Source organism: Neofelis nebulosa, chromosome X, assembly GCF_028018385.1.
Source record: "Neofelis nebulosa isolate mNeoNeb1 chromosome X, mNeoNeb1.pri, whole genome shotgun sequence".
NCBI classification, from domain to species: domain Eukaryota; kingdom Metazoa; phylum Chordata; class Mammalia; order Carnivora; family Felidae; genus Neofelis; species Neofelis nebulosa.
In genome coordinates, this window is record NC_080800.1 from 41757237 (window position 1) to 41822059 (window position 64823).

Consider the following 64823-nt stretch of genomic DNA (forward strand, 5'->3'; position numbering starts at 1 on the left):
GGTTTTCTCTTCTGTTCATTGATCTGTGTGTCTATTTTTGTGCCAGTACCATACCGTTTTGATTACTACAGCTTTGTAATATAACTTGAAGCCTGGAATTATGATTCTTCCAGCTTTGCTTTTCTTTTTCTAACTTGCTTTGTATCTTTAGGGTCTTTTGTGGTTCCATACAAATGTTACAAATTTTGGTTTCTAGTTCGTGAAAAATGCTGGTGGTATTTTGAGAAGCCTTGCATTAAATGTGTAGCTTGTTTTGGGTAGTGTAGACATTTTAATAATATTTTTTCTTCCAGTCCATGAACATAGAATGTCTTTCCATTTGTTTGTGTTGTCTTTCATCAGTGTTTTATAGTTTTTAGAGCAATGGGGCTTTCACCTTTTTGGTCAGGTTTATTCCTAGGTATCTTATTATTTTTGGTGCTATTGTAAGTGGGATTATTTTCTTAATTTCTCTTTCTGCTGCTTCATTATTAGTGTATAGAAATGCAGCAGATTTCTGGACATTGCTTTTGTATCCTGTGACTTTACTGAATTCATTTGTCAGTTCTAGTGTTTTTGGATGGAATCTTTTGGGTTTTCTCTATATAGTACCATGTCATCTGCAAATAGTGAAAGTTTTACTTCTTTCTTACCAATTTGGATACATTTTATTTCTTTTTCTTGTCTAAGTTCTGAGGCTAGGACTTTCAGTACTATGTTGAATAAAAGTGGTGAGAATGGGCATCCTTGTCTTATTCCTGACCTTAGGGGAAAGCTCTCAAGTTTTCCCTATTGATTATGATATTTGTTGTGAATTTTTCATATATGGCCCTTATTATGTTGAGGTATGTTCCCTCTAAACCTACTTTGTTGAGAGCTTTCATCATGAATAGATGTTGTCCTCTGTCAAATGATTTTCTGCATCTATTGAAATGATCATGTGGTTTTTTAATCTTTCTCTTATTGATGAGATGCATCACATTGATTGATTTGCAAATATTGAACTATACCTGCATTCTGGGAATAAATCCCACTGGATTATGGTGAATGATTTTTTAAAAACATATTGTTGGACTTGGTTTGCTAGTATTCACTGAGGATTTTTTGCATCCGTGTTCATCTGAGATATTGTCCTATAGTTCTCTCTTTTTGTGCCGTTTTTATCCAGTTTTGGGATCAGGGTGGTACTAGCCTCATCAAATGAATTGGGAAGTTTTCCATTCTTTTTGATTTTTTGGAATAGTTTGAGAAGAATAGGCATTAACTTTTCTTTAAATGTTTGGTAGAATTTGGGGTGCCTGGGTGGCTCAGTCGGTTAAGCATCCAATTTCTGCTCAGGGCATGATCTTGCCGTTCCTGGGTTCGAGCCCCACGTCTGGCTCTGTGCTGACAGCTGAGAGCCTGGAGCCTGCTTCCGATTCTGTCTCCCTCTCTCTCTGCCCTTCCCTGGCTCACGTTCTGTCTCTCTGTGTCTCTCAAAAATAGATAAACATTAAAGAAATTCCAAATGTTTGGTAGAATTTGCCTGTGATCTGTCTGCTTCTGGATTAAAAAAATTTTTTTTAATGTTTTTATTTATTTTTGAGACAGAGACAGAGCATGAGCAAGGGAGGGGAAGAGAGAGAGGAGACACAGAATCGGAAGCAGGCTCCAGGCTCTGAGCTCGAACTCACGGACTGTGAGATCATGACCTGAGCTGAAGTCGGACGCCTAACTGACTGAACCACCCAGGTGCCCCTGTCTGCTTCTGGATTTTTGTTTGCTGCAATTTTTTTTTTTTTTTGGATTACAGATTCAATCTCCTTGCTAGTAATTGGTCTGTTCAATTTTCTCTGTCTTCCTGCTTCAGTATTTTAAAAATGTATATTTATTTATTTTGAGAGAGAGAGAGAGAGTGCCAAGTGTCATCCCAGGTCCTTTATAAATAATGACTCATTTAATTCCTCATAACAAGTCACTAGCGGTTACAGTGATGTGGTCACTAGTCGACATCGTAAGCAGCCCGATGTTTTATCGCAGGGAACCAGCTTCCTCACCCTGTTGGCTGAGCACAGGCTGCCCCCACCTGTCTAAAGATCCAAGACGGGGGCGCCTGGGTGGCGCAGTCGGTTAAACGTCCGACTTCGGCCAGGTCACGATCTTGCGGTCCGTGAGTTCGAGCCCCGCGTCGGGCTCTGGGCTGATGGCTCGGAGCCTGGAGCCTGGGGCTCTGGGCTGATGGCTCGGAGCCTGGAGCCTGTTTCCGATTCTGTGTCTCCCTCTCTCTCTGCCCCTCCCCCGTTCATGCTCTGTCTCTCTCTGTCCCAAAAATAAATAAAAAACGTTGAAAAAAAATTAAAAAAAAAAAAAAGAACCAGACACTCAACTGACTGAGCCACCCAGTTGCCTCCCTGCTTCAGTTTTGATAGGGTGTATGTTTCTAGGAATTTATCCATTTCTTCTGGGTTGTCCATTTGTTGGCATAGTATTCTTTTACAATTGTATTCTGTGGTGTTTATTGGTCTTCTTTCCTTTGTGGTTTTGTGTATTCATTTTTTTTTTCTTTGATGAGTCTTGGCTAGAAGTTTATCAGTTTTGCTGATCTTTTCAAGGAACCAGATCCTGGTTTCATTGATCTCTTCTATTGTTTTGTTTTTTGTTTTTTTTTTTCATTTTCTGCTGATAATTTTCTGCTGATAATAAAATACCATTTATTTCTGCTCTAATCTTTATTATTTCCTTCCTTTTGCTGGTTTGGGGTTTTGTTTGTCATTATTTTTCTAGCTTCTTTAGGTGAAAGGTTAGGTTGTTTATTTGAGATTTTTCTTGCTTCTTGAGGAAGGCCTTTGTTGCTGTAAACTTCCCTCTTAAACTGCTTTTGCTGCATCCCAAAGGTTTTAGAACGTTGCGTTTTCATTTTTGTCTGTTTCTGTGTACTTTTTGATTTCTTCTTTGATTTCTTGGTTGACCCATTCATTGTTTAGTAGCATGTTATTTAACCTTCATGTATTTGTGGTCTTTCCAGATTTTGTCTTGTTGATTTCTAGTTTCATAGCAAGTGGTCAGAAAGATGCAGGGTATGACTTTGATCTTTTTGAATTTGTTGAGACTTGTTTTGTGACCTAATATGTGATCTGTTCTGGAGAACGTTCCATGTGCACTTGAAAAGAATGTGTATTCTACTGTTTTAGGATGGAATGTTTTGAATATATCTGTGAAATCCATCTGGTCCAGTGTGTTATTCAAAGCCAATATTTCCTTGTTGATTTTCTGTTTGGATGATTTATCCATCTATGTAAGTGGTGTGTTAAAGCCCTGTACTATTGTATTACTATAGATTAATATCTTTTTTTTTTAATTTTTTTTTTAACGTTTATTTATTTTTGAGACAGAGAGAGACAGAGCATGAACGGGGGAGGGTCAGAGAGAGGGAGACACAGAATCTGAAACAGGCTCTGAGCTGTCAGCACAGAGCCTGACGCGGGGCTCGAACTCACGGACCGCGAGATCATGACCTCAGCCGAAGTCCGCCACTTAACCGACTGAGCCACCCAGGCGCCCCTATAGATTAATATCTTTATGTTTGTTATGAACTATTTTATATATATGGGTGGTCTCGTGCTGGTGCATAAATATTTACAATTGTCATATCTTCTCATTGGATTTTCCCCTTTATTGTTATATAGTGTCCTTCTTTGTCTCTTGTTACAGTCTTTGTTTAAACGTCTATTTTGTCCAAAATAAGTAATGCTACTCTGGCTTTCTTCTGACATCCATTTGTATGATAGATGTTTTTCCATCTCATCACTCTCCATCTGTAGGTGTCTTTAGGTCTAAAATCAGTCTCTTGTAAGCAGCATATAGACAGGTCTTGTTTTTTTTTTTTTTTTTAACCCATTCCGATACCCTTCGTTTTTTGATTGGAGCATTTAGTCCATTTACATTCAGAGTAATTATTGATAGATATGTATTTATTATATTTTGTACTTGTTTTGTGGTTGTTTTTCTCTGATCCTTTCTTCTCATTCTCTTTTTCACGGTTTGCTGGTTTTCTTTAGTGACACACTTGGATGCCTTTCTTTTCATTCTTTGTATATCTATTAGTGATTTTTGATTTGTGGTTACCGTTAGGTTTATATATAACCTCTGCCTATAGCAGTCTATATTAAGTTGATGGTTGCTTACATTTGAGCTTTATGTGTTGAAATCAGTTTAATAAGTCCTTTAATAAGGAGCCCCTGAAGGCCTGCCCTGGCCTAGGAATCTTGAATCTTCAGTCTCTCAGAGACAGTAGCTGGGGTTATAACCTTATAGTTGGGAACTGTTTTTTTTTAAAGATTTCATTTTATTTTATTTTATTTTTGTTTAATGTTTATTTATTTATTTTGAGAGAGAATAAGAGCAGGAGAGGGGCATAGAGAGCGGGAGAGAGAGAATCCAAAGCAGGCTTCTGTGCTGTCAGCATGGAGCCCGACGTGGGACTCAATCTCAGATCATGACTTGAGCCAAAATCAAGAGTTAGATGCTTAACCAACTGAGCCACCTAGGCGTCTAAAGATTTTATTTGAAGTGATCTCTACATCCAATGTGAGGCCCAAACTCATAACCCCGAGGTCAAGAATCACACACCCCACCGAGTGAGCCAGCCAGGTGTCCTCTAGTTGTGAACTGTTTTATGGAGTTTGTCATATGTCGTTTGTCAAACAAGACTAGGTTATGAGCTTATTCCAAACTTTGCCTTTGGACTACTTTTTGGCCCAGATTTGTTCACTGGGTCTTTGTCTTGGCCGACTTTTTCGCAGGAAGATCACTTTACATCCTTTGGTCATAGAAGTAGCTTCAATTAATAATGTCTAATAGCAAAGCATTAAGTGTCCTTCAAATGGAAATTCTCTAGGTCACAGTCCTTGTAGTAGTCCCTGGGAGGCGTTCACAAGTTTTTGTCATAAGGTTCAATCTAAGCTCCATGTGGGCTATTGCATAATTTGTCCCTATCAACACTTGTTGACTAAGAAAGCATTCACTGAAAGGTTGCCTGGGTGGTTCAGTCGGTGTTGACTTCGGTTCAGGTCATGATCTCACAGTTCGTGAGTTCAAGCCCCGTGTTGGGCTGTGTGCTGACAGCTCAGAGCCTGGAGCCTGCTTCGGATTCTGTGTCTCCTTCTCTCTGCCCCCTCCTGCTTGCACTCTGTGTCTCTCTCTCCCTCTCAAAAATAAATAAACATTAAAAAAAAGAATTCACTGAACATTTAAACAAAGAGGCATTGACTTGGGCAATTTGAATTGCAATTTATGAGATCCAAATTCAGGTAGAAACCTAAATTATTGATGGGGTTTTGGAGTGATGGGGGTTTAGAGCTGATGGCCAAGAAAGAATTCTCGAGACGTCTTTGGTGCAAAAAGGTGATTTTATTAAAGTATACAGACAGGATCTGTGGGCAGGAAGAGCTGCGTTAATAGTGTGAAGGGTGACTGATTGTATACTATGGAGTTGGCGGAGGTAAAGGTAAAAAGGAAAATTTCCAGAAGGACTTCCATATGCTAAAGAGGACTCTTAAGATACTGGAGGCCTGGCTATTGTCAAGTTAAGGTTGTTTTACTTCTAGTAAGGCATTAACATTATGACAGGAGGGGATTTCCGGAGAAATGTTATATTCTGTATTTGCCTCAAGTAGTTCTCAGTGGGCTGCAGGTTATAAAGAAATTTAATTTTACTTGCTATTTCCTTCTTGCCTTTGTTCCCTACATCACTATGGAGGGGAGGGTGATAGGAGGGGCTCCAGAAAACTGAGTCTATAGGCTTCTGGAGATTAGGCTATTGATAAGATTGCCTTCTTCTTGTAATTTACTAAGATACTTATAAACTGATGGAGACTCAGGATCTCTATCAGTTAACCATTTGTTTTCTTTCCTTTCCTTTGTTTTTGGGCAGCCAGGAATATCCCACATATCCCACGGAGGGGGCAGGAGGCAGGGGTGGGGGGAGTGGGGGAGTGGGGAATGGGGGGTTGGGGGGGTAGGGTTTTCGTAGTGTCAGCTTGCCTTATGCTTCCTCATCATTATGTTCTGAGGAAAACAAAGACAGGGCAGATTTATATAGGCGTTTATATAGGCAAAAGCCTATAGTGTCCTTCTCATTCAGGTCCTCTACACAAAACAAGGGTTGAAACTAGGTTAACTGGGATTGGTTGCGTTAATGTGCAAATAAGGGATTGAAACTTGTCAAATCGCCTTGTCTCCTTTCAAAGTGAAATTGGGAATGGTTCGGGTGTCCTGGTGAGGAGAAGTTAAGTCCAGGTGGAGGGCTTGGAGCTGCCTGAAATCTTTCACAAGCTCAAGCAACTGTTCTGCACTGAGGGCTCAGGCACTCTTACTGATTCCCATTTAGCGTGTCCAATTAAGATTGCTTTGGGGCGCCTGGGTGGCGCAGTCGGTTAAGCGTCCGACTTCAGCCAGGTCACGATCTCGCGGTCCGTGGGTTCGAGCCCCGCGTCAGGCTCTGGGCTGATGGCTCGGAACCTGGGGCCTGTTTCCGATTCTGTGTCTCCCTCTCTCTCTGCCCCTCCCCCGTTCATGCTCTGTCTCTCTCTGTCCCAAAAATAAATAAAAAACGTTGAAAAAAAAATTAAAAAAAAAAAAAAAAAAAAAAAAAAAGATTGCTTTGAAGGGTGGATTTACATGCCTTCTGGGTTACAGTGTTGGGCAGGGAAAACATTCCCCGGTCACATACAATGTCCATCCCCATCATACAATTAGATTAATGTTTATTTATTTTTGGGAGAGACAGAGACAGAGCTTGAGCGGGGGAGGGGCAGAGAGAGAGGGAGACACAGAATCCATCCGAAGCAGGTTCCAGGCTCTGAGCGGTCAGCACAGAGCCCGACTCGGGGCTCAAACTCAGGGACCGTGAGATCATGACCTGAGCCGAAGTCAGACGCCCAACCGACTGAGCCACCCAGGTGCCCCCACAATTAGATTAAAAAGTTGCAATCACTTCACATGAGGCCTGTTCAGACATACCAATTCTTGTACAAACTTTTACCTTAATTTTATCAGCCCTTATGTAGGGGAAGAAAAGTTTTCTTTTTTTCCCTTCTAGCTTCTTCGGCTGGTCTAATATTTAAATTAATATAAGACAGATCAAGAGGAGAAAAACACAAGTTTAATCACTTGTATACCTCCTGTGTACATGGGAGACACCCAGGAAAACTGTGTCATTCTCCCAAAGAGGTCAAAGGCATCCCTTAAATGCCACCTTCAGCTAAAGACAAAAGAAGTAAAGCACAGTAAACAGGGGTAGGGTTCTTATGCAGACTTAAGTCACTGTCTTCTCCATGGATAAGAGTTTCTAGAGATTGAGTCATCCTGGTACAACAAGGAAGACACTTTTGTAAGTGGAGATTTCCTTTATACATGTAAATGTCTCTTACCAAATGGTAACTTCTATTCAATTTTCAGAGTTTCACCTGTGTCTGCTCTTTCTTGAAAATAAGCAGCTTAAATAATTCCCCTGCCAAAGAAGAACCTTTTGGGGTGGTAAAGTGTGCTCCCCTTAACTTACATTTCTAACTGTAGCCTCCATTAAGATTTCATCAACAGGTTTTGGTACCACAGTTCATGGGGCTCCTATATCAAGGAGTCCGGGAAACTTCTCCACCCCCTGACCATTTTACCTACTCTGCTACAATCAGCTTTTGGGTCTTCAGTGAGGGATCAAGCCAAGGGACTATAACCCTTTTGTCAATTTTTAAAAAATATTTTATTTTTAAATGCTTATTTATTTTTGAGAGAGAGAGAGAACGCGTGCGTGAGAGAGAGTGGGGGAGGAACAGAGCTAGAGGGAGACACAGAATTGGAAGCAGGCTCCAGGCTCTGAACTGTCAGCACAGAGCCGGACTCAGGGCTTCAACTCATGAACCGTGAGATCACGATTTGAGCCCAAGTTGGACACTTAACCGATGGAGCCACCCAGGCGCCTCTCTAAGATGTTGTTTTAAGTCATCTCTACACCCAATGTAGGGCTCAAACTCACAGATCAAGAATTGCACACTCCACTGAATCGGCCAGGGGCCCCCTTTTGTCAACTTTTGACTTGATTAATCTGCCTAAGCATTGTTCCATGGAATTGCTTTAAACTGGGGTAAATAAAGCAGAATTGTTTGGGGCTCTTTAATATTGGGGCACCTGCGGGGTGGGGTCCCTTTGGCCCACCCAACCTTTGGTGGTGCTGTAATAAAACCTTTGTTTTATTCCCATCAATGTCTGTTTTATTCATTCCATTTCTTAATAACCATCAAAACAGGTCTATCTTGCTGGGATGAGAGTCCTGTGACTCTCCCCTTTCTGTTTCCTCTTTGTTTTGCTTCTATAATTTTTGCTTTATTCACCTGACTTTTAAATAACTGTTGAAAAAAATTTCCACCTGGTCGGGAAGAGTCCTCAGAATCCCCCCCCTCTGAGTCTCCCCATTCACTTGTTAATTAACCTAATGTTTCTATTAGCATTTTTAAGATCCGGGAGGAGAAACTGAGACTGCAAATTCGCTAAGGCTTCCGGAATTGTTTTTAAGTTTTGCAACAATAAGGTTGGATGGGGTATACCCTTTGAGGGGCCCCGCTTGAATCACAGCATTTCCCTTGACGTGGGTAGTGAGCTCTGAGTCCTGTATCAACCCAAACTTGCTTTTCCACTCTGTGGCACTCAAAAACCCAAGACCCAGCTCCTAAGTAAGTTATTTGCATAATCCGTTTGGTAAAGGCTCCTTGGGAAGCTAAGGGTACCGATCTACAAAATGAAACCACTCCTTCCCACTGATACCCCCACCCCCCCAATTTCAATAGTTTCTTGGGTTTGCCCTCCCCCCATCTTGATTTTTACCTTGGGGCGGGGGGCCCGCTTTGAGGCTAGTGGCTGAGGCTCACTGAAATCTGAGCTTGGACTAGCCTCAAAGTCTGACCCAGCGTTCTCTTCTTACTTTTTGTTTGTTTCGCTATTGTAAATTACAATAACCAAGGAATTGAATAGTTTGCCTTTTTCTTATGCGCTTACTCGTTAGTTTCTCATTGCTTCCTTATGCATTCAGTGAACAACTGCTTGGGAGTTGGATCCATTTCTAAATTTCATTGGTAATTTTTATCTTTAGTAATTGTGCATAGCACAGCTGCTCTTCCAAACCTTAGGTGACCACGTGGCCACCGAGGAATCAAAGGTTCCTCCCCCACCCGCCCTTTCATCCTTCTCTTTCCAAACCACTTGTTTCCAGCCGGGGCCATTCTTAGCAAATCTCACTTGTCTGACACCAGCAACGTTTGGTTCCTGGACCCAATGTGTGTGTGTGTGGGGGGGGGGGGGGGAGGGAGGGGATTCTGACACAACACCAAGCCATTCTGATCCTATTTACTCGGAGATAGCACCGGATTCTACAGATTAAGGGTTCAGTCCTATAAGACTCCCCCTCCCCCCCTTCAGATGGCAGTCACAAGCTCAGGTTACCTGTACTTATGACCAACTGGCTATAAACCAGAGGTTCCCAAGACCCCTCCTAAGGCTCAGTCAATTTGCTAGCTCGCATAACTCACATAATTAGCAGCTCACATAACTCAGAGGGACATTTTACTTACTAGATTACCAGTGTTAAAAAGAAAACCACTGGCCCAAAGTTAAATCACTTAGGGTTGAGGCCCTGAGTCAAGAAACCAAGACTTAATACCTAACCTAACTGCAGTTTCAACCCCCTGGTAATGTCACCTTTAACCAGTCAACATGGGAATTTCCTGGGTAGCGCTAGGAAATGTATTGATAGACCCCTTCCGTTCCCCCTTAGGAGGATGACCTTGCCTAAAACAACAGATTCTTTGCTAATATTTTCCTTTTTCCTACTCCCTCTCTACCTTTAAAAACCTTTCCTTTTCTGTAGCCCTTTGGAGCTCCCCTCTTCTTGGTAGACCGGATGCTACTCAATTCATGAATCAATTCATAAAGCCCATTAGATCTTTAAACTTTAGTCGATTAAAAAAAAGGAAATAAAATTTACACTGTTGAATTTTTGTTACTGTTTTAAAATTTATTTATTTATTTATTTTGAGAGAGAGAGAGAGAGTGCGAGCAAGCATGAGCAGGGGAGGGGCAGAGAGAGAGGGAGAGACAGAGAGAGACACCGAGAGAATCCTAAGCAGGCTCTGCTCTGTCAGTGCGGAGTCCTACTTGGGGCTCAAACTCATGAACCATGAGATGATGATCTGAGCTGATATCAAGAGTCAGATGCTTAAGCGACTGAGCCCCCCGGGGGCCCCTTTTTTTGTTGTTTTTAAATTTTCGTTATTTAACACCGGTTTATTACAGCCAGACGGAAGAGATGCATAAGGCAAATTATGTGGGAAGGGACAGAATTTCCATGCTCTCTCTAGGAGTGCCATTCTCCCTGAATCTCCATGTGTTCACCAACCCGGAAGCTTTTTATTTCCTCTTCTTAGCTGAGGATAGTTTCACCAGATACAGAATTTGTAGTTGACAATTCTTTTCTCTCAGCACTTTGAAAAATGTTATGCCTCTTCCTTCTGGTCTCCACATGAGAAATATACCGTTTCAATTTTTTAATTGAAAAATTGTTTTTCATTAAAAAAATGGGGATATAGGGGCACCTGGGTGGCTCAGTGGGTGGCCGACTTCGGCTCAGGTCATGATCTCACCATCCGTGAGTTCAAGCCCTGCATCGGGCTCTGTGCTGACAGCGCAGAGCCTGGAGCTTGCTTCAGATTCTGTGTCTCCTTCTGTCTCTGCCCCTCTCCCCACTAGCACTCTGTCTCTTTTTGTCTCGAAAATAAAATAAAAACATTTAAAAAAATTTAAAAATGGGGATATAATTGACATATAACATTGTGTGGGCTCAAGGGGTATAAATGTGTTGATTTGATACATTGATGCATTGCTGTATGATCACCACCATAGCATTAGCTAATACCTTCATTCTGTCACATAGTTACCATTCCTTTTTTGTGGTGAGAACATTTAAGATCTACTCTCTTAGCAATATTAAGGATATGATATAGTATCATTAGCTATATTCATTATGCTGTGCATTAGATCTCCAGAACTTATTTATTAGTTGCAAGTTTGTACCCTTAAACAACATCTCCCTAATTGTCTCACCCAATCTGCTGTCATTTATTTGTTTGTTTGTTTATTTATTTAAAAATTTTTTAAGGTTTGTTTATTTTTGAGGGAGAGAGAGACAGAACATGAGTGGGGGAGAGGCAGAGAGAGAGAGGGAGACACAGAATCCAAAGCAGGCTCCAGGCTCTGAGCTGTCAGCACAGAGCCCAACACGGGGCTCGAACCCATGAACCTTGAGGTCATGACCTGAATCGAAGTTGGACACTTAACTGACTGAGCCAGTCAGGCACCCCTATTTATTTATTTTTTTAAGTAGGCTTTATGACCAGCATGGAGCCTAAAATGAGACTTGAACTCATGACCCTGTGATCAAGACCTGAGCTGCGATCCAGACCGAGTCAGATGCTTAACCATCTGAACCACCCAGGCATCTCCAATCTGCTGTCATTTAAATTGGTGTTCCCTTAGAGGCAATGCTTTGTCTCTGGTTGCTTTCAAGATATTTTCATTGTCTTTAGTTTTCAAAAGTTTAGTTATGCTATATCTTGACATGAACTTTTTTGGGGGTTTATCCTGTTGAGATTGCCTCGGCTTCGTGGATCTGTAGGTTTGTGTCTTTTGCCAAATTTGGAACATTTCATTACTTCATATACTCCTTTGGGGGCTCAGTTGAAAGAGCGCGTGACTCTTGATCTTGGGGTTCTGAGTTCGGGCCCCACGTTGGGTGTAGAGATTACGTGAAAATAAAATCTTAAAACAAACAAACAAACACCCAAATACTATTTTGGCCTCACTGTCTTTCATACTTTTGGGACTTCCATGATAATGAATGCTACGTCTTTTGTTATTGTCTCATAGTTCAATATTTTCAGTCAATTTTCTCTCTGTTGTTATGATTGGATTGATTCTCTTGATCAGCTTTCAAATGTATTGATACTATCTTCTGTCATCTCCACTCCACTCCTAAGGCTATGAAAAAAAGGACAACAGGCCCCAAATGGAGTCATTTGTGCTAAACCCACATCACCAAATGGAGACTTAATAGCTAACCTAATTGTAGTTTCAGTCTTTCCCTGGGATGTAATGTAAACCAGTCTGGAATTTCCTGGTCAGCACTAGTGAGGTAATTGCTCGTAGACCCCCAAAGGAAGGTGACCTTGCCTGAAACAATTTGCTCTCTAGTAACTTCCTTGTCCTGCCTACTAATACTTATAAAAAATCTTCTAGTTTGTGCAGGTCCTTTGTATTTGCTGGATGGAACACTGCTAGATTCAGGAATCATTGAATAAAGCCGATGAGAGCTTTAAATTTACTCAGATGGATTTTGTTTTTTGCAAAGCCCATCCAGTGTGTTTTTCATCTCTTTTATTGTATTTTTCAGTGCTGTAATTTCCATTGGGTGTTTAAAAAACAACTTCTGTTTCTTTGCTGAGGTTTTTCTTGTTTTGCATGTGTTCTAAGAGAGTTTGTGGAATGTAGAATTGATTGTTGAAACATCTGATGATGGCTGCTTTAAAGTCCTTGTCTGATAATCTGAAATTCTGAGTCATCTCACTGCTGGGGTCAGTTGATTGTCTTTCCTCATTCAAGTTGTGATTTTCTTGGTCCTTGGAATGATGGATAATTTTCCATTGTATCCTGGGCATTTGTCTATGATGTTAGGAGACTCTGGGTCCTATTAAAATCTTTTATTTCAGCGGCCCGTTACCTGGTTTAGCATGAAGGTTTTGACCTAGTTTTTGTGTCATAGTTCTAATGGAAATTTGTTTTTCTTTCTTTTTTTTAAGTTTATTTATTTATTTTGAGAGAGAGAGGGAGCACAAGTGGGGGAGGGGCACAGAGAGAGAGAGAGAGAGAGAGAGAGAGAAAGGGAGACTCCCAAGCAGGTTCCATGCTGTCAGCACAGAGCCCAACGCGGGGCTCAAACTCCTGACTCGTGAGATCATGACCTGAGCCAAAGTGGGACGCTTAACCGGCTGAGCCATCCAGGCACCCTGGAAGTTTATTTTTCAGAAAATTTGTGGTGTTATTTTCATCTGCTTGGTCTATCTGGTATCTCTGGGGGTTCCATTTATTTCTGCTGGTTTATGCCTGAGGGGGTGGAAAAGATTTCTACAAGCCAGACCTCCAGGTGTCCCCCTGTGGTAGAGGGATATGATGGGCTCCTGTGACCAGTGCCTTATGGTTGCTGAAGGGGAATCGTAGGCCTGCAAGGTCAAAGTAGCATCGGGGCCAGGATGCTTGTTGTGGCTGAATCCCTTTTGCTGGTTCCTCCTGCCTGCCCCATTATCTCCGGTCACGTGACAGGTTTTCCAAGTCTGGCTGCTTGCTTGGATTCTTCGTGCTGATTTCACCCACTTGCCTTGTGCTTCCTGTTGGGAGAAGAAAATCTCAGGTCTGGGAGGCCTTCAAGGTAAAAGAAGTTTTCCTCTTGCTGTGGCTGCATCAGTCCTACAGCTTCCCCCTGCCTGTGGCAGTGCTGGTCGGAGAGGGCAGTCTCAGGCCCAGTAGAGAAAGAGAGAACTTCTCTCTTATTATAAACCGGCTCCCAATCCATCCCCTTGTGGTTACTGGGCTTGCCTCATGTGGTCAGAGGGACTTCCATTTGATCCAGGGAAGAAATGAACCTACTTAAGCTGCCTCATGTTGCTCGGTTGGATGTCAGGAAATGCTGGGCCCAAGTTGCCTTCTGTTGGGTGGGTAATGATATGGGAAACAAAGGCAAAAGAAAAAATTAAATTGCCTTACTACTTACAGCCCATTGACAAGTCCTTGAAACAGGCAGAATGACCTGGGGGGTGCCTGGGGGGCTCAGTCAGTTAAGCATCTGACTCTTGATTTCAGCTCAGCTCATGATCTCACAGCTCATGAGTTCGAGTTCCCACGTTGGGTTCTGTGCTGACAGTGCGGAGCCTGTTTGGGATTCTCCCCCACCCCTCTCTCTCCAATAAATGAATACATAAAACTTAAAAAAGAAAAAATGACCTTCCTCTGTACCTCAGCTGCCTCGATGTTGATACTTTGCTAAGGGCAAAAGGCAATCTTAGCCCAATCCCCCAAGATCCTGTGAGTCTACTCTAAACATAGAAATCCCTTTGGAAATTTCCTTTATCTTTATTCCAACAAGATGTATGTTGGCAATCATACTCCAAGCATATGGCTCACTGATTAACATCTGAAGGGTCTCATGACTGAGGTTTTACTAAACATTAATAAGTGACCTTTTCCTAACAATAGCTGGCCCCCTCAGGGCCTTGGAAACCTTGTTTCCAAAATACCTTGGAGATTTGTGCTGTCTCTAATCTCCTCTCAGCTTGAAAGTGTATAATTGGCCACTCTTCACACCCTAATGCAGCTCTTTCTGCCCGTGGATTCTGTCCCCATGCTTTAATAAAACCACCTTTTTTAAAAAAAATGTATTTATTTGAGAGAGAATGAGCACAAGCACGGTAGGAGCAGAGAGAAAGGGAGACAGAATCCCAAGCAGGCTCTATGACATCAGCACGCAGCCCGATGCAGGGCTCGAACTCACGAACCTGAGCCCAGATTAAGAATCAGACACTTATGGGCGCCTGGGTGGCGCAGTCGGTTAAGCGTCTGACTTCAGCCAGGTCACGATCTCGCGGTCCGTGAGTTCGAGCCCCGCGTCAGGCTCTGGGCTGATGGCTCAGAGCCTGGAGCCTGTTTCCGATTCTGTGTCTCCCTCTCTCTCTGCCCCTCCCCCGTTCATGCTCTGTCTCTGTCTGTCCCAAAAATAAATAAAAAACGTTGAAAAAAAAAAAATTAAAAAAAAAAAAAAAAGAATCAGACACTTAACTGACTGTGCCACCCAGGCACCCCAATAAAACCGCCTTTTTGCACCGAAGACATCTCAAGAATTCTTTCTTGGCCGTCAGCTCCGAACCCCAACATTTCCACATCAGGGGGAATATAAGATGCCCTTCAGTTGTGCTGTACCTCCATTCCTGGGATCCTAAATGAATTCACTTTTTTTTTTTTTTTACCACCCTTCATCCCTTTTCTTTTGATGTTTTCTTTTATTTCTAGGGTTGATAGTTGTACTTAGCAAGAGGGAACAGGGAGAAATGGGCCTATGCTATCTTGTTGGGACTGGAAACTTCTATTTTTTAAAATATTTATTTATTTTGGGGGGAGTGCAAGTGGGGGGAAGGGCATAACGAGGGGTCAGAGGATCTGAAGCGGGCTCCGTGCTAACAGGCTGACAGCAGCGGGCCCGATGTGGGGCTTGAACTCACGAACCGCAAGATCACAACCTGAGCCGAAGTATGATGCTCAACCGACTGAGCCACCCAGGTGCCCCTGGAAACTTCTATTTTTTAACCATCCACACCTCAGGTCTGAACTCAAACCCAAGCTTCTGTTAACTCTTCCACCATTAGTGCTACTTTATTCTGTCCTTGAACGTGGACTTCTGTCAACAATCTTTTGTTGATCTTTTACAGATCTTCAACCCTGGTCTCTATGAGCTCTTCTACCGCCCATGCCTAACCCTTGAGTTTACAACTCAAAACCATGCCTGTTTAACTTGACCACCACCAGTGGCACATTGTCTAGAATTGTGCCACGTGATATGGCAGACACTAGCCACATGTGGTTATTCAGCACTTGAGATGAAGCACGTGAGACTGAGAATTGAATTTTAAATTATATTTATTTTTATTAACTAAACATTTAAAATAGACAATTCAGTTATTGGAAAACTTAAAAAAATTTTTTTTAACATTCATTTTTGAGAGGCAGAGACAGAGCATGAGCAAAGGAAGGGCAGAGAGAGAGAGAGAGGGAGACACAGGGTCTGAAACAGGCTCCAAGCTCTGAGCTGTCAGTACAGAGCCCGACACGGGGCTCGAACCCACAAACTGCGAGATCATGACCTGAGCCAAAGTTGGACCCTTAACCGACTGAGCCACCCAGGCGCCCCGATTATTGGAAAACATTTAACATATGTTGGGACCAATTTGTGAGTATTAATCTGTTTTCAAATGTAAATTTTATGAAATCTAAATACACAGCAAATATTTCTGGTGAAAATTTAGTATTCTGTGACATGTTGCAAGTACATCTGACTTCTCAGACTTATTACAACCAAAAGAATGCCAAATATCCCATTAGTAATTTTAAAAATTGACTACAAGTTGAAATGATAATGTTTTGGCTTTGTAGTTTAAATAAAACCCATCATTACATTTCATTTGTTTCTTTTTCTTTTTAATGTGTCACCTGTCTGCAGCCCCTCATGCCAAGTTTCCTCCTCCTCTTCCACTTGGGTTGAGGCTGCATCAATGTGATTTAGATTCTCTAGGCAAGAGTGAGAGGCTTCATTCTTATTGGTGTCATTTGGAACAGCAGGGTTATTTCTGCGTAGTAACACGGATGTTCACATTTTGTTGGCCATGGAAACCAAACCCTGCCTCTCACACGGAGTCATTGGCCAGCCGCACCCTCTGTCCAAAGCAATCTCAGGCCTTGACCCCGCCCACTTCCACTTCCCTCCCATAGCATCATCTATCTATACCCCCTCAGACTATGCCCTGCCCCCTCCCTGCATTGGAAAATGGAGACTTCTGCTGATTTACAGACCCAGCAGCCTTATTTGAGTGGGGAGGCCAGAGCCTGATTCTTCTGCTCAGCCATTCGTTAACTGCACCTTCTGTCTACAGCTTCTCAGGTGTCACTTTGGCCGCCTCATTTCATTTGGCATTGGGGGTTGCTACATGGTAACAGTTTACCATAGGCTGAGGAGGCTGAAGTCCAACTTCTCCTGCAGTCATTGGCTAACTATTTGTCTGTAGCTACTCAGGCTAGACCCTGACTCTCCTACTCGGCACATAGCAACAGGGGCTTCTCCCTAGTAACAGGCTTGCTGCTTCATCTCATTGGCCACTAGGAACGAGACCCCACCTCTCCTACACAGCCATTGGCCAGCTGTACCATTTATCTGCAACCCACGGACTGGGTCTAGACAAGAGAGCTCAAATTGCTGGTTTCGGTTAACTCTTCCACCACCGCTGTTCATCCGGTTGGCACTTGAACTGGTCATTTGTTATCTAATCCAGCTTCATCGATGACTCTGGTCAACATCTAAAATCCAAGCCCTTGTTGACATTTCTATCACCCCCGGACCAATTTCCAACCCTATCTACTATGGTTCCAGTCTGACTCAGAGCTCTGATAACTCTTCTACTATCAATGCTTTTCTGGCATGGTTTAGCATTCAGCCTTCAATTAATTATTTCTTAATCAATGCCCCTTTGATCTGGAGCTTCAACCCAGGTCTGTTAAACTAGGACTGATCTCAAACTTGACCTCGGTGAACCCTTCCAAACTTAATGACCTTGATAAAGCCTACCTGATAAAGACCACCAGGGTCACATCCATAGTTTGACCATAATGGGTTTATTAACTGGCTGCAGCAAGGGAGACCACACACCATGAGAACTGCTGGGGATCTCACCTAGGGTGGCCAACTTGTTCAGGTTTGCCTGTGACTTTCCTAGTTTTAGCAATGATTGTCCCTCGTCTCAGTAAATCCCTCAGTCTTGGGCCAACAGGGCTGGTAGATCACCCTAGTCTTGGCAAACAAAGGGGGAAATGGGATCACTGCAGGATTTGGGGGAAGAGCTGAGTTTAGTTAAAATTCAGAGGAAGCAGGGTTTTGATCAGCCCAAAGCAAAGCAAGTTGGTATGTAAAAGAGTCAATGTTCAGTCTGGACGGTGAAGTGGATTCAGGGGCCTTTTTATTTAGAAACACTAAAGTAAAAATAGATGTGACATGTCGACTCCAGTTGCCCCTTATTTGAGCCTCTGAACATGGGCTGGAAATTGAAGCTGTTCCTCTATGTTAAAGTGACTTGGATCCTCCAGGCACCAGGAGGATGTTTTATTCTTATTGATATAATTTCAAATAGCCAAGTTTCTGATAGTCTATGATTTTAGAGAAAAAGTTTTCCCAGCAGGTTTGGGACAAGGATGAGGCACTCACCTCACAGTGCAAAATGTAAGGGAGTACCAGAAAACCTCAGTAATCGAGATAAATAACATTTTAGTGCAATGTTTTCAGAAGTCAAAATTAATGCAAAAATCCATGATGAACAAAATACCAAAACTTTAGATGCCTGTATTAGTTATCTATTGCTGTGTCTAATATCTCATTAGTAGATAATAGATATTAGTAGGTAACCAATTACCCTGAAACATAGAAGCTTAAAGAAAACATTTATTATCTCACAGTGTCTGTGGGGTTAAGAACTTGGGAGTGGCTTGGCTTAGAGACCCTGCCTTAAGGTCTCTAACTGATGTTACGGTCAGGTTGTTGGCTGGGGCTATAGTCACCTGAGGCTGGAGGCTGGCTCATTCATATGGCTATAGCCTAGGAGACTCAGTTCCTCACTGGCTACTGGTAGGCGTGGTTGGCACATGGGCCTCTTTTCAAAGGCTGCCTGAGTGTCATTATGACATAGCAGCTGGCTTCTCCCTGCGTGAGTGATATGAGGGATGGAGCGAGACAGAGAGGGAGAGAGAGAACAATATGGAAGCCTCAATCTTTTCTCATCTCATCTCTGAAGTGACAAGCCATCACTTCTGACCTTGAACCCTGGGCCTCCATTAACTATTCCATGTCTATATCTTAGGAAAATATGAAATTTTCAGCATCATTAATCTCCCTGGTTTGATCTAAAAACATCTGTTAATGATTTTGCCATAAATCCCCGTCTTGTTGTACAGGCTGTTAGCCCAGTCTTGTCAGCAGCCTTCCACCGTGAATGAACCTCTACCTTCAATGGTCCTCAGGTCTGGTTCTTGAAATTGGGCCTCTGCTATCCTTCAAACATCATTTCCCCTCTGGTTTGAACTGGAACCCAGACCCTCTGCAACATATGTCTGTTTTCGAAGTCTAATCAAAAGCACATTGATGGTAGAAAAGTTAACCATGGTCCAATAGTTGAGACATGGATCAGAGAGGCATTGATAGTGGAAAATTAACATATGACTAGTCTCTTTGTCTATCAAAAAAGGGCACATATGATAAAAGAGCATCTTGGATTCATGGTCAGAATACAGGGACACAGATGATGAAACCATTAATAGAACACATGAATTTAGATCAGAAGAATGCAACATAGGTATTGGTAGAGTTAAGAAAGGCCTAGGCTTGAGATCAGCCCAGGAGGCATTGATGGTGGAGGTTAGCGGAATCTAGGATTTGAGTTGTTGGCCAAAAGTCATGACAATAAGTTTTGGAAATTTCTTTAGAAGTGTGTGTCTTACAGCAATGTTCTCACATTTGCTACTCTGTCTTCCAGTTGATTCACAAATTCTGAGAGGCTGACACTCTAACTCTCCAGATTGTTGCACTGAGGCCCAGAGAGGAGATCTGAATGTCCTTAGGACACACAGCAATCCACGCCCAAGCTAACTAGGCTTAGCACACAACACAAATCTGTTGTGTTTGAAATGCCTTCAGCAGGGAAAAGAGCCCTCCACCTCTTGTCAGAGAAGGCCTGCAGGACGGTTACATGTAGAAATAGGTTTTATTTTTTTTAAGTTTACTTATTCATTTTTTGAGAGACAGTGCGTGCGTGGGAAAGGGGCAGAGAGAGAGAGAGAGAATCCTAAGAAGGCGCCATGCTGTCAGCACAGAGCCCTGCGCTGGGCTCGAACTCACAAACCACAAGATCATGAGCTGAGCAGAAATCAGGAGTTGGTCGCTTAACCAACTGAGCCACCCAGGTGCCCCAGGAGTAGGTTTCGAAGAATGTTTAAGATAAGGGTTCAGAGGTGAAGAACCCCTAGAATCCTCTCTTCTCTCCCAAGAGTAAGTAGTAACTCCTAAATTCCCATATAAGAGAGGCTAAGCGGCTGCAACCTGGTTGACAGGAGGAGTTGGGGGCGTGTCTTGGAGATGTAGTTTCAGCGAAAGTAAGCTTATAACATTTTCTAAATATTTTTCTATTAACAATTTGCTTAAAAATATTAGTTGTCCTCTCTAAAGAAGACATCCGGATGGCCAACAGGCACATAAAAAGATGCTCAGCGTCGCTCCTCATCAGGGAATTACAAATCAAAACCACACTCAGATATCACCTCATGCCCGTCAGAGTGGCCAAAATGAACAAATCAGGAGACTGTAGATGCTGGCGAGGATGTGGAGAAACGGGAACCCTCTTGCACTGTTGGTGGGAATGCAAACTGGTGCAGCCCCTCTGGAAAGCAGTGTGTAGGTTCCTCAGAAAATTAAAAATAGACCTACCCTATGACCCAGCAGTAGCACTGCTAGGAATTTACCCAAGGGATACAGGAGTACTGATGCATAGGGGCACTTGTACCCGAATGTTTATAGCAGCACTCTCAACAATAGCCAAATTATGGAAAGAGCCTAAATGTCCACCAACTGACGAATGGATAAAGACATTGTGGTTTATATACACAATGGAGTACTACGTGGCAATGAGAAAGAATGAAATATGGCCCTTTGTAGCAACGTGGATGGAACTGGAGAGTGTGATGCTAAGTGAAATAAGCCATACAGAGAAAGACAGATACCATATGTTTTCACTCTTATGTGGATCCTGAGAAGCTTAACAGGAACCCATGGGGGAGGGGAAGGAAAAAAAAAAAAGAGGTTAGAGTGGGAGAGAGCCAAAGCATAAGAGACTCTTAAAAACTGAGAACAAACTGAGGGTTGATGGAGGGTGGGAGGGTGGGGAGGGTGGGTGATGGGCATTGAAGAGGGCATCTTTTGGGATGAGCGCTGGGTGTTGTATGGAAACCAATTTGACAATAAATTTCATATATTGAAAAAAAATAGTTGCCCATATCAAAGTCTATTGTTATTATTATTTATTTCTAGCTACTGTCATTTTAGTGGGGTAATGGAAGTAATGGAGATTGAGGGGGATTCAATTCCCTTCAATACCAATTCCAGCACATCAAAACAATGTACCACCATGCCTCTCCCCACTCTTCTCCAGTGGTATCGCCCAGGAGGGGATCAACAGTAACCTGAGTTTCCCCCCTCTTTCCCGTGGTATCTCCAAGGAGAGGACTATACCACCCCCGACTCCTTCCCTTTCTTGCCCAGAAGTATCTGTCAGGAGGAGGACTGTACCATTTTAATTTCTCCTTTCCTCTGAGTGACATCTTCCAGGGGGGAACTAATCTTGACTTTTACCCCTCTCCTCAGTGGTATCTCCCTTGAAGATGAGGGCACATCTCCCCTGCTCCCAGCACCTCTGCTTCTGTAACTTTTGCACAGACCTATAGAACCCAGTTCCAAAGACCAGCTCTTCTGGAACGCTTGCCTTCAGAAGGTTTCTACCCCTGAACAACGCCCCCCCCCGCCCCCTCCTTCGGTGGAACAGCCCACTGTACGGAATGGGCGCTAAGATGGCGGCCCCCATGGAGGAAAGCCTGGGCACAGCCATATTCCTCGCCCAACAACGCCACTCGTGGACAAAGTCTCTGCCGATCCCTAACTGCACCTTGCTCGGAGTGAGTAGACCACAGCATCACAGCCCTTACGATCGTGTGCGAGAACAACCACGCAGAAGGGGCACGGTCAGGGGTGAGGACAGGAAACGGAAGTGGCCCTCAGAGGACGTTTAAGTCCTGTTGGCGCGCGACGCTAAAGCGAGTGCATGAGGTTTTGTGGCGTGACAGTCATCAGTGATTTTTGAGGTGATGGCTTTGTTGGCTTTTGGGAATGATGAATTGTCAGTTTGTGAGGTCCATTGGTGGGGAGTTAAGGAATCTGGTGAATGGGAATCTGTGCAGGTCAGGGATAGGGGATTCTGGGGTGGTCAGGTTTTTAGATAGCTTGCTGCTTCTTGTTGTCAAGTCTTAATAGAGTGTGTGTTTAGGTTTTTCCTTATCAGTCTCCCCAGAGATTTGCTAATCTTATTAGCCTTCACAAAGAACCAACTTTTGGCCTTGTTCATCCTCTCTGATGTACCTTTGTTTTCTATTAATTTCTACTCTTATCTGTACCATTTTCTCTGTAACTTTTTAAGTCGAGACGTTACTTCATGAATGTTCACCCTTTCTTCATTGTTAAAAACCATGTAGAACGTGAATTGCTCTTGAAGAATCTCTTTAGCTGCATTCCACACATTTTGTACACACCATCTTACTATTATTGAGTTTTGTGTTTCTTTTTTGTTTATTCTTTACATTACTTTAATACAATGCTTTTGGCAGGGTTGACATTTTTATTACATTTTCTTATCCAAGGATATGGTATATCTGTGTGACTATTTTATATTTGTCAATTTTTGTTTAAATCATACTTGTCCAGTTCCTTAAGTATATTTTGTGTATTTCTTGCTATCATTATTAATGGATTTTTGTTTTCCCGTTTTCATTTGTTTGATTATTGTTGCCATTACAGAGGAAAAATTATCTGCTCTTATAATTTTATCTGGTATCCAACCCCTTATCAAATTGCTCTGAATGCTAGTAGTGTCAGGTTTTCTTTGTGTAAAATCATATCACTGGCAAGGAAAGCCACATTTCTATTAACTTGCAACATTTATTCTCCTTGTTTCATCTCTCATAGAGCCAGCAAAACAATTTTGAGTCGTGTCAGACATCCCTATCTTGTTCGTAATTTTAACGGCAATAGCGTCATCATTTTACTTTTTAGCATAATATTTCAGGGCTATGCTTGGTAAATGATTTTTTGTGATATTTAAGTGATTTACTTCTTCCCTAGTTTTAGTTGGAGTTTTATTAGTAATATCTGCAGAATGGTGTCAAATGCTTTTCTGGTGTAATTTAATAACAGCATGCCCCCCCCATTTATTGATTAATAAATAACATTAATGTTGAATCATCTTCTGGAAAGAAGAGGTTAAGAGCTTCCTGTAGAAGAATTTAAGAGGGATTTTTCACCCTATAAATGGCAAAATAATTAAAGAGGGCAGAAGAGAGACCTTTCATTCAGGTTTCCAGGTTTCCTGCCTCCGTGGTCACCCACTAGGTCCCCATGGACAAGTCCTTCCTCTGTCCACCTCATAGGGCTTTAGCACCATTTGTTGCCCCAATTCTGCCCTCCCCACAAACCCCGATCTACCCTGAACCTGGAACTGAGGAGTAGGCTGCTAGGTAAGGTGTGAAGCTCCCTAGGGAGCCACCCCAGAATCAAGGACTCTGAGGTCATCAGTGTGACTTCAGATATCATGAATGTTTTCATAATCCACCCTAACACTCAGAGTGGGCGGTGCTGAATTTTGTGGTGTGAATGTAGAATGACACTGATGACATGGATACTGTCCTTTTAGGATTTCTTGGTGTCCCCGTGGAGCTGTTGAGTTTCCTCCTTACTGGAGGCTGCGGGATCTTCCATTCATTCTGACCGCAGCCCACATACAGACTCCCCTCCAGCTTTGGAAGGTGGGCTGAGACCCAGGGTGAACATGCCAGCTACTGGGAAATCACCCCAGAGGTTCCCTGCCCTGGTTCCAGGACAGCCTGGCAGATCCTTTGAGGTAAGGAGGAGGAGCCTACTTAACACATTTTTTTCTTTTATTTTTTTAAGGTAAATTTTAATTTTGAGATCATTGTAGATTCAAATGCAATGTACCATTTACACACTTTTCTCCAATGGGAACATCATGCAAAACCTTGGTACAGTATCACAACCAGGCTATTGACATATGGAACATTTCCATCACCACAAGGACCCCCTCATCTTGCCTTTTACATTTTTTTTAATGTTTATTTATCTTTTGAGAGAGAGAGAGAGATAGAGTGCAAGTGGGCGACGGGCAGAGAGAGAGGGAGACACAGAATCCAAGGCAGGCTCCAGGCTCCGAGCTGTCAGCACAGAGCCCGACGTGGGGCTCAAAGTCACGGACTGCGAGATCATGACCTAAGCGGAAGTCGGGCGCTTAACCCACTGAGCTACCCAGGCGCCCCTCATCTTGCCTTTTAGTAGCCACTTCCTTCCTCCCCCTACTCCCTCCTTGACTCCTGGCTGTCACTAATCTGTGCTCTCATTGTATAATTCTGTCGTATCAAGCATGACATAGGAATGGAATCATACAGTATGTAACCTTTTGGGACTGGATTTTACTCAGCGTAATTCTCCGGAGATCCATGCAGATTGTTGCATTTACGAATAGCTTGTTCTTTTTTCTTGCTGAGCAGTATTCCATGGTATAAATGTACTGCAGTTTGTTTAACCAACCTCTAGTTGAAGGGAATCTGGGTTGTTTCCAGTTTTTGGCTATTATGAATAAAGATCCTGTGATCGTTTGTGTAAGGATTTTGTAGGAGATGAATGACAATCGCTGGATTGTATGCTAAGTGCATTTCAAACAATTAATGGACTTAATTTCTGTAGTACAGTTTTAGATTTGCAGAATAATTGAGAAAAGAGTACATGCAGGTCCATTACCACTCTGTATTCCCCTACAGTTTCCCCATTATTCTTTTAAATGTTTATTTATTTTTGAGAGAGAGAGAGAGAGAGAGAGAGAGCGAGAGCGTGAGTGCGAAGGGGAGATGCAGAGAGAGAGAGAGAGAGAGAGAGAGAGAATGAGAATCCCAAGCAGGCTCCATGCTGTCAGCATAGAATCCAACGTGGGACTCAATCTCACGAACCATGAGATCATGACCTGAACCAACATCAAGATGGTGACCTGAGCCGAAATCAAGAGTCAGACCCATGTCCGACACTTAACCAACTGAGCCACTCAGGCACCCCTATAACTCATTTGTTTTTACCACTGAATAATATTCCATTGTATGAATGTGCCACAGTTTGCCTGTCCATTCACCTATTGAAGGACATCTTAGCGGTTCCCAGTTCTTGGCAATTATGAGTAAAGCTGCTATAAACATTTATATTCAGGTTTTTATTTTACTTTAGTTCTAATTTTTTTAGAGAGAGAGAGAGAGCGAGCATGTGTGTGCACGAGACGGGGAGAGGTAGAGGAGCCCAGTGCTGGGGTCTATCCCAAGACACTGGCATCGTGACCTGAGCCGAAATCAAGAGGCAGACGCTCAACCCACTGACCCAGCCGCCCCTATATGCAGGTTTTTGTGTCGATGTAAGTTTCCAATTCACTTGGGTAAATAACTAGGAGTGCAACGATAGGTCGTATGGTAAGACTGGCTTTGTGAGAAACTGCCAAGCTGTCTTCCCAAGTTCTTCACCATTTTGCATTCTCACCAGCAATGGACGAGAGCATTCCTGTTGCCCCACATCCTCGTCAGCATTTGGTGTTGTTGGGTTTTTGGATTTTAACCGTTCTAGTAGGTGTGTGATGGTATTTCCTTGTTTTGATTTGCAATTCCCTAATGAAAAATGATGGTGAACATAGTTTGTACGTGCTCATATGCCATCTGTATATCTTCTTCGGTCAAGTGTCTACTCAGATCTTGTCCATTTTTTAAATTGGGTTGGTTGTTTCCTTAGTGTTGAGTTTTAAGCGTTGTTTGTATATTTTAAATACAAGTCCCGGGGCGCCTGGGTGGCTCAGTCGGTTAAGCGGCCAACTTCGGCTCAGGTCACGATCTCGCGGTCCGTGAGTTCGAGCCCCGCGTCGGGCTCTTGGGCTGATGGCTCAGAGCCTGGATCCTGCTTCGGATTCTGTGTCTCCCTCTCTCTGACCCTCCCCCGTTCATGCTCTGTCTCTCCCTGTCTCAAAAATAAATAAAACGTTAAAAAATAAATAAATAAAAATAAATAAATACAAGTCCCTTATCAGACATGTGTTCTGCAAATACTTTTCTCTCATTCTTAGGCTTGTGTCTTTATTTTCTTAATGGTGTCCCTTTTTAAAAAAAAAAAAAAAAAAAAGGTTATTTATTTATTTTGAGAGACAGAGAGAGTGAGCTGGGGAGGGGCAGAGAGAGACAGAGAGAGACAGAGAGAGAGAATCCCAAGCAGGCTCCTACGCTTGTCAGCTTGGAATCCCATGTGGGGTTTGATCTCGCGAACTGTGAGATCATGACCTGAGCTGAAATCAAGAGTTGGATGCTTAACCAACTGAGCCTCCCAGGCAGGCACCCCACAGTGTCTTTCATAGAGCAGAATTTTAAAATCTTAATAAAGTCCAACTTGTCAATTTTCCTTTTATGAATCATGCTTTTGGTGTTGTATTTTAGAACATCTCCAGACCCAAGTCACTTAGATTTTCCCTTGTTATTTTGTAGAAGTTTTATAGTTTTACAATTTGCATATATGTCTAATATCCATTTATTTTTTCTTTTATTTATTTATTTTTTATAAATTTTTTTAACGTTTTATTTATTTTTGAGAGACAGAGAGAGACAGCATGAGTAAGGGAGGGGCGGAGAAAGAGGGAGACACAGAACCCGAAGCAGGCTCCAGGCTCCAAGCTGTCAGCACAGAGCCTGACGTGGGGCTCGAACTCACGAACTGCGATATCATGTCCTGAGCCAAAGCCTGACGCTCAACCGACTGAGCCACCCAGGCGCCCTCTTTTCTTTTTTTTTTTTAAAGTTTATTTATTTATGAGAGGGACAGCACGAGTGGGGGAGGGGCAGAGGGTGAGAGGGGGAGACACAGAATCCGAAGCAGCCTCCAGGCCCTGAGCTGTCAGCACAGAGCTCAATGTGGGGCTTGAACCCCTGCAAGATCATGACCTGAGCTGAAGTCGGATGCTTAACTGACTGAAACACCCAAGCGCCCCATTCTTTATCCATTTATTTATTGATAGACACTTAGGTTGTTACCATAGTTTGACTATTATAAATAATAATGAAATAAGCATAGGGATATATATATATCAGTCCTCAGTTTGTTCTCTATAGGTAAGTGTCTCTCTCTTTTTTTTTAAACTTTTTTTTTTTTTAATGTTTGTTTATTTTCGACACAAGGACAGAGCGTGAGCAGGGGAGGGGCAGAGAGGGGGGAGACACAGAATCAGAAGCAGGCTCCAGGCTCTGAGCGGTCAGCCAGAGCCCGATGTGGGGCTCGAACTCACGAACCTCGAGATCATGACCTGAGCCAAAGTCGGACGCTCAACTGACTGAGCCACCCAGGCGCCCCTATAGGTAAGTGTCTCTTATGGTTGGTTAAGCATCTGACTTCTGCTCAGGTCATGATCTCGCATTCGTGAGTTGGAGCCAGCATCGGGCTCTCTGCTGTCAGCCCAGAGCCTGCTTCACATCCTCTGTCCCCCCTCTCTGTGCTCCTCCTCCGCTTGTGCTCTCTCTGTCTCTCTCAAAATAACGAACATTAAAAAAAGAATCTCTTATGGTTTGCTTTCCTCTCTTTTTTTCCCCTTCCCCTATGTTCATCTGTTTTGTTTTTTAAATTCCACAGATCAGTGAAATCATGTGGTATTTGTCTTTCTGTGACTGACTTCTTTCGCTTCACATGTCATTACAAATGGCAAGATTCATTCTTTTTTTTTAAATTAAAAAAAAAATTTTTTTAACGTTTTTTATTTATTTTTGGGACAGAGAGAGACAGAGCATGAATGGGGGAGGGGCAGAGAGAGAGGGAGACACAGAATCGGAAACAGGCTCCAGGCTCCGAGCCATCAGCCCAGAGCCCGACGCGGGGCTCGAACTCACGGACCGCGAGATCATGACCTGGCTGAAGTCGGACGCTTAACCGACTGCGCCACCCAGGCGCCCCAGATTCATTCTTTTTGAGGCTAATACTCCATTGTATATTTATACCACATCTTCTTTATCCACTCATCAGTCGGTGGACTCTTGGACTGTTTCCATAGTTTGGTTCCTGTTGATAATGCTGCTATAAACGTCCGGGTGCATGTGCCCCTTCAAATCAGTATTTTTGTATCCTAAGATCCATTTAGAGTTAATTTTTGTGAAAGGTATAAGGACTATGTCTGGAGTTTTTTTTTTTTTTTTTTTTTGCATATGGATGTCCAGTTTCCACCCAATTTGTTTTCTCCATTGAATTGTCTTTGCTCCTTTGTCAAAGATCAGTGGATTATATTTGTGAATCTATTTCCTTTCTTTTTGTTACACTGATATATTTATCTCTTCTTTCACCAGTACCATGCTCTTTTTTTTCATTGAGGTATAATTGACTTACAGCATTATATTAATGTACAACATAATCATTTGATATTTGTATGTTTTGCACAACGGCCACCACAATAAAGCCAGTTAACATCCATCACCGTACAGAGTTATAGAATTTTTTTTCTTGGGATGAGAACTTCGAAGATGTACTCTCATAGCAACTTTTAAATATTCAGTACAGTATAATTAACTCTGGTGGTCATGCTGTACGTTACATCTCTGTGAGTTATTTATTTGACCTTTGACTTCACCCATTTTGCCCACCTCCTACTCCCACATCTGGCAACTGCCAATCTGATCTCTGTACTGTGAGCTTGTTTTTCTTTTAGATCTCACATGTAAGTGAGATCATACAGTGTTTATATCTTTCCCTGTCTTGACTTATTTCACTTAGCATAATGCCTTCACGGTCCATCCACATTCTTGCAAATGGCAAGATTTCCCTTTTCTTTTATGACTGAATAATACTCCATTGTGTGTGTGTGTGCACACACACACACACACACACACCTCATATTTTCTTTATCCGTTCATCTGTTGATGGACAGGCACCTCGGTTGTTTCCATATCTTGGCTATTGTAAATAATGCTTTACTGCACATGGGGGTGCAGATATTTCTTTGTTAGTGTTTTTTTTTTCCTTTGGATAAATATTCAGAAGCGGAATTGCTGGATGATATGATGGTTCTATATTTAATTTTTTGAGGAACCTCCATACTGTTTTCCGTAGTGGCTGCACCGGTTTATGATCCTACCAGTGGTGGGCAAGGATTCCCTTTTCTTCACATCCTCATCGACATTTGTTATTTCTTGCCTTTTTTATTTATTTATTTATTTATTTATTTATTTATTTATTTTATTTATTTTTGGGACAGAGAGAGACAGAGCATGAACGGGGGAGGGGCAGAGAGAGAGGGAGACACAGAATCGGAAACAGGCTCCAGGCTCTGAGCCATCAGCCCAGAGCCTGATGTGGGGCTCGAACTCACGGACCGCGAGATCGTGACCTGGCTGAAGTCGGACGCTTAACCGACTGCGCCACCCAGGCGCCCCTATTTCTTGCCTTTTTGATACTGCCTAGCAATTCTAACAGGTGTGGGGTGATATCTTACTGTGGTTTCGATTTGTATTTCTCCTATGATTAGTGATTCTTTTTAAAAGTAGGCTCCATGCCCAATGTGGGGTTCGAACTCACAGCCCTGAGATGAAGAGTCGCACGCTCTACCAAATGAGCCAGGCAGGTGCCCCTAGATTACTGACATTGAGCATCTTTTCATGTACTTGTTGAGTATCATCTGCATGTCTTCTTTGGAAACTGTCTACTCAGATCCTCTGCCCATTTTTTTTTTTTTAATGTTATTTATTTTTGAGAGAGAGAGAGAGCGCGCACGCGCGAGTAGGGGCGGGGGCAGAGAGAGAGGGAGACACAGAATTCGAAGCAGGCTCCAGGCTCTGAGCCATCAGCACAGAGCCCGAGGTGGGGCTCGAACTCACCAACCGTGAGATCGTGACCTGAGCCGAAGTCGGACGCTTAACTAACTGAGCCACCCAGGCGCCCCTCCTCTGCTCATTTTTAAATTGGATTTTTTTTTTATTTTGCCATTGAGTTGTGTGATTTATTCATATATTTTGGATATGAACCCCTTATCAGATATACGCTTTACAAATATTTTCTGCCGTTCGGTAGTTTGCCTTTTCATTTAGTTGATGGTTTCCTTTGCTGTGCAGAAGCTTTTTGCTTTGGTGTGGTACCAGTAGTTTATTTTTACTTTTGTTGCCTTTGCTTTTGGTGTCAAATCCAAAAAATCTTTACCGTGGAGCTTAGTGCCTATGTTTTCTTGGAGTTTTATGGTTTCAGGCTTTAGGTTCAAGTCTTTAATTCATTTTGAGTTAATTTTTGTGCATGGTGAAACTTTGAAAAAAAGTTTCATTTTTTTGCATGTGGCTGTCCCAGTTTTTCCAACACCATTTATTGAAAAAACTGTCCTTTTTCTTCACTGACTATTCTTGGGTCCTCTGACGTAAATTAATTGGCCATATGTGTGTGGGTTTATTTCTGAGCTCTCTATTCTGTTCCATTGATCTGTGTGTCTGTTTTTATGCCAATGCCACACTGTTTTGATTCCTATAGCTTTGTATTATAGTTTGAAATCAGAGAGCATGAGGCCCGCAGTGTTCTTTTTTCTCAAGATGGCCAGTCTGTTGTAGTTATTACAAGTTTTGTACATAGTTTGTTAGATTTATATGTAAGTATTTCATTTTTTTGAGTGATTATAAATGGTTTTATATTTTTTTTATTTTGGAGTCCACATTTGCATTGCTAACATAGAAATACAGTTGATTTTTGTATTATATTTTGTTTCCTGTGACTTTGATGAATTCAATTATTAGTCCCAGGAGTTTTATTTTTTGTAGATTTTTTTGTGATTTAAAAAACATTTTTTTTGAGAAAAAGTACGTGTGTGCATGGGGGAGGGGCATAGGGAGAGAGAGAGAGAGAGAGAGAGAGAGAGAGAGTCTTAAGCACACTCCATGCCCCATGGAACCTGATGTGAGGGCTCTACCTCACGACTGTGAGATCATGACCTGAGCCAAAATAAAGAGTTGGACGCTTAACGGACTGAGCCACCCAGGAGCCCCAAAGTTTTGTGATTTTTCTACATAGACAATCATATCATCTGTAAATAGGGACTTTTTCTTTCTTTTTTTTTTTTTTTTTTTAATTTTTTTCAACGTTTTTTATTTATTTTTGGGACAGAGAGAGACAGAGCATGAACGGGGGAGGGGCAGAGAGAGAGGGAGACACAGAATCGGAAATAGGCTCCAGGCTCTGAGCCATCAGCCCAGAGCCTGACGCGGGGCTCGAACTCACGGACCGCGAGATCGTGACCTGGCTGAAGTCGGACGCTTAACCGACTGCGCCACCCAGGCGCCCCACTTCTTTTTTATTCTGTACGCCTTTCATTTCCATTTTTTGCCTTATTGCACAGGTTAGAACTTCTAGCACTATGTTGAATAAGAATTGTGAGAATGGACGTTCTTGCCTTGCTGGTTAATCTTGTCTTTCACCATTAAGTGTAATGTTAGCTGCAGTTTTGTTTTAGATGCTGTTTATCAGGTTTAAGAAGTTCCTGTCTCTTCCTGTTTCTATTCATATTTTTTTTGTAGGAATGAATATTGAATTTTGTCAAATGCTGTTTTTTACATGCGTTGATATGATCATGTGATTTTAAAAATCCTCTTAATGTGGTGGATTACATGGATTGATTTTTGAATATTGAACCTGCCTTGCATTCCTAGAATAAACCCCAGTTAGATATGGTGTATAATTCTTGTTTTTGTTTTTTTTTTGAGAGAGAGAGGGCACAAGTGAGCGAGGGGCAGATAGAGAGAGAGAGAGAGAGAGAGAGAGAGAGAGAAAATCCCACAAGGGGCAGAGAGAGACAGATAGAGATACGGAGAGAGAGAAGCGAGGCTCACCCGAAGCGGGGCTTGAACTCACCTGATGTGGGACTTGTGGGACTCGCCTTCACCCAGTGTGGGACTCACGAACCATGAGATCATGACCTCAGCCAAAGTCAGATGCTTAACGACTGAACCACCCAGGTGCCCTATAATTCTTTTAATATATTGCTGAGTTATATTTGCTAATATTTTGTCAAGAATTTTTGCCTGCATATTCATGAGTGATATTGGGGTGTGGTTTTCTTTTTTATACTGTGTTTGTCTGACTTTGTAATCAGGGAATGTGTTAGCTTCATGTGGCTGCCGCAACAAATTGCCACACACTTGGTGGCTTAAAATGACAGAAATGTGTTCTCTCGCAGTTCCGGAGGCCTTAAGTCCAAAATAAGTATCACTGGGTCCAAATCAAGGTTTTGGCAGGGTTGTACTCCCTCCAGAACCTTCCTTGCCTCTTCTAGCTTCTGGGGGCTGCCCCTGTTCCTTGGCCTTCCTCATTCCATTCTTATGGCCACCAGCATCTTCGAATCTGTCTCTGTTCTGGCTTTACATCACTGCCCTCTGTGTGTGTGGCAAATTTTCTTCTACGTTCCTCTTGTTAGGGTACATGTGACTGCGTTTTGGACCCACCTGGATAATTAGGATACTCCTCTCATCTTGAGATCCTTAATCACACCTGCAAAGACCCTTTTACTCTTGCCATTTTTTAGAGGTGATATCCACAGGCTGTCAGGATTAGGATGCGGATATATTTGGGGGCCCCCTTTTAAGCTTATCACAGGTAAATAACTAGCTTTGTAGAATGAGTTAGGAAGAATTACTTCCTCTTCTTTTTCCTGTAAGAGGTTTTGCAATTGGTGTTAATTCTTTAAAAGAATTTGACAAAATTCTCCAGGAAAACTGTGTGGGCCAGTGATTTCTTTCTTTCTTTCTTTCTTTCTTTCTTTCTTTCTTTCTTTCTTTCTTTCTTTCTTTCTTTCTTTCTTTCTTTCTTTCTTTCTTTCTCTTTCTTTTCTTTTCCTTCCTTTCCTTTCCTTTCCTTTCCTTTCCTTTCCTTTCCTTTCCTTTCTTCCTTCTTTCCTTCCTTCCTCTCTCTCTCCCTCCCTCCCTCCCTCCCTTTCTTTCTTTTTTCCTTCTTTTCTCTTCTTTTAAATTATGGATTAAATTTCCTTAGTAGTACTAGGGTTATTCAAATTATTTCATTTCAGGCAATTTGTGATAGTTTGTGGGTTTTTTTAGGAAGTAGTTCATTTTATGTAAGTTATCAAATGTGTATATGAAGAATTATTTATAATTTTATTATCCTTTTGATGTCTGCAAGGTCTGTAGTGATAGTCTTTGTTTCATTCCTGATTTTGGTAACTTGTGTCTTCTCTGTTTTTCAGTCTTGCCAAAAATTTGTCAATTTTATTGATCTTTTCAAAGATTTATTTCACTGATTTTTATCTATTTTCTGTTTTCAACTTCACTAATTTTTGCTCTTTTCTTTAAAAAAATTTTTTTTAATGTTTATTTTTGAGAAACAGAGAGAGAGAAAGAGATGGAGCATGAATGGGGGAGGGGCAGAGAGAGAGGGAGACACAGAATCTGAAGCAGGCTCCAGGCTCTGAACTGTCATCACAGAGCCCGATGAGGGGCGCGAAATCACAAACCATGAGACCATGATCTGAATCAAAGTCGGACGCTTAACGTACTGAGCCTTCCAGGTGCCCCTATTTTTTTCTCTTTTCTATTTCTTTCCTTCTGCTTGCTCTGGGTTTATTTTAGTCCTATTGTTTTTCTTTTTTAAAAATTAAAGTATTGATATATAACATTGTGTAAGTTTAAAGTATACATGTGTTTGATACATTTATATGTTGCAATATGATTACTACTGTAAGTTTGCTAACATCTCAATCACATCACATAATTATCATTTCTTTTTTGTGGTGGGAACAATTTAAGTCTAGTTTCTTAACAACTTTGAAGTTTATAATATTGTTTCCTATAATCACTTGCTGTTCCAAGTTTGTACCCTTAAACAGCATAACCTCAATATGGTTTCTTTTTCTAGGTTTTTGAAATGGACCTTAGGTTTTTCTTTTTGTTTATTTTTTTATTAAAAAATGTTTAATGTTTATTTGTTTATTTATTTTTTTTTGAGAGAGAGGGAGAGAGAAATGTCAAGCCCCGACTCACAAACCGTGAGATCATGACCTGAGCTGAAAACAGGAGTCAGACGTTTAACCGACTGAGCCACCCAGGTGCCCCGGGACCTTAGATTTTTGGTTTGAGACTTTCTTCTTTCAAATGTATGCATTTAGTGCTATACTTCCCTCTCAGCACTGCTTTAGATGTGTTCCACGAATTGTAAATGTATGTTCATTTTCATTTAGTTTATTGTATTTTTAAAATTTCCTTTGAGACTTTCTCCTTGTACCATAGATTATTAGAAATGTGTCATTTGGCTTCCAAGTGTTTGGAGATTGTTTTGTTATCTTTCTTTTTTTAAATGTTGTTTATTCTTGTGAGAGAGAGAGAGACAGAGAGAGAGAGAGAGAGAGAGAGAGAGAGAGAGAGAGAGAGGGAGAGGAGGGGCAGAGAGAGAAGGACAGAGGATCCAAAGTGGGCTCTGCCGTGACAGCAGAAAGCCTGATGCGGGGCTCGAACTCAGGAGCCAAGCTGTGAGATTACGACCTGAGCTGAACCAACTCAACCAACTGAGCCACCCAGGTGCCCCTCTCTTGTTAGCTTTCTGCTCTCTTGTTAGCTTTCCATTATTGATTTCTAGTTTCATTCCAGTGTGGTCAGGGAAAATTGCTCATTTTCTTTTCTTTTTTAAAAATTTCTATTTGAGAGAGAGAGAGAGAGAGCATGCAAGTGGGGTAGCAGGGTAGAGGGGCAGAGGGAGAAAGACTCTTTTTTTAATGTTTATTTATTTTTGAGAGAGAGAGAGAGAGAGAGAGAGGGAGGGAGGGAAGTGGAGGGGCAGAGGATCTGAGGCAGGCTCCGCGCTGACGGCAGAGAGCCCAATGTGGGGCTTGAACTCACAAACCACGCGATCATGACCTGAACTGAAGTCGGATGCTTAACAGACTGAGCCACCCAGGCGCCCCAGAGAGAGAAAGAATCTTAAGCAGGCTCCACGCTCAGCGCAGAGCCCAGTGCGCGGGGCTCTGTCCCACGACCCTGGGATCACGACCTGAGCTGAGGATGCTCAACCAGCTGAGCCACCAGGCGCCCCCAAATTGCCCATTTTCTGTTTTTTTTTCCAGTTTCATTAGCTTTTGCTTTTGTTTTCTACATTTAGGATTGATTTGTCTCTTTGGATGAATTGGCGTTTTTATCATTAGATGTCTTCTTTCTGTCTCTGGTAATTTTTTTCTCTGAAGTCTACTTTGTCTGATATTAGTATAGCTACTTCTGCTTTTCTTTGTTCAACTTTATTGAGGTATAATTAACATTATTTCTGCTTCCTTTTGATGAATGTTTGCATGATATATCTCTTTTCATACTTTTACTTTCAACCTGCCTATATTGCTATATTTGAAGTGACCTTCTTTCAGATACCATACACTTGGGTCCTGTGTGTAATTTTTTTTTCCAATTTCTGTCTTTTAATTAGTGCAGTTAGACCATTGACATTCAATGTGAGTAATGATAAGTTAGGTCTTATTTTATTTTTTCTTCTGTGTTTGTTCTGTTTCATTTTCTGTTTTATTTTTCCCCATCTTCCGGTCAGTCATGGGAACATTTTTTAGAATTCCATTTTGATTTACTTAGAGTGTTTTTGAGTGTATCTCTTTGTATAGCTTTTTATTTATTTTTTATTTTTATTTTTTGTTAAATAAAGTCTACCCCCCATGTGGGTCTCAAACTCATGACCCTGAGATCAAGAGTCACACACTCTGATGACTGAGCCAGCCAGGTGCCCCTGTATAGCTTATTATTATTAGTGTTATTATTAATGTTTATTTTTGAGAGAGAGAGAAAGAGAAAGAGAGAGCAAGTGAAGGAGGGACAGAGAGAGAGGGAGACACAGAATCCAAAGTAGGCTCCAGGCTCCGTGATGTCAGCACAGAGCCCAACATGGGGCTCGAACCCACAAACCATGAGATCATGACCTGAGCCGCAGTCATGACCTGAGCCACCCAGGTGCCCCTATTTATCCATATTTTTGTTTCCTGCATCTGTTCTTTCTTTGTGATGTTCCAAGATTCCTTCTGTTATCTTTCATTTTCTGTTTAGGGGACTTCCTTTAGCCATTCTTTTTAAGGTAGATCTGCTCAGGACAAATTGTATTAGGATTTTTTTTTTTTTCCGCCTGAGAATGTCTTTATTTCTCCTTCATTCCTGAAGGATATTTTCATTGTTGATAGTTCTTTTCTTTCAGCTGAAAAATGATGTGCTACGTCCTATGGCCTCTATGGTTTCTGATGTGAAATCTGCCGTCATTCAAATTGTTTCTGTAGGTAAGGTGTCATTTCTCTCTCATGGCTTTCAATATGTATTTTTTTAAATCTCTGGTTTTCAAAAGTTTAACGATAATATATCTTAGTGTGGATTTCTTTGGTTTTATCCTGTTTGGGATTTGTTCTGGTTCTTCAGTCTGTAAATGTATTTGTTTTGCCAAATTGGGACATTTTTATTCGTTATTTCTTCATGTACTTTTAAAGCCTCACCTCTTTCTCTTCTCCTTCCTGATTTCTGATGGCAAGATGTTGGTTCTTTTGTTATAGAGCTTTGGGGCACATCCCCCCCCCCCCCCGCCAGTCTATTTAGTCTGTGCTATTCAGACTGGGTAATTTCTGTTCTGTGTTTCACTTCATTCATTCTTTCCTCTGTTTCCTCTGTTCTGCTGTTGAGGCCATCCATTGAGTTTTTTATTTTAGTTATTGTATTTTTCAGGTCTAACATCTCCATTTGCGTCTTCCTGGTATCTTCTCGTGTTTTCCTGAGACGCGCTCATTGAAGTGTTTTTGTGATGGCTGATTCAAAGTCTTCATCGGACAGTTTTCTCTGTTACCTCAGTCTTGATAGCAGTTGATTTTTTTCATTCAGTTTGAGATTTTTCTGGTTCTTTTTAGTTTTTAAATGTTTATTTTACAGGGGGGGTGGGCAGAGAGAGAGGGAGACACAGAATCCGAAGCAGGCTCCGGGCTCTGAGCTGTCAGCACAGAGCCCAACACAGGGCTCGAACTCACAAGCTTGTGAGATCATGACCTGAGCCGAAGTCGGACGTTTAACTGACTGAGCCACCCAGGCGCCCCTTTTCTGGTTCTTGATATGAGTGATTATCCATCGAAACCGTTAGACATTTTTGATATGATGTTACGAGATTCTGGGTCTTATTTAAACTGGTTTTAGCTGGCTTCCTCTAACTTTAGTGCAGCTGGGGAAGAAAGGATGACATGTCACCACTACCAGGCAGCAGAATAAGCCCAGGTTTCCCAGTTGGCTTCCCTTGAACCCGAGGTAGAGAGCTTCTCGTTACTTCTGGGCAGGCGTCGGGTTCCAGCTTTCCATTGTATCTTTCCAGACACCTCTCCTGACTCTCCGCTAGACCTCTGATACCACTACTCGGTAGACGGGGGAAGGATGCCTCATTACTGCTGATTTGCGATGGATGTCCAGGCTCCCCCTGGTTTCTTCACTGACGGCACTGAGTGAGGAGGCTCCTTGCTGCCCAGAAGGGATGAGCCTCAGCTCCCTGCTTTGTCTTTTGTGATACCACTCCAGTGTTGTAGAGGGTATAGCACTTTGTCAAAGCCACAAAGAAGTGGAACTATATGCTCCCCACTTGGCTTTGCTGACGGGATGGAGCCGGGACCCATAGGTTTTCGTGCTTTTCTCCCACGATGCTTGGCTGGAATAAGTTGGTTATTATTTCACAGTTTTCTGGGCGCGCCTGGGTGGCTCCGTCGCTTAAGCATCCAACTCTTGATTTCACCTCAGGTCGTGATCTCACGGTTCGCGAGATCGAGCCCCGTGTCAGGCTCCATGCTGACATGGAACCTGCTTGGCATTCTGTCTCCCCCCCCTCCCCTCCCCCCTGCTCATGCTCTCTCTCTCTCTCTCTCTCTCTCTTTCTCTCTCAAAATAGATAAATAATTATTTAAAAAAAATTTTTTTAAGTGTATTTATTTTTGAGAGAGACAGAGCATGAGTGGGGAGGGGCAGAGAAAGAGGGGGACACAGAATCCGAAGCGGGCTCCAGGCTCCGGGCTGTCCACACAGAGCCTGACACGGGGCTCGAGCTCACGAACCGTGAGATCAGGACCCGAGCCGAAGTCAGATGCTTAACCGACTGGGCCACCCAGGTGCCCCAATAAATAAATATTTTTTAAAAATGCTTTCTTGCTAGGTTGTCCTTTTCCTGGTCCTTTGACCAGATAAAGCAGACTTTCTTAGTCCATTGGAATTTTTGGGTTGCCTCCGTCTCCAGCACCTACTCTGGGATATATGTGGTATAAAGAAAACTCAGGGGAATCACTGCTATGTTGTTCCTGGAGTTTTAAGTCCCCCACTGATCTGCCTCATCTCCAAGTGGCACAGTCTTCTTCATTTTATTTTCTTTTTAAAATTAAATATATTTTATTATGACCCAGACAGGGAGCACCACAGGTAGGAAGGAATTATTATTATTTTTGACTACTGAAATATATCTTATTTATTTCTTAAACTTTTTAATTTGAGTATAGGTGACACCTGGTGTTACATTAGTTTCAGGTGTACCCCATAGTGAATTAGCGGGTTTATACATTAAGCTGTGCTCACCGCCAGCCTAGCCTCCTTTTTTTTGCCATACGGCGCTATCTGTATTCCTTATGCCGTGCCTTTTTTAATGTGGGTGTAGTTGACACACAGTTACATTAATTAGTTTTACGTGTTCAGCATAGCGGTTTGACACGTTTATACATTATTCTCTGCCCATCACAAGTGTAGATACCATTATGCTGTGCCTGTTACTCCCGTGACTTCATCGTTTCATAACCAGAAGCCTGTGTCTCCCACTCGCCTTCACCCATTTTGCCCATTCTCCCACCCCCTCCCTTTGGCAACCACCAGTTTGTTTGCTGTATTCATAGGTGTGATTCTGCTTTTTGTTCGTTTATTCATTTGGGGTTTTGTTTGGATTCCACATATGAATGCAATCCTCTGACGTTTGTCTTTCTCGGTCTTATTTCACTTAACCTAATACCGTCTAGGTCCATCCATGTCACAAATGGTTCGATATCATCCTTTTCTATGACTGTGTAATACGCCATTGTGTATGTACCACATCTTCCTCATTCATTCATCTGTTAGTGATCACTTGGGTTGCTTCCATATCTTGGTTAGTGTAAATAAGGCTGCATTACACATGGGGGTGCATGTATCTTTTCAAATTAGTGTTTTCATTTGCCTTTTCTTCATTTTCACTTCATTCCTGTAGTAGAATTACTGGGTCATATCGTATTTCGATTTGAAATCTTTTTTTCAGTAGGCTCCACACCCAACACGGGTCTTGAACTCATGACCCTGAGCTCGAGAGTCACCTGTTCTACCAACTGAGCCGGCCGGGTGTCCCTCAGATTTTTTGAGGTACCTCCATACTGTTTTCCACAGTGGCTGTACCAGTTTACATTCCCACCAATGGCGTGTGAGGGTTGAGAGCTTTTCCTCTAAGATCAGGAAGAAGACAAAGATGTCTGCTCTTGCCACTTTAATTTAACATAGTACTGGAAGTCCGAGCGACAGCAGTCCTACAAGAAAAGGAAATAAGAGGCATCCATATTGGTAAAGAAGAAGTTAGGGGCGCCTGGGTGGCTCAGTCGGTTGAGCGTCCGACTTCGGCTCAGGTCATGATCTCGAGGTCCGTGGGTTCAAGCCCCGCGTCGGGCTCTGTGCTGACAGCTCAGAGCCTGGAGCCTGTTTCAGATTCTGTGTCTCCCTCTTTCTCTGACCCTCCCCTGTTCATGCTCTCTCTCTCTGTCTCAAAAATAAATAAATGTTAAAAAAAAAATTAAAAAAATTAAAAAAAAAAGAAGAAGTTAAACTGTCATTTGCAGATGACATGATGCTGTACATAGAAAATTCTCTTCTTTGTTTTATATATAGTGTCCAGGGTTCTTAGATGTACTTAGCAGGAGGACTAGGGAAGAGTACATTTGCGTGTATTTTCCTGGAAGCAGAACTCAGCGTACTTTTTCTTAAGACAATGAAAAATACAGAATTCATTTTCTTTTTTAAATTTTTTTTTTAAATTTTTTTTTTTTTCAACGCTTTTTATTTATTTTTGGGACAGAGAGAGACAGAGCATGAACGGGGGAGGGGCAGAGAGAGAGGGAGACACAGAATCGGAAACAGGCTCCAGGCTCCGAGCCATCAGCCCAGAGCCTGACGCGGGGCTCGAACTCACGGACCGCGAGATCGTGACCTGGCTGAAGTCGGACGCTTAACCGACTGCGCCAACCAGGCGCCCCCAGAATTCATTTTCAATTCAGATTAAAATTACAGAACTTTACTTCTTTTGCTTATTTATTAAAATTTTAAAAAGTTTATTTATTTATTTTGAGAGAGAGCGTGAGCTCAAGCCGGGGAGGGGGAGAGAGAGAATCCCACACGCAGGCTCCACATTGCCAGCATGGAGCCTGACGTGGGGCTCAAACCCACGAACCGTGAGATCATGACCTGAGCCGAAACCAAGAGTTGGACGCTTAACCGACTGAGCCGCTCAGGCGCCCCTATTTATTTATTTTAAATGCTTATTTATTTTTGAGAGAGAGAGCGCGAGTGGGGGAGAGGCAAGGAGAAGATTGGGACAGAGGATCCCAAGTGGGCTCTCCGCTGATAGCACTGAGCGTGATGTGGGGCTTGAACCCACGAACTATGAGATCATGACCTGAGCCAAAGTTGGACGCTCAACCGACTGAGCCACTGAGGCACTCCCCCCAAAAAAGAGTTTTAGAGTAACATACTTCTAAGCAAAGCATGCCATCTGAGAGGAGAATAGTGATATTGGGTGTACGAAATGCTACATAAGGAAGCTGATGGAGGTTACTGGGGTCACGCCTTTCGACTCTTTAGGCTTCTGACAGCTGGTTACCTTATGCAGGGAGTTTGCAACCAGTTAGTTGTTTATCTTTTGACTCTTCCGAGTTAGAGTGGGTTTCTCTTCCCCCCAGGGGAATATGTAGATTGTAGATGATAGCTTATAGAATTATAGGTTATAGAATAATTTACTTTTAAATGAAAACTTCGTCAACATACACCATTATGTTAGTTTCAGGTATACGACGTATTGATTCAGCAGTTCTACACATTACTATCTGTCACCATACATTATTGCAGTATTAACTATATTCCCTATGCCGTACTTTGTATCTGTGTGGTGTATTTATTTTGTAATTGGAGGTTTCTAACTCTTAATCCCCTTTATCTGTTTTGCTCATTTCCCCATCCACCTATACTCTGGCAACTACCAGTTTGTTCTCTGTATTTACAAGTCTGTTTGTTTTGTTTTCTAGGTTCCATATAGAAGTGGAATCATACGGTACTTGTCTTTCTCTGTCCGACTTATTTCGCTTAGCATAATACCTTCCAGACCCATCCATGTGATCGCAGATGGCAAGATCTCATTCTTTTTTATGGCTGAGCAGTGTTCTAGTATGTATGTAGAGATATGTATAGATCTACCTCATTTTCTTTATCCATTCATCTACGGGTGAGCACCTGGGCTGCTTCTATATCTTGGCTTGTGTAAATAATGCTGCAATAAACATAGGGGTGCGTATATCTTTTCAAATTAGTGTTTTCACTTTCTTTGTGTAGATGCGCAGTAGTGGAATTACTGGATCGTATGGTAATTCTATTTTTAATTTTTTGAGTAATTAAATTACTGTCTTCCAAAGTGGTAGTAAAGTTTTGGAGCACCGCCATACTGTTTTCCACAGTGATTGGACCAATTTACATTCCCACTAATGGTGCACCAGGATTTCTTTCTCTCCACACCCTTGCCAATACTTGTTATTTCTTTTCTTTTGGGTACTAGCCATTCTGACTGCTGTAAAGTGATATCTCATTGTGGTTTTGATTTGCACTTCCCTGACGATGAGGGATGTCGAGCATCTTTTCATGTGTTTGTTGGCCCTCTGTCTGTCTTCTTTGGAAAAATATCTATTTGGATCCTCTGCCCATTTTTAATTCTTTGAATAATTTTTTAATGTTTATTTATTTTATAGAGGGAGACAGAATGTGAGTGGGGGAGGGGCAGAGAGAGAGGGAGACACAGAATCCGAAGCAGGCTCCAGGCTCCGAGCGGTCAGCACAGAGCCTGACACGGGGCTCGAACTCATGAACTGCGAGATCACGACCTGAGCCAAGGTCGGATGCTTAAGTGACTGAACCACCCAGGTGCCCCATTCTGTCCATGTTTTAATCGGGGGTTTTTTTGGTATTGAGTTGTTTAAGTTCTGTATGTATTTTGGGTATGACATCTCATTTACAAATATCTTCTCCCATTCGATAGGTTGCCTTTTCATTTTGTTGATGGTTTTCTGTTCAATTGCTTCATGTGTTTTAACTCACACCCAGTAAACAGGATTAAAGAAATATTTTAAAATAGAGATTAGCTGGGGGCACGTGGGTGGCTTGGTAGGTTCAGCATCTAACTTTGGCTCAGGTCGTGATCTCATGGTTTGTGGGTTCGAGCTCTGCATCAGGTTCCATACTGACAGTGTGGAACCTGCTTGGGATTCTCTCTCTCTGCCCCTCCCTGACTTGTGCTTTCTCTCTCTCTCAAAATAAATAAATAAACTTAGATTAGTTGGAAAACATAAAGCAGTCCTATTTCCCCAACATAATTTTTTTTTAATGTTTTTATATTCCAGTTAGTTACCATACAGTGTAATATTATTTTTTTTAAGTTTATTTATTTATTTTGAGAGAGAGAGAGAGAGAGAGAGAGAGAGTGTGTGTGTGTGTGTGTGTGTGTGTGTGTGGTGGGGACAGAGAGAGGGGGAGAGACAGAGAGAATCCAAGCAGGCTGAGATCATGACTTGAGATCATGACCTGAGCCGAAACCAAGAGTTGGAGGCGTAACCGACTGAGCCACCCACGTGCCCCCGAGTATACTCTCTAATACCCCCAGTAGAATTTTGGTTGAATTAAATCATGAGAGAAACAATGATTAGTGCGTATATTGTTGTAGTCTTACTACATCACCACCTCTGTTGAGTAGAATTTGCATTCCATGTGTTTTCCTCTTCACCATCATCTTGAGTCCTTAATCTGTTGCCCTTCCTTTCTGAGGTCTTTACCCATGCTTTTCTGACACTCTGTCCTGGTTGGTTCTTTTTTAGTTTTTTCCTGGGTTACCAGATGGTGCACGACTTGAGTGTCCTGACAATGCTCTCAAATAAGTCTGTGCAGGAGGAACATTACTAAGTTAGAAATTGCTAACCAATATCCAGATAACAAGTCATGGGTAAAGTACTGCCCCCCCATGGTGTCCAAATGTCTCCATTGGAAGAGTGTCCCATGAATGTAGCTGGTCTTTCTGCCTGTGCAGCAAACTGCCGTGCTTTTTCTCGATCAGAGTTGGGAGGGAGCTGTTCTATAAAGGAAGAACCATCGGAAGACAGAATTGAGTTACTGCACTAGTGTTTCTTTCTCTTGCATCAGACTCTTTCTTGATCTTCTGGACCTGTGGCAACACTTCCAGCCTCTGCACTGCCGACAGTGGCTCCATTGGCCTCTACCTCTGGACCTACAATTCCGTTCTGACTGTGCCTTTTAAGTCATTCTTCCTTTTTTCTTGCAGGGTGGCAAACATTTACAGTCAGCTAGCTCCCTCAGCCAGTTTCCTGCCTGTAAAATTTTGGAAGTCTGACATCCTTGTCTCAGTTTTTTAAATGTTTACCAGTATATTAAAGGATATGATAAACGAGCCAACAGCCAGATTAAGAGACACATAAGGCGAGGTATGGGGAAGGGATATAGAGCTTCCATGCCCTCTCTAGGCACTTCAGTCTCCCCACCTTTCTACGTGTCAACCAGCCCGGAAGCTCCCAGCGTTCTCTCATTTTGTCCTGTATCCATGCCTTTCAGTTCGAGCTGTCAGTGTTTCTGAACATATAACGTTCACAAAAGCCTTGTGACTCCCTCATGTGTGTCCTCATTAGACAGAAGGGCCCCCAAAGATCTTTACTGGATAGTCTCATCTCTATTCCTGGATTTGGCTGAGATGGTTCAGTGGATCCATGAGCCACACACCTAATCTCTTCAGGAAGAGATTGTCTGGCCACACCCTTGGCTTTCCACAGCTCTAGTTTCCAACAATGAATTTTCCGAGTTTAGCATTCATCACGAGATGGGTAGGCTGAGAATATACCGGATCATTAACTGTTGGTTCTTTTTTTGCTTAACAGTTCCTTACTCAATATGTTCCTTTTGTCTTACCTTTTACTATGAGCAGCAAGACAAAAACAGGCTACACCTTCAATGGTTCACTGGAAAATCTTTCAGCTAAGTTATCCAGGGTCATTCCTTACAAGTTTTAGTTCCCACAGAGCTATAGAACACAATTCTGAGTTTTCCTCTACTGTATAACAAGGATAGTCTTTCCTTCCATTTCCAATAATGTGTTCCTCATTTTCATCTGAAACCTCACCAGAAGCACCTTTAATGTTTCTGTGTCTGTTACCATTCTGTTCGTGATGCATATATTCTCTAAGATGATAGAAATTTCCCTTGCCATCTTCTTTTTTAATTTTTTTAGTGTTTATTTACCTCTGAGAGAGAGAGAGAAAGAGCATGGTGGGTGGGGGTGGCAGAGAGAGAGGAAGACACAGAATCCGAAGCAGGCTCCAGGCTCCAAGCTGTCAGCACAGAGCCTGATGTGGGGCTCGAACTCATGAACTGCCTGCCAGATCATGACCTGAGCTGAAGTCGGATGCCCAACCGACTGAGCCACCTAGGCGCCCCTCCCTTGCCATCTTTTTCACCTCCTTCTGAGCCCTCTCCAGCAGTGCCTTTCACGTCTGTATTTCTTCCAACAGTCTCTTCAGGGCAGTCTAGACTTTTTCTCTTGCTTGACTCCTTCTTCCAGCTCCTTATGGTTATGGGTATTCCTTGGTTTGTGGCTGTATCACTATAATTTCTGCCTCTGTCTTTACACGACCCTCTCCTTTGTGTCTGCCTTCTCTTTGTATAAGGATTGCTTGTCAATGGATTAAAGGCCCAACTGGGTACCCTGTATCAGTCATAGTTCTACCAGAGAAAACAGAGCCACTAGGGGATATATATGTACATTAACAGATTTATTGCAATGGGGAACCTGGGGTGCTTCAGTCGGTTAAGCACCTGACTTCGGCTCAGGTCATGATCTCATTGTTCGTGAATTTGAGCCCCACGTCGGGCTCTGTGCTGACAGCTCGGAGCCTGGAGCCTGCTTCAGATTCTGTGTCTCCCTCTCTCTCTGCCCCTCCCCAACTCGCACTATCTCGCTCTCTCAAAAATAAATAAACATTAAAAAATTTTTAAGAAGAGATTTATTGCAAGAAATTGGATTAAGTGATTGTGTGAGTTGGCTAATCAAGTCCCAAATCCATAGAGTGAGCCAGCAGGAAGGGCAAAGTGGAAGCTGGCAGGAGCCAGACATTGCCATCCACAAGTAGAGTTTCTTCTTCAGGGAGACTCCAGTTTTGCTCATAAGGCCTTTCCACTGATTGGATAAAACCCACTCCAGATTATCAAGGATAATCTTCTGTACTAAAATCAACTCATGGTAGATGTTAAATACATCTATAAACTAACTTCACAGCAACGCCCAGATTAGTGTTGGATTGAGTACCTGGGGATGATAGGTAGCCCACTTGACACATAAAACTGACCATCACAGTCCAGCCCTTGTCAACTTGGCGCCCACACACGTCACCCTAAGCCATACCCAGTCCCCAAATAAAGACAATAACAAGATCATCCTTCTGTCTAACATGATGCAACCATCCTGGTATTTATAAATACATTCTTCTCTCCATCCCATATTCCTGTCGCCCTCAGCAGGCACCTCGCTGGGTCACGCTTCTTTACTTAGTGCGGTGACCTAAACCTTCGTTCCTTCAGGGTCCGTCTATTAATAGTTGCCTGAATTGGGTTGTATAGTTGTCCACTGACTTTAATCACACAGCAGGATAGCATGCCTCAGGGGGCCTTCTATATCTCAGGCATATGCCTCCATACCTCCATGGTGTATCAGCAGACTCCGTCTCCCTAGCCAACACGGGAACTCCCTTCCTTGCCTGTTGCTTCAGAGGCATGAGAAGCCCAAAGCTTCTGGGTGGCAGTCTTAGGTTCCAGTGAAATGGAATCACTCTTATGTTTTTTAAAATTTATTTTATTTATTTTGAGGGGGAGAGAGAGACTCCCAAGCAGGCTCTGCGATGTCAGCGCGGAGCCCAATGTGGGGCTCGAACTCACCAATCGTGAGATCACGACCTGAGCCCAAACCAAGCGTTGAGCCACCCAGGCGCCCCAAGCATTCATCCCTTTGGAACTGAGATCTCTATACCAGCAGAGCATAAAGGTCACACGGATGAGCAGGAACATTTTTGCTCACTGATCATTATGGGCAATAGTCAGTGATATGCCATTCCCATTTCCCTCCTCTGAATTCTGGATCCGTGACTCCCGTCTCTGGGAGAAACAGTACCATATATTAGATGCTGATTCCGAGGCTGTACAGCCTCCTGGTGGATATCGTCTCAGCTCTGCAAGGTATTATCACCTAGTTAGAACTGCAGCTGAGCCTTCAAAAGGCCATTCTCCCATGCTGTCTTTATCAGATAGGTAATTTGCAAATCCTTTCCCCAGTCTTGGATTGTGTTTTCATTCTCTTCATGGAGTTTTGCCAAAAAACAAGACATTAATTTTGATGGAGCCTAATTTACTATTTTTTTCTTTTATGGATCTTGCTTTTAAGCGTTGTATTTGGGAAACGTTCACCTAACCCAAGATCACAAAAATTTTCACCATGTGGACGCGGCCCAGTGTAATCCACCTGCCACCAGGTAGCTGGCTGATAACCCCAGAGTGTGGGGCCATGTCAGAGACTCAGTGTTGGTCTCTGCTGCTGGCACCTTGGCCACTGTGCTGTTGCTGTGGCCAGGTCAGCCTTGGTGAGTGAGAGTCTGTGTCGCTGGTTCCATATATAGCCTCCATCCCTGTCACCATGGTCATTTGGTTCACGAGCCTACTGGGCTCCTGTCTCCGTTAGTACAAGTTGCATACACTTTCAAAATCATGTCTGAGTGTGGATCATAATGGCCAAAGGCATCAAGAGAGCTACTGTTCCCTTTTGCAAAGGTGGCACCAAAGGCGAGGAAGGAGGCTCCACCCCCTCCCAAAGCTGAAGCCAAAGCAAAGGCTTTGAAGGCCAAGAAAGCAGTGCTGAAAGGCATCCAGTTGCACAGAGAAAGACCCACACGCCACCTCCCTTCCGACGGCTCAAGACACTGCACCTCTGAAGGCAGCCCAAATACCCTCAAAAGAGCGCCCCCGGGAGAAACAAGCTTGGTCACTATGCCATCATCAGCTTCCCCCTGACTACCGAGTCAGCCATGAAGAAAATAGAGGACAACACACTTGTGTTCATTGTGGATGTCAAGGCCAACAAGCCCCAGATCAAACAGGCTGTGAAGAAGCTCTATGACATTGATGTGGCCAAAGTCAACACTCTGATCGGGCCCGACGGGGAAAAGAAGACATATATTCGACTGGCTCCTGACTATGATGCTTTGGGTGTTGCCAACAAAATTGGGATCATCTAAACTGAGTCCAGCTGGCTAAATCTAAATATAAGTTTTTTCACCATAAAAAAAAGAGCTACTGCTTTTTACAATTGAGACTGCTTACTTTTTTTCAGCATCTTATTCAAATATGACCTTCTTTGGGGTAATTTTGTAGATAGGAGCTTAGCAATACCTATAGATGTGGAACACGCACCCTGCAAAATCCCAAGTAATCTGATCAGGTGCTGTGTTTTTTGTTTAGTACCAGGGGTTGACAACGATGGTGTTTTTTTTAAACGTCTTCACTTACTTTAATAACACTACATTTACCATGTTATCACCATGGGATGTGAATTTAGGTTAGACAAGAGAAATTTCACAAGTGCAGTAACACGTTCTGGAGTATACCAAAGTTTGTAATGTCTGACCAAAGCAGCTTGCTCATAAATCATTGGTCACTTCCGTTTTAGGTAATTTATTAGCATTTATGGTTCTTACAGGAAAAATAAACATACTTCGCATGTTTAAAAAAAAAGTGTTTTTCATTTGCCTTTGCACTAGCACTTAAAAGATAGCTTTCTATTTCAAGAGGACTTTATTTATTTTTAATAATGTATTTATTTAGTAAGCATGAAGTGCAACAGTGATTTCAGGAGTAGATTCTTTAATGCCCCTCACCCATTTAGCCCATCCCCTCTCCCACAACCCCTCCAGCAACCCTCCGTTCTCTATATTTAAGAGTCTCTTATGTTTTGTCCCCCTCCCTGTTTTTATATTTATTTTTGCTTCCCTTCCCTTATGATCATCTGTTTTGTATCAAGATGCTTTAAAATTACTCTTTTCTTTAAAAAAATTTTTTTGTTTGCTTATTTATTTTGAGAGAGAGAGAGCAAGTGGGGGACAGGCAGAGAGAGAGGGAAAGAGAGAATCCCAAGTAGGCTTCGTGCTGCCAGCACAGAGCCCGTCGCAGAGCTCGAACTCAGGAAACCGTGAGATCATGACCTGAGCTGAAACCAAGAGTTGGATGCTTAACCGACTGAGCCACCCAGGTGCCTGGCATTTAAAATTATTCTAATATAACAGCAGCATAAATATAATTCTGCACTCACAAACAGCTAAGCTAAGCTAAGATCCATAATTAAGTTATTCCATGTTTGCAAGTATGATCCTGAAATAAATACTACTTCTAAGGAGCCCTTTATCAGCTTTTTAGGTTTGGTTTAAACACATATACACACATTTTTGGTTGTGGGGAGGCTTATGATGTTATATTCCACGCACTGCTCTGAAAGGGGCTTCAGTAGCCAACCCTTCAATAGCCCAAAAAACTGAAAATACTTCAGGATTTGCATGTTGTCCTCTTCAGAACTGATTTCATCGGAAGAGTTGAAGAAGCTGAACATTTTACCACTATCAAGTGCATTTGAAAGTGATGTTTTTTTGGTGCTAATTTGACTCCCCTGGGGAACTAGGCGCTAATAATTTAGTCACCAGCCAAATCAAGCCTGTATAAAAGGAAGCCAATATTCAATTACCAGGGAATTGACCCATTCTAATGATTTTTCTTTTCTTTTTAAGTTTATTTTTTTTTTTTTTTTTATTTTTTTAAAAAAAAAATTTTTTTTTCAACGTTTTTTATTTATTTTTGGGACAGAGAGAGACAGAGCATGAACGGGGGAGGAGCAGAGAGAGAGGGAGACACAGAATCGGAAACAGGCTCCAGGCTCCGAGCCATCAGCCCAGAGCCCGACGCGGGGCTCGAACTCACGGACCGCGAGATCGTGACCTGGCTGAAGTCGGACGCTTAACCGACTGCGCCACCCAGGCGCCCCAAGTTTATTTATTTTTGAGAGAGAGAGAGAGAGAGTGTGTGTGTGTGTGTGTGTGTGTGTGTGTGTATGAGTGAGCAGGGGAGGGGGAGAGAGAATCTCAAGCAGGCTCTGCGCTGTCACCATAGAGCCCGACGCAGGGCTTGAACCAACCAACTGTGAGATCATGACCTGAGCCAGAATCGAGAGGCAGATGCTTGACCAACTGAGCTACCCAGGCACTAATGATTTATTTTGAACATGAACATATAACCTTCAAATGAGATGTCTAACCACCACCACCAAGACCAAAACAGTTGCTCTTATTTTTTTTTAAATTTTCTTTTAAAGTAGGCTCCACGCCCAATGTGGGGCTTGAACTCGTGACCCTGGGATCAAGATGCTCTACCGACTGGGGGCACCTGGGTGGCTCAGTTGAGCATCCGATTTCGGCTCAGGTCATGATCTCGCAGTTTGTGCGTTCGAGCCCCGCCTTGGGCTCGCTGCTGTCAGTGTAGAGCTAGAGCCCGCTTCGGATCCTCTGTCCCCACGCTTTCTGCCTGCCTCTCTCCCACTCGTGCTCTCTCTCCCTCCCCAAAATAAATAAACATTAAAAATAAAGATGCCCTGCCAACTGAACCAGCCAGGCGCCCTGACATTATCTCTTCTTCTAAGGTTTAGGCCTTGCCCAGAACTCCTCATATATGGAATAGCTCATACCAAGAATCCTTGCTCCCACAGCAAAGCCTTGGGCTGCCACGCACATGTGGAACAGGTGAACAGACAACATTTAGCTGGGGCTCCTGGGTGGCTCAGTCGGTTGGGCGTCTGACTTTGGCCCCAGTCATGATCTCATAGTTCGTGGGTTCGAGCCCCGCATCGGGCTCTGTGCTGACAGCTCAGAGCCTGGAGCCTGCTTTGGATTCTGTGTCTCCCTCTTCTCTCTGCCCCTTCCCTACTCATACTCTGTCTCCCTCTGTCTCTCAAAAATAAATAAACATTGAACATTTAGTATTTGTCCTGCTCTTCAGGTTATATAATCCACACATAATGATTGCTGCAAAACCCGCCATTGCAATGGGAACAAATGGTGCCTCTCTAGCTTTTTGGGTAAGTTTAGATCTCCGATCCTCATTATATGAAGAGAAATCTCTATGCCAGTTGACACAGTGATTACAGAATCCTCCTTTCAGTCAACAATGCAAATTCCATCACAGATGGTTTATACAGGGCCTGAGGCCTTCTCCCATTCGGAGAATGACAAGACCTCTCTCAAGCTCCAGCCAGTTTCTGGCTCTTACCCACGCTCGCAGTCCAAAGATAGTTCATTTTGTGTTGCCTGTGGCATGTCAGGGATAGCTTCTGCCCCGGGTATTCTTACAAATTACTCCATTTGAGTAGGCCCTTGGATTTTTGTCGCATCTATCAACTCTTCTCTGCTCCCCATATGTCACTATTGCATTTCAGCCAGTCCTGGCTTGATTTTCAGTTTCTGATATTATCATGATATCATCAATGTAGTGTCTTGTTATTTCTAGGACCTGCATCAAGTCCCAATCCCTTCTTTTTTTTTTAATTTTAGAGAGAGAGAGCAAGCGAGCACACAAGTTGGGGAGAGGGGAGTGAGGGAAAGAGAGAATCTCAAGCAGGCTCCATGCTTGGCACAGAGCCCAACAGGGGGTTTGATCCCACAACTCTCAGATCATGACCTGAGCTGAAAATCAAGAGTTGGATGCTCAGCTGACTGAATCACCTAGATCCCCCCCTTCCTTTTTTTTATATGAATTTTGGAATCAGCTTGTCAATTTCTAACTCTTAAATCTCTTTACTGATTGTGATTGGTGTTTATAATAGTTGTATTTTAAAAAAAAAATTTTAACGTTTTATTTTTTGAGAGAGAGTGATAGAGCATGAGCAGGGGAGGGGCAGAGAGAGAGACACACACACACAGAATCCGAAGCAGGCTCCAGGCTCTGAGCTGTCAGCACACGGCCCGATGCGGGGCTGGAACCCATGAATGTAAGATCATGACCTGAATCGAAGTCGGATGCTCAAGCGACTGAGCCACCCAAGCGCCCCTGTTTATAATATTTCTATTTTAAGGAACCTACTGAGATTATCTTCTTTGTGCCCTACTACATGATCAATTTTTGTGAATGTTCCATGTGTGCTTGAGAGAAAGTATATTCTGTATGATCGGAGTGTAGTGTTTAATATGTATATATCCAAAAGTTTCACCTTATTATGTTGCTTGGGTCTTTTGTATCATTGCTTATTATTTTGTCCACGTAATCTGTCTTATTTTGTGAATGGTATGTTAAAAGCCTCCCATTAGAGAATGCTTCTTTTTCTTGTATTCTTGTAGTTTTTGGTTTATATAGGCTTTTGCTGTATCACTTTGTGCATAGGTATTTACACATATCTCTGTTGTTAGATCTTTATTTTGGACAGGGCTTTTAATATTACAAAGTATCCTCCTTTGTCTCATATAATTGCTTTTGGAATTCTACGCTGGCATCAGGATTTCAGTCCCTGCTTTTATATTGTTTTCATTTGGTAAATCTTTATCCACCTCTTTAATTTTACCTTTTTATTTATTTTTTTTTTTATTTTTTTTTTTTTTTCAACGTTTTTTATTTATTTTTGGGACAGAGAGAGAGACAGAGCATGAATGGGGGAGGGGCAGAGAGAGAGGGAGACACAGAATCGGAAACAGGCTCCAGGCTCCGAGCCATCAGCCCAGAGCCTGACGCGGGGCTCGAACTCACGGACCGCGAGATCGTGACCTGGCTGAAGTCGGACGCTTAACCGACTGCGCCACCCAGGCGCCCCTAATTTTACCTTTTTAAAAAAATGTTTATTTTTGAGAGTGAGGGAGTGTGAGCGGGGGAGGGGCAGAAGAGAGGCAGACCCAGGATCTGAAGCGGGTTCTGGGCTGGCAACAGTGAGCCTGATGTGGGGCTTGAACTCACAAACTGTGAGATCATGACCTGAGCCAAAGTCGGGCATTCAACCGACAGCCACGCAGGTGCCCCGGTTTTAGCCTTTTTTTTTTTTTTTAATGTTTATTTATTTTTGAGACAGAGACAGAGCATGAACGGGGGAGGGGCAGAGAGGGAGACACAGAATCGAAAGCAGGCTCCAGGCTCCGAGCCATCAGCCCAGAGCCCGACGCGGGGCTCGAACTCACGGACCGTGAGATCGTGACCTGAGCTGAAGTCAGACGCTTAACCAACTGAGCCACCCCAGGCGCCCCTTAGCCTTTTTGAATGACTGTGTTTTAAACATACCTTTTGTGCACAGTATTATTGGGCTGCTTTACGAGGCAACATGAAAACATTTTTCAGTTCGTAGGTGACGTAAACCCATTTGCACTTATTTATGTTACTGTTTGATGTCATAAACAATACAAGATATGTTTGGTCTCAATTTTTTCACTTTATCTTCTGATGTAATCACTGTGAGATTGTTATATTTGCTGTTTCTTTCTCTATTTAGTGTTCCCTCTACATTTTTTTTTTTTTTGGTTATTAGGAAGGTTGTATTTTCATGCTGATAATTCCCTTTGTGTTAATACTTCATATAGTACCCTTAGGCAGTCCTTGTTTCTTTCTTTTTGTTTACTTTATTTATAAGAATTGTATATATTTGAGGTGTACAACATGATGTACACATGTACATATTGAAATAATTACTACAGTCGAGTTAATTAACCTATCATCTCTCATAGTTACCATTTTTTGTGTGTGATGAGTATACCTGTAATTTACTTTCTTAGCATATTTCCATTGTTCAATATAGTATTACTTAAGTATAGTCATCATGCCTGTACATTAGATCTCTAGACTTTGTTTTTAAGATTTTATTTTTAAGTAATCTCCATACCCAACCTCGGGCTCAAACTCACAACCCTGAGATCAAGAGTCGCACACTCCGTGGATTGAGCCAGGCAGGCGCCCCATGCATCTCTAGACTTTATTCATTTTACATAGCTGACTTTGTCCTCTTTGACCAACATCGCCACATTTCTCCCATACCCCTCTTAATGTTCTACTCTGCTTCTGTGAGTTTGACTTTTTTTTAAAAAAGATTTCACATATAAATGAGATCATACAGTACAATATTTGCCTTTCTCTGTCGGAGTCATTTCACTTAGCAAAATGCCCTCCAGTTTCATCCATGTTGTTGCAAATGGTAGGATTTCCTTCTTTCTCATGACTGAATGATGTTGAGTTGTGTGTGTGTGTGTGTGTGTGTGTGTGTGTGTGTATGTGTGTGTATACACACCACATCTTTATCCATTCATCCATCGATGGACACTTAGTTTGTTTTCCATATCTTGAATAATTCTGCAATGACCATGAGAGTGCAGATATCTCTTTGGGAGAGTGATTTCATTTCCTTCAGATATATACCCAGAAGTGGGACCGCTGGATCATATAGTAGTTCTAGTTTTAATTTTTTGAGCAGCCTCCATACTGTTTCCCGTAACGCCTATACCAATTTACCTTGTTTTCAAAAAAGATTTTATTTTAAAGTAATCTCTACACCCAATGCGTGGCTTGAACTTCCAACCTCGAGATCAAGAGTTGCACGCTCCGCCGACAGGTGCCCCTACTTTTTTTTTCTTTATTAATCTTTTATAACATCTAATTTGTCTCTCACCTTTACCTACATGGCAGTCAATGATCTTATTCATCTTTTCTCTTTTTCTTTCTCTTCTTCCATTTTTTAGTTGTTTTTCTACTTTGTCGGGACAACTTAATATCTATACGTTATCCTTCAGCCCGTGACCCCAGCATTGTGTTAAGTCTTAACTTTACGGTAGTATGTAAAATGCCCAGTGTCAGGCTTTTGCCAAAATTTCCCCATTCGTCAGTTTTGGTCGGATGAAGCTCACCGTTTGGAGTAGTGCTGGTCAATAGAACCCCTTGCAGTGATGAGTATGTTCTCTATCTTTGCTGTCCAGGACTATAACTAGCCACGTGTAGCTACCAAATTGGACAGCGCAGCTCTGTTAAATTCCTTAGGAAGGGCACAAGTGTTTTTGAGAAATTGATGCCAGTTTAATTCTCTGGTCTTGTAAGTTATTTCATCTTTTTTGCCTGGAGGCCCTGAAGAGATATTTTCTTTCTCTTTAAATTCTAATTGTTTTGTTAAGTGCTATGTCAGAGTTGGTTTTGCAGGTCAATTTTCCTTGGTACCCAAGGGGCCTTTGATCGTGTTGAGATTTGCTCAATGATCCCGGGTATGTCCTAGCTTGGTGACTATTCCGTGTGTACCTGAAGAAACTTAATTTCTATGTTTCTGAGTGGAATGCTCTGCAGAGTCCTTTGGTTGCTGGGTGGTGTTCAGTTTTCCTATATCCCCGTTGATTTTCTGTCTACTGGTTACTTTGATTACTAAGAGAAGTGTTGAAAGTCAGCGGTTCTAAGTGTGCATTTGTCCCTTCCTTCTTTCGGTTCTTTCAGATTTGTTTCATGTATTCTGAGGCTATTTTATTAAGGCAGTCTCCCCCCACAGTCGTGCTCCCCCACACTCCCTCCCATGATCTTTTGGCCGGACAGTTAGGGATTTAGTCTGTCCGCTTTGGCACTCACTTTCTGTAAGGAAGTTTGCTCTTGGGGCCAAGGGGTGGGAGGTTAGAAAAAAGGCAATGGGGATCCTTCCCACACTCTCCAGACCACTATTCTTGCCAAAGAAAAGGATTTCTCTTCCCTAGAGTTTGAGGTGTCTGCTGCTACAAGGTTACAGGTTTTTGGGGGTTTTTTTGGGGGTTTTTTTTTGGCCCTGGGGCCTACTTTGGGGCAGGACTGCTTTAAAATAAAACAGTATTTCTCCCATTTTCTGTGTCTCACAGCCCCCCCCCCCCCCACTTCAAGCTTCATGTACTTTTGGTGTCCCTGCTGACTCTGTACCTGGTGCTTCTCTCAAGCTCTTTGTGTTTTCTTAGCCTTCCAGTTTATTCTGGTGGTTTCAGCTAGTACTGAAATGCTATTGCCTCCCAATCATTGGCCTATCCTAGCCTTCTCTTCTGAGCTTCAGAATCCTATAGCCACCTGCCAGCTGGACGTCTATCAGTATGTGCCATAAACAACCCAGCTCAGGTCCAAGATCTATTTCAATTTCTCCTTCTGCCAACCCAGTATCTCTCTTGTTTTGCTCATCTCAATATATGGCACCAGCCTCAACCCATCTGCTCACGCCATTATCCTGGGAGTAATGATCTGTGCCTTTCTCCCACTTAACAGGACTTCTGTCTAATTTCGAAATATAAATATATTGTGGGAGGGTCAGAAAATATTCTGATGGTATAGGGAGTCAGGCATTTTAGAGACTGATGACCTGTAGGAAAAAAAAAAAAACCAGTTGAAAATCCCTCCCCTCTCTGGCCCCGGAATGTCTCTGCAGCCCTTAAGCTCATCATAGCCTGAAGTGCTGTTTTTCTCTCCTCCGGTTCTATATGTAGTTTCATAGCTCACCATGTGTGTTTCATGTTTTCCTGCCTTTTTTAATGCTGTTGTCCCATATTTTTGAGGGAAACTGTATTCTTGTTGAAGGATTCCATGCTCCGTCTCCCCAAGTGAAGTTGGATCTGATAACACAGCCCACTGCACCCTGTACGCATGCCTAACGCAGCTCCCGTGACACCTCATTGCAAGACTGTGTTCATACCTAAGCCTCTTCACTGGGTTTTGAGCTCTTTGAGAACAGGCACTCCATCTTATCCCTTTTTTGTTTTCCCAGCAACTGGGACAGGTCCGGGCACCTCGTGTTAACTCAGCAGTCAGCAGTCTTTTCTTCATGGATTGATATAGTAACACAATAGCAGGGCCGTTCTGGGTTCCCCCCGCCCAACAAAATATAATATCGAGCAAGACACAGGGTCAGGTGTCCAATGTAGCTTCTTCTAGTTAACTCTTACTGGTGCTCTGTGGAGAGAATTAGTTTCACACATCTGTTTTTTTTTTTTTGAGATAGTATTTAACATTTTTTTTAATGTTTATTTTGAGAGAGAGTGTGTGAGCAGGTTGGGGAGGGGCAGAGAGAGAGGGAGAGAGACTCCCAAGCAGGCTCCGTGCCATCAGTGCGGAGCCCGACACAGGGCTCCATCCCACGAACCGTGAGATGATGACCTGAGCCGAAATCAAGAGTCGGGTGCGTAACCGACTGAGCCACTTAGGCACCCCTCCGTGTGTCCCATTCTGATCATTGCAGCTTGTTGTTACAGGGATCTGTGTCATTTGAGGACGTGGCTGTGGATTTTACCCGACAGGAGTGGCACAGACTGGACCCTGCTCAGAGGACCATGCACAAGGATGTGATGTTAGAGAACTACAGCAACCTGGCATCCGTGGGTGAGGATTATTGTCCACGTAACTCCTGGTACCACAGGTTTCCTTTGTTGGTTACTGTAACGTGTATGGCCTTTGTAGACTTTAACAATACTTTAGGTTCTAGATTCAAGGGGCACAGATGCTTGATTAGGTTTGAGGCACCAGGAAACGTGATGTGTGTTGTCACTTCCCCCAATGAAAGGTTTAAATGGGCCCCCTTCCTTGTGCAGCTCATGAAGATGCACCTTCCTCCTCCTCCATCAGAGGCCCTAGCGCTCAGACAACTTGGCCCATGTCCTCTGCCATTTCCCATTAACAGGCCTCTGCGTGGCCAAACCAGAGATGATCTTCAAGTTGGAGCGAGGAGAAGAGCTGTGGATATTAGAGGAAGAATCCTCAGGCCAAGGTTTCCCAGGTGAGTGAGCAGAAACGGGAAGGAAGAGTGCAGAAATTCACGCTTGGGGCAGTGGTTTCCAGTAGGCTCTTTCTAGGGGCCCTTCCTCTTTGCAAATGACTGGAGGGCAGAAGGTTTACACACTTCAGGTACCTAAATCACCACCTGCCCTCATTACGTTCACACTTAAGTGCTCTGGCCTGTTTTATCTTGAGGTTTGTTTTTTTTTTTTTAAGCTTATTTATTTATTTATTTATTAAAAAAAATTTTTTTTTTTTAATGTTTATTTTTGACAGAGACAGAATGCGAGTGGGTTAGGGGCAGAGAGAGAGGGAGACACAGAATCCGAAACAGGCTCCAGGCTCTGAGCTGTCAGCACAGAGCCCGATGCGGGGCTCGAACTCACGAGCTGTGAGATCATGACCTGAGCCGAAGTCGGACAAGTCGGACGCTTAACCGACTGAGCCACCCAGGTGCCCCAAGCTTATTTGTTTTTGAGAGAGACAGAGAGAGAGCACAAGCAGGGGAGGGGCAGAGAGAAAGGGGGACAGAGGAGCTGCAGCCAAAGTGTTGACAGCAGAGAGCCCGATGTGGGGCTCGAACCCAGGAACCACGAGATCGTGACCTGAGCTCAAGTCGGACGCTCAACCGACTGAGCCACCCGGGCGCCCCTCTTGAGTTTTGTGGTTGTCTACCACTCTTACCTATCCCCGCCCGCCTCGTCTTACACGTTCTCAGCTAGTCTGTCTCTCTTTAGTATTCTCAATTGCCTGCCCGCCTTCCACTGCCTTGGATGCCGTTCCTTGTGGGGCATTCGTTCGTACGCGCCTCTGGTGTTCCACCACCTCTTAAATGAGTGCCAGCTATGATCTGGTCACGTTCTAGGTGTAGGGCTCTAGCACCTGGGAAACTAATATCACTGTCCTGGAGCTGGCAGTCTGATATGTCACGTTTGGTGGTGAGAAGAAAATCAATGCAAGATATGAAAGATAGACAATGATGTGTCGTGTGCCTGTGGAGGATATGTCCAGGGACGACTTTTTGGGGAGGTTAACATTGGTGCACCAACATCAGTGATGTGAGAGAGACAGAGCCACGTAGACTTTGAATATTCGGGGTGGAGAGAACAGTGTGTGTCAGGGTGATAGATCCTAAAAAGAGCAAAGAGGCCAGTGTAGCTTAATGGTGGGTGGTGCGAGTGGCCGGGGGCCATATCAGAGAGTTAGCTGGGGGCCAAATTATGTTGAGTTTTTTAGGCGAGGTGAAGCACTTTTTAACAGGCTATGTTTTGTGGGCTTTGGTAAGCACTTTCATTCGGTACCGTGACAAGGGAAACCATTGTTGAGTTGTTTTTTTTTTTAATTTTTTTAATGTTTACCTACCCTTGAGACAGAGAGAGACAGAGCATGAACGGGGGAGGGTCAGAGAGAGGGAGACACAGAACCTGAAATAGGCTCCAGGCTCTGAGCTGTCAGCACAAAGCCTGATGCGGGGCTCGAACTCACAGACCGCGAGATCACAACCTGAGCCGAAGTCGGACACTTAACCGACTGAGCCACCCAGGCGCCCCAAGTTTTAAGTAAGTGATCTGATTTGTTTTTTTTTGTTTGTTTTTTTTTTTTTTAATTTTTTTTTTTTTAATTTTTTTTTTTTTAACGTTTATTTTTGAGACAGAGAGAGACAGAGCATGAACGGGGGAGGGTCAGAGAGAGAGGGAGACACAGAATTGGAAACAGGCTCCAGGCTCTGAGCGGTCAGCACAGAGCCCGACGCGGGGCTCGAACTCACGGACCGCGAGATCATGACCTGAGCCAAAGTCGGACGCTTAACCGACTGAGCCACCCAGGCGCCCCTGATCTGATTTGTTTTTAAAGGATCTCTCTCACTGCTGTGTGGCAAGAGTTCTGTCGGGGGTGGTGCCCTCAGGCATGACAGTGACCTTCAGCGTCAGAAGATTCAACCTGTTGATCAAACTGTTGAGTATAATGAATATGGAAAAGTCTTCTACAAGAACACAGGCTTTGTTGGACATAAAAGAACACACGCAGGAGTAAAAAACTTTGGATGTCATGAATGTGGGAAAAGTTACTGCAGGAAATCAAACCTTATTGAACATCTGAGGATACACACAGGGGAGAGACCCTATAAGTGTGGTGAGTGTGCAAAAACCTTCAGTGCAAGGTCATACCTCATTGCTCACCAGAAAACTCACACGGGGGAGAAACCCTTTGAATGTAATGAATGTAGGAAGTCTTTTGGCAGGAAGTCACAACTCATTCTACACCAGAGAACACACACAGGAGAGAGACCGTATGCGTGTGCCGAATGCGGGAAAACCTTTTCTGAGAAGGCAACCCTTATGATTCACCAGAGAACTCACACAGGGGAGAAGCCCTATGAATGTAGCGAATGTGGGAAAACATTTCGAGTCAAGATATCCCTTACCCAACACCAGAGAACCCACACAGGGGAGAAACCGTATGAATGTGGTGACTGTGGGAAAAACTTCCGTGCAAAGAAATCCCTAAATCAACATCAGAGAATTCATACAGGTGAGAAACCCTATAAATGTGGTGAATGTGGGAAGTTCTTCAGAATGAAAATGACTCTCAATAATCATCAGAGAACTCACACAGGTGAAAAACCCTATCAGTGTCAGGAATGTGGGAAATCCTTCAGGGTACACTCGTCTCTTGGGATACATCAGCGAATTCACACAGGAGAGAAACCTTACGAATGTAGCAAATGTGGCAATGCCTTCTATGTTAAAGCACGCCTCATTGAACATCAGAGAATGCATTCAGGAGAGAAACCCTATGAATGCAGCGAATGTGGAAAAATCTTCAGTATGAAGAAATCCCTTTGTCAACACCAGAGAACTCACACGGGAGAGAAGCCCTATGAATGCAGCGAGTGCGGAAATGCCTTCTACGTGAAAATACGCCTCATTGAACATCAGCGGATTCACACGGGAGAGAGACCCTTTGAATGTCAAGAATGTGGCAAGGCCTTCTGCCGGAAAGCGCACCTCACGGAACATCAGAGAACTCACGTGGGCCGGCCCTTGCCTTTTACTGTGGAGAAAGCTTCTTTGTGAAGACTCCCATCACCCTCTGACCAAGCCCTCTGGGTCCTCTGGTCACCGGCACACAGAGCACACCTGTAACAATTAGGCTGGGACACTGGTGTGAAAATACGTCCTGATTCCTGTTAGGGGATAGCTCGTTGTTTTCGTTTCATTTGGATTCCCCTCATTAATGGTGAGGTTGAATAACTTCTTACCTGTTGACTGGCCGTTAGGGTTCTTTTCTTCTGTGCTTTGACTGTTGTGTATCCTTTCCCCATTGTTTTCTGATGGGCTGCTTATCTTTTACATCTTGGCTTTACATGTTCTTGTTTTCGTTTTTCAATATATGAGAATGTACAAACCTTTTTTCAGTCATGTGTATGGCAGATATCTTCTCCTGGACTGTGGCTGGTTATTTAATGTTGCTAACTCTTCCGTTGAGGTTTTATGTTCGAATGTTATCAGTTTCAAGGTGATCACAATTCTCCTACATTTTTCCTCTAAAGTTAAGGTTTTCCTTTCAACATTTAGAATGTTAATCTCCCCTGAGGTTTTGTGTGTGTGTGTGTGTGTGTGTGTGTGTGTATAGTGTGAATTGTACAATATATAATACTATATTTCTCTGAACACTTTCCATAAATGGTATCACCCTGTGTTGAAAGTTCTGCAGCTTGCTTTTTTCATGGAACGTTACCTGTCCTTGATCTATCCATGCTGATAAATATAGGTCTGGTGTATTCATTTCTCTCCCCCTAGCGCAAGACATTTGTGTTGTTTCTGTGTTTAGCGTCTGGATCTAAAAGTGGAACTGATGGGTCATAGAGTATAGGCAGTGTTTAAGTTACTAAGCTGTTGTGCCCCTAGCTCCAACACCCCCCTTCTACGCTGTTCTTTGCGATGCTGGGGCTGTGACTCTACAAAACATGTTTCTGTCTTGCCAGCTGCTTCCCGTGGGGCCTTGCCAATCGGAGATAGTAACTGTGAACCGTGAGCGTGAGGAAGGAAGAAGGGCTTTGCTCCTTTTCTTTTCCTCCCTGTTAGCGCCCCGTTCGTCTGTCAGCCCAGTATCGCTCCCTCCCTTGCGCAGCAGAAGTTCCTCATGGTGGCAGTTAATTCAGCACTCACAGAACAGCCAATGGTGCCCTGCCCCCTCAGAAACACTAGCAGCAGCTGGCTCGTGCCACCCCCTTGGGAGTTACCAGTCCCACCCACGTGACACCACTCCCCAGCCTTCCAGTTTTTAATAATTCCAGTTTCTTCCCTTGTTACCTTAGCCTAGCTGCTTCCTGCAGTTGCTGCCTCCATGATAATTTTAATGTTCTCTTTCTGTCCTTTTCAGTCACATGGTTAATAACTTTGTGACTAGTCAAAAATTCTTTATAAGAAGTTCTTTTCATTAAAACAACTGGTATCATTTCTGTCTCCTAGCTGGGTTCTTTTTTTCTTTTTTAATGTTTATTTATTTTTGAGACAGCATGAGGGTGGGCGTGAGCAGTGGAGGGGCAGAGAGAACGGGAGACACAGAATTCCAAGCAAGCTCGTGCCATCATCCACAGCCCAGAGTGGGGCTCGAACCCGTGAACTGTGAGACTATGACCTTAGCCAAAATCAAGAGTCAGAGGCTCCACTGACTGAGCCACCCCAGGCGCCCCTCCTAGCTGGGTTCTTTTTTTTTTCTTTTTTTTTTTTTTAATTTTTTTTTCAACGTTTTTTATTTATTTTTGGGACAGAGAGAGACAGAGCATGAACGGGGGAGGGGCAGAGAGAGAGGGAGACACAGAATCGGAAACAGGCTCCAGGCTCCGAGCCATCAGCCCAGAGCCTGACGCGGGGCTCGAACTCACGGACCGCGAGATCGTGACCTGGCTGAAGTCGGACGCTTAACCGACTGTGCCACCCAGGCGCCCCCTCCTAGCTGGGTTCTGATTGCTACAGAAGTTTTGCAACTGTGTTAAATAATTGAATCCCCCCCCCTCCAAATTGTACTAATTTACACTCTCATGAGCAGTTTGAGACGAAGTTTACATTATCCCACATATACACCAGGACTTATCAGTCTTTCAAATTGTTGCCAGTCCGGAAGATGTAAAATGGCTTTAAGCCTTTCCATCCATGAATATGGTTTGTCTTTTTATTTTTTAACTCAACTTTTTTCTACTTCAATTGTATGTTACGGTTTTCTCCCATAAATTGTCTTTAAAGTTAACTTTTAATACAAATTTTGCTTGTACATGTATATACATATACACTTCAAAATATACTGATGTATTATGGGGTTTATATAAATATTTATGTGTAACACACACACATACACACAGAAGAGATACATATATATCCACAGAAAACTTTTTTCTTTTATACGTTCATTTCATTTTGCCCACATATTTGCCACCTTTCTGCATTCCATCCATAATCATTTTCTTCTTTGCCTGAACAATGCCCTTTAGTGAAAGTCTGCTAGTGACAAACCTCTGACCTTTGAGAATGTTTTCTTTTTTTAAAGCTTATCTTTTAATTTATTCTTTAAGTAAGCTCTAGGCCCAGTGTAGGGCTTGAACTATTGACCCGAAGATCAAGAGTCACGTACTCTACTGATTGAGCCAGCCAGGTGCCCCGAGAATGTTCTCTAATGCAGCATTTTTGATGAGCAAAAGTGAATCCTTTACCTTTAGCATTTGGTAATGCTATGCCATAGAAAATTGATGCTACATTAAATACCTGTTTTTTTTTTTTTTTTGTTCCCTGGATATTCCATAATAAATATGATGACTCATGGTATTTGAATTAACTGTCAGGTGCCCCCAAATATAGCATACACTTGAGTGTATATATTACACTTTATGCATTTTTTCAACAGCATGCCCTCACCCTTATTTACTGAGTATTAATTAAATTTATCAAGATGTCATCTCAGTGATTCTTTTAATCTTCAGATCATCCATTTAAAAAATTCAATTTTATGTTTAAATTTTTTTAATGTTTATTTATTTTTGAGAGAGAGACAGAGGGTGAGTGGGGGAGGGGCAGAGAAAGAGGGAGACACAGAATCTGAAGCAGGCTCCAGGCCCTGAGGTGTCAGCACAGAGCCTGACGCGGAGCTCATACCTATGAACCGTGAGATCATGACCTGAGCTGAAGTCGGATGCTTAACCGAGCTACCCAGGCGCCCCTCAAGTTTATGTTTCAGAATTATTATTCTGTTTTGGAAAATGCCAAACATAATAAAAGTCATCTATAATAACAGAAAGCAGATCAGCAGGTGCCTCTAGGAGGGGAATTAACTCCTGAAGGGTAGGAGGGAACTTCCTGGTTGATGGAACTATTCTATATCTTGACTGGGATGTGTATGAATAGTTATGAAATGAGTAAATTTAAGATTTTTGCACTTGCTTGCATGTAAATTATATCTCAAACTTTAAAAACAATAATAAAAAGTTCCCTGTTCCCATACCGGGAGCCAGATGTGGGCTGCCTGGGAGAAAAAGACACCGGCAATGGGAGACTTAGTCCCAGGGCTTTAGAAATGGCTTTGCTCCATGAAAATGACCTTCACTGAGGCCCCATGATGGGTTGTGCTGGCCTCGTGTTAGGGAACGTCATTTACGTGGTGATCCCTCACTGCCAGCACTGCCGTGCGTATTTGACTCGCAACAGCTTAAGCACAGTCTCCTTTGATTCTCCATTGGCCACCACCACAGTAGTTTTTACCCCCAGAATATGTCCGCATGGTGACTACCAACACCCCATTAACTTAACAGCATTTCTTTTCACCCCCGCTAGTCTAGAGCACAATGTCTGTACAATGACCTACCATCAGCTCCCAATATCCCGTCTTATCACAACTTTTTGCTCCCACCAAGTCTACTGACCCCCCCCCCCAGCTCGTCGCATCACGTCTCGCCACCCCTCTCAGTTGCCATGACAATTTTTGCTGACCTGTTTGCTCATCGCGGAGTCTCTTCACGCCTTTAGCCCCAGCTTTGTGACTGATGATCCTCCGTTAACTCAATATCATGCTTTTTGTCTCGCTTTGGACTCAGCGTGGTGACTGCTGACCTCCCATTAGCTCACAGCAATGTGTCTTGTCACCTTCCTTTAGACCTAATGTAGTGTCTGTTGACCCACATCTGCAGTGTCTGTTGCCCCCCTACTGGCTACCATGCAATACATTCAACCCAGTGTGTTCGAATCACAGCGTCTACTCATCCTACTTTAGATCCTATCATGTTGATTTTTATTGGCCACCGAATGAACCCACAGCTCAGCACAGCACAGTTGCGCCAGTATCTATCTGCTGTTCCCCAGTTAGCCACCAGTGTGGTGACTTTGATCCTCCTGAGCCCCAGTAGATAGACCATCTGCAGAACTTGGATGACCTTGTCACTCTGTCTTCGGATCCCCTATTTACGAACCTGCAAGTTTTTTAACCTTCAGACCCAGTGGTGTCTGCTTAAAATAGCCCCCATCACTGTGTCTTCTCACCCAACACTACAGCCTGTCAGGGTATGGGCTGACCATACACCAGTGCCTTTTTATTTTTAGCCACTAGCTGAGGATGAACTCCTTGAGGATGTGTCACCATGTTTTTTGTCCCTAGAGTAGTCAAATCATTGTGTCTGTTAAACCTCCTCCCTTTAACCACTAATATTGTGTCTTTGACCAGTTGAAGCCCCAGTAAAGTCTGGTGGCCCCACATGAGCCCCCATCATGGTGTCCATTGATCCTCCATTAGCCAACAGTAGTTTCTTGGACACCCATGAGGGCCCAGCAATGTATTTGCTGACCCTCCTTAGCTACCATCCCTCTGTCTGCTGATCCCCAATTAGCCGTAAGACCAGAGACTAACTTCCACGAGCTTCCAGTACAGTATCTGCTGATTCCACATTA

The 64823-nt window shown here is 43.0% G+C and overlaps 1 protein-coding gene across 5 annotated transcripts; it reads left to right on the plus strand.

Annotated features, from left to right (window-relative positions):
- Window positions 1–21196: 21196 nt before the first annotated feature.
- On the plus strand, window positions 21197–60499 carry ZNF157 (zinc finger protein 157). Of its 5 annotated transcripts, XM_058712856.1 has the most exons (6): window positions 21592–21768; window positions 23370–23576; window positions 35954–36032; window positions 56370–56496; window positions 56795–56890; window positions 58744–60499. In XM_058712856.1, the coding sequence occupies exons 4-6, from the start codon at window positions 56448–56450 to the stop codon at window positions 59964–59966; spliced, it is 1368 nt and encodes a 455-aa protein (XP_058568839.1). In that variant the 5' UTR covers window positions 21592–21768; window positions 23370–23576; window positions 35954–36032; window positions 56370–56447; the 3' UTR covers window positions 59967–60499. The 5 variants fall into 5 exon arrangements, with proteins under 5 accessions (XP_058568840.1, XP_058568839.1, XP_058568838.1 ...); XM_058712857.1 differs by lacking the exons at window positions 21592–21768; window positions 23370–23576 and adding an exon at window positions 21197–21582; XM_058712855.1 differs by lacking the exon at window positions 35954–36032.
- Window positions 60500–64823: the final 4324 nt, after the last annotated feature.

Excerpts from the sequence above, each read along its gene's own strand:
- ZNF157 (XM_058712855.1), top strand. The coding sequence starts at position 23,505 with ATGCCAGCTACTGGGAAATCACCCCAGAGGTTCCCTGCCCTGGTTCCA. Across the intron at positions 23,577-56,369 it reads AGCCTGGCAGATCCTTTGAG|GGATCTGTGTCATTTGAGGA; the intron begins GTAAGGAGGAGG and ends TTGTTGTTACAG. Across the intron at positions 56,497-56,794 it reads CAGCAACCTGGCATCCGTGG|GCCTCTGCGTGGCCAAACCA; the intron begins GTGAGGATTATT and ends TCCCATTAACAG.